The sequence below is a fragment of the Alosa alosa genome, chromosome 15, assembly GCF_017589495.1.
Source record: "Alosa alosa isolate M-15738 ecotype Scorff River chromosome 15, AALO_Geno_1.1, whole genome shotgun sequence".
In the NCBI taxonomy this organism is placed as follows: domain Eukaryota; kingdom Metazoa; phylum Chordata; class Actinopteri; order Clupeiformes; family Clupeidae; genus Alosa; species Alosa alosa.
The window spans coordinates 16,518,045-16,589,542 of NC_063203.1; the positions used below are offsets into that span (position 1 = coordinate 16,518,045).

Sequence of the window (71,498 nt, forward strand, 5' to 3'; positions counted from 1 at the left end):
TATGCCATGAATATTATGATTCATTTGACATGATGTCCTTGATGAACAAAATATAGAAAACGTCAGTCTGGCAAAGACAGGCCAACTGCTGCTAGTACTGAGCTGAGGAGGACCACAGTGTTGACCCACACCACCACACTCCCAGAGCGATACACCTCCCGTCCATTTAAAGGCTGCACTGGTCGGTAAGTGCCAGTCATGTTTTTTCCATCTGCAAAACTTAGCTGGGAAAATGCCGACAGCTAAAACAACAGAAATGAAAAGGGTAAATTAAATTAAAATTAAAAGATCACAGGCCAGAGGACACCACAGCCAGTTGCAAGTCACTGAAGACGTATCACTTCCACTTGCATTGGTTAATATCATAAACTGCAAAATTATTTTTAATTTAATTAAAATGTAATTAATTTAATTTAATTCTAGTGTTTATATGTGCCGTACAGAAGAAGAGAGACAAGAGAGACACCACAGATACACCACAGTATCCTACATTATACCTGTTCTTTACTGAGAGGAATGGCATTTTCAAACACAGTCCAAACCACTGACTCATCACAGTCTGGAGTAGTCAATGAGCCCTGATAACGATAGTACGTAGTCAGGTTTTCCTGAGATGGGATCAGCATGTCCAGAGACAAATCTTTCACTGTGGTGTTATTACCTGGCAGAGGGTAAACAGTTAAACTACAAGTCAATCTGGATGGAATATTAAATATTAAAGATCTTCTGATAACTTTTATTATGTTGTAAATGAGTACAACAAAGTGTCGTTAATTTTGACCGACACCAACGTATTGGTTATCGGTGTGGTGAGCAGTGAAATCACAGGGAATCATAAAGAATAGTATGACATCTTTGAACATCATAGCCTACCTGGCTGTGTGATGTATTTCAGAGCATTTACAATGGATTCATATTTTTTGTTTGAACTTCCTGATTCCTACAGAGAGAAAACTGTCTAAATTAAGTCAGGTTGTAGCTTAAAACATATGTTAGTGGTTTGTAGTTTTACATCTAACCATCATCAATATGTTGTATATGTTTATATGTATATCTTTCATAAGGAATTGAAGTAGTGCTGTTTTCCAGTTCACAGAAGTTAAAGGATAATGCCGGTATTTAGCACTTTGAGTCCCTTTTCTTGTTTATTTTGGATGAACTAGAGTGGTGGACACCGAAATTTTGACGATGGGTCCTGTCTCGACCTCTCTGACTCGTTTTGAATCGCCTTTGACGGGCTGCTGTGGGCATGCACAAACATGTCCTTAAAACAACCCTTAACGTTCATTTTTAAAAATGTGCAACTCACCGAGTGGTTAGTGATGTTCGTTGATGTTCCAAAACAAGTAGTGTAGCGAAATACAGTTTCTGTCGTGTTTTATTTGCCATTTTGTAAAATCCCATTGATTTCTGTTGGAAGACTCATTGCTTGTTTATATCACTGCGCTACCGGAAACGGAAAGGGGGTCTGTTTACGGTTGTAGTCTTTCCCCCGTGAGACCTTCTTTTATTGTCCATGCATTAGACTCAAATACTGAGTGGAAGTTTATACACGGTTGTGAGGTATCTGAAAAAAATAGTTCCACAATAGCAAATAACACGGATTAAAATCATACATTGCACTGATATATTTCTTTTAATAATCAACGAACACCACCACTAACCACTCTGTGAGTTGCACGGTTTTGAAAACGAACGTTAAGGGTTGTTTTAAGGACATGTTTGTGCATGCCCATTGCCAGCCAGTCAAAGGCAATTCTAAACGAGTCAGAAAGTCAAGACAGGACCCATCGTCAAAATTTCGGTGTCCACCACTCTAGTTCATCCAAAACAAACCAGAAAAGGGACTCAAAGTGCTAAATACCGGAAATATCCTTTAATGTTTTTATAGGCCGTTACACTACTCACTTGGTAAAAGAATCCAAGAACAGCAACTCCAGTTTTGTCCTTTAGGGCCTCACTTATTGAATGATATTCTTGTTTTATATGAACAATATGCATCTGTGTAGATATGGCACAGACTTTTACAAGAATTTTTACAACATTCTTTTTCTGAATAAGATCCAAATAGTATTCATAACAGGCTCTTTCTTTATTCTAATTTCTTGCATTACAGGTGAATGAGACCAGTGACCTTTTTAGTGTTTTAACATAATATTACATAAAGCGAGATGTATGTCAGCACGTCAAATATTTTGTACATTATTTTACGAACCTCCATAGGATACTGCTCTCCATCAATGGTGTGTTCAGACCCTGGTCCTCCATGGGCACCCCAGTGAAAATGAAGCTGAAGTGTCTTGTAAGTCGACTCCAAGTTGCCACCATCAATCTTTGCGCTGTCTGGTAGGCTCACCTGGACTATATTCATACAAAATACTTAGGTTCTCATCATAAACAAGCAAATGATGCCTTTTTCTGGTCCATGCTCTATTTAGACTTGCCATAATGGCCATTGTTGATGATGTCACTGTGGAATCCAAACTGGTAGCCAGTGTAATGGAGTGGCTTAAGGCGCTCGTCTGTGCGTGCCTTCTTGGTGACTATGTTGATTGGAGACTGGGCCTGTCCACCACAAGTCATCGCTACTTCTGTCCATTTAGATGGACCTGTACAACAAATGATAGAGCAGGATCTTTTAATATGTTTAGTAGAGAAGCGAGCAGAAAAACACTAATACTAAGACAATGTTGCTTACAAAAGTGTCATAAACAAACAATGGATATTTCCAGTTTACCTTGACATGGCTTGGCACATGTAACCTGAGACTGGTAGCACCATTCTGCGAAAACAGACCTCATTTTTATGGCTCGAGTAAAGAACATGTTTATTACTCTTTATTATTGCCTCTGATGTTTCCTTGTATCCTTGTATCCTGGGTCATCTCAGACTGATCTTACCTCAGATTAGAGCTTTATGGACCCTTTCAAGCAAAGATTCTAGAACAGACCAAGATAGATCAGTTACGTCATAGGCATGAAGTACGCTCTGAGCCTGACAGGGCGCCATTTTGGTAAGCTCAGCACAGCATTTCATATACAGTTCCAATTCTATGAGCCCATCTGAACAGCTGTTTTTAACGTTGCCAGCTGTTTGTTTTTTTTTTTTACTCGGTAATGAACTGCAAGAACTGACAGTGTGAAAGGCCTGATTTATCTTTTTCCAAGTTTACACTGAATAAGGAGAGGTAAATAGGCCTATTTAGACAGAAGTAGCTATTGCACTGGTAAATAGATCACATAAATTCCCATTGAGAGACTGTATAGCCTACTGATAAGCTAGCTAGCAGGCAAACTAACTTAGCTAACGTTATATTATCACCATTGTTCTTTTTTCTACCTGTAGGCTATACGTTAACCCTTTTGTTCACGGCCTGCTTAAGCATAGGCATAGGCTATTATTATCAATCACTAACAAGGTCAAGATTTCACTCAAGCGTCTGATGTAACTTAAATAAATGCAAATAGTTGGCCTAGGCTAAACACAACCGTGCTTGACACTAATTATTATCGTTTCCATGCAGTCAAAAACTCCCAAATTGTCCTGCTTGCCTATGTGAAATGCATAGGCCCTATGACCACAAAAGTTCGTTTTCAAAAATGATTCTCTCATTCCCTCTCCAAAATGTTCCTGTTCTAGGCTGGCCAAGTGCATGAACCCAGCATCGGTGCGCGCGTCACATGAAACACAATTGAGACAATAGATTGACCATATTGTACAACTGCAAAGCCTTATCATAGGCATGTTATATTCATGACATGAAAAGTGGAACTTATAGAACGAAAATGAGAAATTGCGCAGTCGGCTAAACGTTTTAAACTTGCGCAAAACTGATGAACCCAGCATCGGTGCGTCGCATAAATTAAAACACAAATTGAAGCCGCACAGCTTGACCATTGGACAATCCTACCACAAAACCTTTCCATAGGCATGCAACGTTTATGACATAAAAAGTGGAATATGAACGCATTTCATCACACCTGACAAATAAACAGGGCTGTGGCCGCGATTTGACTGATTTATTGAGCTCTCAGCGCAGTGCTGACTTGCGCGTCTTTGATGAGCGTATACGAAGGAAAGCCCTCTAATCGGACGGGCAAGACTGACAAGGAGGCCAGCCCGTGGCTACGCGTAGCCTATGTCAAACAGGTGCTTTCTCTTCGACCTCCACAAATTAAGCTACAGTTAATTCCGTAGTCGTTTGAATAAGTTTGCGATTGACAACGCGACTGACAACGTTGTGATAAATAGGCATTCTAACTTTTGCAAAGTCAACTTGAATGCATCAATTTTGAACAAAGTTGTATAGGCTACAGCGCGCCAGTTGTAGTCTGCATGAAGTTCTTGCACAAGCCACCGTTTTGATTTCCGTAGGGGAGATGCGGGCTGAACCCGCTTGAGGGAGAGAGGTGCAGGGAGAGAATGGGTGCCCTACACTACGCACATCTCTATGAAATAATGTAGCAAAACAATCATGGAAACAATGTCAATAGGCTAGACAGATAGCCTATTGTGAGTAGGCCTAATGCAGGAATGGAGGTTACAGTTATTCAGTAACTATAACGAATTACTGAAATTTAAATTGTAATGTGTTACCTTTAGACTACTTCGTTTCCCAATAAAGTAACGAAATTACAGTAACACGTTACCCCCAACACTGGCCTATTGAACTTTGGTGGATGATGGACAGATGTCAGTGCCCTAGCCTAATTTACCCTCGGAAATAATTCTACATTGTCTTTATACAATATATTTAACTGGTCTAGACATGGTGTGGTCTATTGGGTTTCACCTAATTTCAACATACAGCTTTACAGAATAAATATTGTTAACATGTTAGGATCAGCGCCATAGGATTCCCACGGTAGCCAGCGTCTGTGACGACACCTAAGCTTACCAAAATGGCGCCCATAGAGTCATAGAACGTACTTCAACATATCCAACGTATTCTCCTGCCAGTAATCTATCTTGCTCTGTTCTAGAATCTTTGCTTTCAAGAGAGTTCCATTATCAGCATCATAGTTGGCCCCACAAGACTTCCTTTTTAACATTCCATATGTTATCTTAATGCAGAGGAAGTAGATTGGGGCCCAAATAGAACGTTCAAGCATTGTTTTTGTTTTTATTGTTGAAAGGGTCTATTGCAAACTCACACATTTTTATTACTACAAAGAGATTCCTCTATGAGATGAAAAGCATTCCCCACATTTTGTAATTTTGACGTTATTTCCAGAAGCGTCAATGGTTTGTGAGACGGATTATTATACAAAGGGAGGTCGCTAATGGGGCTGACATGACTTTGGTACTCCAAGTCAATAGTATATCTTTAAGTTTGCAAAATCATAGAAATAATTCTAAACCCATATTACATATACACCTGTTATAATAATAAAATTATAATAATAATACATTTTATTTGTTACATAGCGCCTTTCAAAGCACCAAAGGTCACTTTACATAGTAAACACAGTGAAAACAAAAATAATAATAATCAGCACACACTTAACATTTACACATAAGACAAAAGATGCCGGAGGGAGCGGCATAGTCGCTAGCGTTACCGCGACACCAAGACAAACAAACAAATTTACAAAATAACAAATGACACAAGACAAAACATGCTGGACGGAGCATTGGATCATTGTTTTCTGAAGAATAATCAAGCATAGAAAATGTTTATCATGTCATAAATATATCATATCATTCACACTCCATAAGCAGTTTAATTTTCATTGTTTTTCTGTAATAATTTAAAATGTAAAATAATTTAAAAGAAAATTACCATGTACCTACCAGCGCCTGAAGATGTTTTCAACGTAGAAAATAGAAAAAACATGCCATATAAGATATGCATCCTCATGTTGTCTCGATGTTAATACCTGTTTGATCTCAGAGCCTATTGTGGCAACTATTGTCTGCTTTTGTGCAAAAGAATGTGTATATGTATCACTGGAAGAATTGCCCCTCCCATCACATTTAGTCTGATAAGATTTGTCTGTGTACAAAGGGATGATCACACAGATTGGGATTTCTCCCCAATTCTTATCAATGCTGATAGTCAATAGAAACAGGGCTGGGACAGGAGCTGGGGGCAGGGTTCAAAGTGTATTCATGCAGTACAGGTATATGTCCTATGCGTTTCCATTTATGACTTTGACATGACTAACATATAATGCTGTGGTGTAATTCAATGAGTTAGTTCAGTAGTCTATGAAGCAATGCTGGTGTAATGATTGATCTAATTTGGTTCACTTGTAAGACTGTGGGGTCTGAGTAAAGTGAAAATTTACCTGAAAGCTGAACAATAAAAGCTGGTGTTAGGTGTTTTTTTTCTTTGTTTATTTGTTTTAAATGATGTATCACTGTCATTAGCATAGTCAGAGTGTCAGGGACAGAAGACGACCCAAGAGCGCAAGTTCAAATTCAGAGTCTTTTTATTGAAGGGTTCAGGGGGGAAGAGGAGTGAGAGAAACGTGAGGTCTTGGAGGTTCCGGTTCCAGGGGTGCTAGGAGTGCCAGGGGTGTCAGGGGTTCCAGGGGTTCTCGGGGCTCTGGGGTTTCCAAGTCTCCGGGGGGTTCCAGTCCAAGGTGCTGAGTGTGTGTGTCCCCAGTGATCGAGCCAGCGCCTCGGGCTGAGGGTGGTGACGCGTCGGGGCTCGCTCGTCTGGTGGTCGGAGGCCTGGGGAATCACACACAATAGCAAGGTGAACAGCAGGCAGTAGTACAGACCAGGGCTAGGCACTAAACGTGGTGAGAGACAGAAGGCAGATTCGAAGTTACGGGGGCTGAAGATCGGAGAGTAATCGAGAAAGATCCGAAGGCGGGTCGGGATAACCGGGCAGTAGAACAGGGAGGCAGTCAAGAAAGGATCCAATCACAGGTAGGAGTCAGAGAGTAGACAGGCAGGCAGGTTACTGGTCCAGGTTTGAAGACGATCTGACAGGGCTTGGCTGAAAAACAGGGCTTTATATACTGGGAGAGGTTAGTGGAGAAATGCAGTGCAGCTGGCAGAGTAATTAGAGCAGAGTGGGGCAAGGTGAGGATGGTGAGTGGGAAATGCAGCGCAGCTGGCCAGGTAACAAGAGCAGAGCAGGGCGGAGCCAGGTGGAGCTCGTTAGGCAGAGTAGAGAGAGAGTGAGCAGAGTGGCAGAGAATTGAATCAATTAAGGTTGTTACCAGGGAGAGAGAATGCTCATGACAGGACCCCCCCCCCTAAGGGATGGCCCCAGAAGTCCCAAGAACAACATCATGCCGGGAGGGTGGAGGGGAGCAGGCGGCGGGTCAGAACTCCTCCGAGCGGTCCGAGTGAGCATCCTCATCCTCAGAAGGAGCTGGAGGGTCACGGTCGGGAGACAGGACAGGTACTGAGACAGGATCAGGGTCAGGCACAGGACAGGAAGCCGGGTGGGCAGGACGGCTAGGGACCCCTCTGGGACGGCCCCTACGGATTGCAGGCTGATCAGGATGTAGTCGGTGGAAGTCAGTGATGAGGGTCCGGTCCACTATCCTCCTGGCCGGGATCCAGGTCCTCTCCTCTGGACCATATCCCTCCCAGTCAACGAGGTACGGAACCCGGTGGCGGAACTGGTGAGTGAATTATGGGCATATTCCACCCAGAGCAGGTGTTGAGCCCAGGCCCGGGGATTTTGGGAGGCCACGCACCTCAGTGCCTTCTCCAGCTCCTGGTTCATGCGTTCAGTTTGGCCGTTTGACTGCGGGTGGAATCCAGATGATAGGCTGGCGGTGGCCCCAAGGAGATGACAGAACTCCTTCCAAAAGGTTGCTGAGAATTGCGGCCCCCAGTCTGACACTATATCCTGGGGTAGGCCATGGATACGAAACACATGTTCCAGGACCACCTGGGCGGTCTCCTTAGCAGAGGGTAGTTTAGGAAGAGGCACGAAGTGGGTCATCTTACTAAAGCGGTCAACAGTGGTAAGGATGACTGTCGGTCAGAGGGCGGAAGACCCGTAACAAAGTCCAGTGAAACGTGGGACCAGGGCCGCTTGGGTACGAGTAGGGGTTGCAGCAACCCAGCAGGAGGCTGGTTGGGGGTCTTGTTTCGGTTACAAGTGGGACAAGCTCGGATGAATTCTTGGACATCCCGTCTCATCCGCCGCCACCAGAACCGCTGGCGGACCAGATGAAGGGTGCGAGTGATGCCGGGATGACAGGCCAGACGGGATTCGTGCCCCCACTGGATCACAGGTGACCTGAGATTTGCTGGAACAAACAGACGGTTGGGGGCGCTGGTGCTTGGGTCTGGCTGGTTCCGAAGAGCCTCCATGACCTGCTTCTCGATCTCCCAGGTGAGGGCCGCTACGACAAAGTGGCTGGGAAGAATGGGAGCTGGCATGGCGGTGATCTCGTCCTTCTGAAACATCCGGGAAAGGGCATCAGGTTTGATGTTGCGAGATCCCGGGCGGTAGGAGAGCGTGAAATTGAAGCGGGTAAAGAACAGAGACCACCGCTGTTGACGGGAGTTCAGCCTCCTGGCTGTTTGGATATACTCCAGGTTTTTGTGGTCTGTCCACACTACGAATGGTTCCTTTGACCCCTCTAACCAGTGCCGCCATTCTTCAAGGGCGAGCTTGACGGCCAGCAGCTCGCGGTTCCCAATGTCGTAGTTGCATTCGGCTGGGGTTAGCCGACGGGAGTAGAAGGCACAGGGGTGCATCTTGCCATCCTCGGCTGCTCTCTGAGAAAGCACTGCACCCACTCCCACGTCCGAAGCATCTACCTCCACCACAAACTGCCTTGCTGCATCTGGCATTTGGAGGATGGGAGCGGAAGTGAAACGTGTCTTGAGGCTATTGAAGGCCTTATCAGCAGCTGCTGTCCATAGGTACGGCTGTTTAGTGCTGGTTAGCGCCGTGAGTGGTGCAGCCACTGTGCTATAGTTTCGGATGAACCTCCTATAAAAGTTTGCAAAGCCCAGTAACTGTTGCAACTTTTTCCGAGACTCAGGGACTGGCCAGGACGTGACAGCCGACACCTTCGTGAGATCCATCTGAATGCTGCCCTCGTTGATCACATACCCCAGGAATGAAACGGTCTTGGCATGGAACTCGCACTTCTCTGCCTTCACAAAAAGAGAGTTCTCCAGCAGGCGGCGCAGGACCAACTGGACATGGTGCGTGTGTTCTGACAGAGTCTTTGAGAATATTAAAATATCGTCAAGGTACACAAACGAATGTATTTAGCATGTCCCTGAGGATATCATTCACTAGGGCTTGAATGACTGCTGGGGCATTGGTGAGGCCGGATGGCATGACGAGGTATTCATAGTGGCCGGTTGGTGTGTTGAACGCAGTCTTCCACTCGTCTCCCTCTCACCCGCACCAGATGGTAGGCATTGCGAAGGTCCAGCTTCATGAATACGGTGGCTCCCTGCAGCAGTTCGAAGGCAGACAAAAGTAAGGGCAGTGGGTAGCGATTCTTAACCGTGATGTCGTTCAGACCCCGGTAATCTATGCATGGACGAAGAGAACCGTCCTTCTTACCGACGAAGAAGAATCCCGCTCCTGCGGGGGAAGACGGTCTGATTATCCCGGCGGCAAGAGAGTCATTAATGTAGTCTTCCATGGCCTTTCTTTCCGGGGCTGACAGTGAATACAGACGACCCTTGGGAGGTGCTGTGCCAGGCAGGAGATCAATCGCGCAGTCATAGGGTCTGTGTGGGGGTAGAGATGTCGCCTTGGATTTGTTGAACACCTCTTTCAGGCTGTGGTAACAGGTCGGAACATTGGATAGGTCCTGGGTAGCGCTAGATATTTCCCGGTGAACGGGCAGGGTGGCCCCCCTTAAACAGGTCTGGTGACAACTCCTTCCCCACGCACGGACTGTTCCTGTCTCCCAGTCGATGTGGGGGTTGTGCTGACGGAGCCACGGGTATCCGAGAATGAGTGGTTGGCCAGGTGAGTAGGAGGTGAAACTGGATGGACTCTTGGTGGTTTCCGGACAGCAGAATTGTCACAGGGGCTGAGATGTGAGTGACCGTGCCCAGATGATGTCCATCCAGGGCTCGTGCAGGAATGGGTTGTGCCAGTTGATGGTTCACGTCCAGTTGCCGTGCAAGCTCAGGGTCCATGATGTTTGCTTCGGCTCCAGAATCCACAAGGGCGGCCAACGTATGAGTCGTGTCGGAAAGCTGAAGGCGGAGATGAAGCAGGGGTTTTCGGATGGAGGGAGACTGAAGACTTGTTGAGCTCACCCGGATCTCCCCTACACCTGGTGAGCTGCGGCTTTTGCCGGACAGGTGGCGACCACGGTGATTTTCACCACCACAGTAGAGGCAAAGGTTGGAGGTTAGACGGCGCCGACGCTCCTCGGGAGTCAGAGAGGCACGGCCAATCTCCATGGCCTCAGGCTGATTGAGTTGGCCTTGGGACTTGACAGGCAGGGGCTGGACAGAGGTGGTATCGACCCGAGTGCGGATGGCAGGTTGACAGACGCCCCTTCTCCCTCCTCCGGGTCTGTATACGGCGGTCAATGCGGACGGCAAGGTCAATGGCGGCATCAAGCGTTGAGGGCGGGTCATGAGAATCAAGCTCGTCTTTGATATAGTCCGCCAAGCTGTGGAGGAAGGCTTGCACCAGTGCCTCTGAGTTAAACGAGCTTTGACTGGCCAGGGTACGAAAGTCAATGGAGAAGTCTGCCACTGTCCGATTGCCCTGACGGATGGTGAGCAGAGCTTGTGACGCTTCGGCTGTTGGCGAGCCTAGATCAAAGACCTTTAACATCTCCTCCTCAAAGGCACTGAAGGAGGCACAGGCTGGGGTTTGCCGGTCGAATTCCACCGTTCCCCACAACCGAGCTCGGCCGGTGAGGTGGGTGATGACATACCCCACCTTGGCTCCATCCGTTGAGAAGGTTCTGGGCTGTAGTGCGAACTGGATTCGGCAGCTGCTCAAGAATGGTCTTACTTGCTCTTGGTTTCCATCGAAACGTTCCCAATCTTTGGTTCAGGAGCGTGGGGATCTGGTGGCAGCACTGCCGGTGGTACAGGAACAGAAGAACCAGGGGTGGGTGCAGGTGGAGTAGCCGGGTTTGAGAGTAGTTGCAGGGCTTGGGCTAGCAGTTGGAACTGTTGCTGTTGTAGCTGAAACTGTTGCTGCTGCTGTTGCTGCTGGATCTGTTGCTGCTGGTTGGATTGCTGTTGTTGGTTGCCTAGCTGGAGAAGGGAAGCGATGTCGCCAGCCATCCGATTGAGGTCTCCCTCAGTGCGTTCCAGTCGCTGTAGGGCAGTCACCTCGGGCTCTTCCTCCATAGTGGTCAGGGAGTGCGCTGGGTCCATGATGGTCAGATCGTTCTGTCAGGGACAGAAGACGACCCAAGAGCGCAAGTTCAAATTCAGAGTCTTTTTATTGAAGGGTTCAGGGGGGAAGAGGAGTGAGAGAAACGTGAGGTCTTGGAGGTTCCGGTTCCAGGGGTACTAGGAGTGCCAGGGGTGTCAGGGGTTCCAGGGGTTCTCGGGGCTCTGGGGTTTTCCAAGTCTCCGGGGGGTTCCAGTCCAAGGTGCTGAGTGTGTGTGTCCCCCAGTGATCGAGCGGCGTCTCGGGCTGAGGGTGGTGATGCGTCGGGGCTCGCTCGTCTGGTGGTCGGAGGCCTGGGGAATCACACACAATAGCAAGGTGAACAGCAGGCAGTAGTACAGACCAGGGCTAGGCACTAAACGTGGTGAGAGACAGAAGGCAGATTCGAGTTACCGGGGGGGCTGAAGATCGGAGAGTAATCGAGAAGATCCGGAAGGCGGGTCGGGATAACCGGGGCAGTAGAACAGGGAGGCAGTCAAGAAAGGATCCGAATCACAGGTAGGAGTCAGAGAGTAGACAGGCAGGCAGGCAGGCAGGCAGGCAGGCAGGCAGGCAGGCAGGTTACTGGTCCAGGTTTGAAGACGATCTGACAGGGCTTGGCTGAAAAACAGGGCTTTATATACTGGGAGAGGTTAGTGGAGAAATGCAGTGCAGCTGGCAGAGTAATTAGAGCAGAGTGGGGCAAGGTGAGGATGGTGAGTGGGAAATGCAGCGCAGCTGGCCAGGTAACAAGAGCAGAGCAGGGCGGAGCCAGGTGGAGCTCGTTAGGCAGAGTAGAGAGAGAGTGAGCAGAGTGGCAGAGAATTTAATCAATTAAGGTTGTTACCAGGGAGAGAGAATGCTCATGACACAGAGGTTAAAAATGAATCGATGCATCTATGAAAACGGTTATGCATTTCAATTTGAATGGCTAACATTTTCTTTCTTGGAAAGTCATATCTGTATCGAGCACATCATCCACACAGCTTATAGTAGAGGAAAAATATCTTTCATACTCTGAAGCATAAAAAAACAACCATCACAGGTGAAACCTGAACTAAAACATACCAAGAAACTTTTTTTTATTCCTGTGCCCTATTACCAAGGCTAATATCAGGTCCATATCATGGGACTAACCCAGAGAGCGGAGAGCTTTTCAGATCTCCAGGCTAGAGCCTGCACACAAGCCCACCGCTGAGCAACTCAGCAGGTATGATGACCATCCTCCTCACTAGAGACTGTCTGTGACAGAGCGCAGTGCGTCTGTCACTGGCAAAGGCGGCTTTCCCGCCGCAACGGGAACAATGACTTTACAAACATTTGCACAAAGACGGCGCTATTAAATCATGTTGCAATGTTGATTTGTTTGATAACATGTTGTGAATGGTACAGACCTGAGGCGTGTCAACACGGGGGTTAAGTTAACACTAGAAATTGGTTTTAAGTTAAACATACAGGGAATCAAAGCCGCGATATGCGGTATAGAGGTTGAAGCGTATCTATTTATCAGTAATGTAAGCGTTCTCTAAAAGCGTGCATTATAACATCAATGCTTACTAGCTGGGAGATGGAAGTGCTTTGTCCGAGTGTATGTATGATTGTGTGTATGTACGTGCCTGTTCTCGGTGCTTCAGTTGCTTTCGGGGGTGCAGGGGAGCAAACTGGAGTATTGGGCAAAGGGACACTTTCTTCTGCGCGATCTTTCGCCCAGGCGGGGGCGCTTATTGGCGCAGGTGTGTTTAGAGTGGTAATATTATTTGGTGCTTAGAGAGGTTTATTATGACATTGTATGGAAATATCATGAACGATTGATAGTAATGTGTATTGCCTATGTCATGTGTTAACCAAAGTGTGGTGAATTTGAATTAATTGATTTGTTGCGATGCATGGTTTAGTCCAGTGTTTTAAATGGTGTCTGCATAGCGCAGTCAGGGAAAGGATTCCTCCTCAGGAGTGAGAGGTCCTGCTGAAAGGCCTCTGAGGTAGTCATAGAACCTAGTGGGCATTGTCCCGGTGTTTGTGTTCCTTTTTGTATCAGTGTTTTTGTTTAATGTTTCCTGTTTTGCCTGTTGCCTAAACCTGCTGGTAGCTTAATATTAATACTAATAAAAAATAAAAAAATTAAAAAAAAGGAAATTACATCAACTTGAATTTCATTGCCTGAGTCTCACCATCCGCTTGGACACATTACTACACTGTCATCAACAGATAGCGAACCTATCTCTGGCTTTTACTCTTTCCTCCAGAAAACGCCCCACCAATCAGTATGACTAAGTTCTTTCAAAACGCCATTATTTATTTATAAGTCATAAAAGCCCCCACCCATAGAGAGGGCAAATAAGTACAGTTTCTTCATCTGATCAGATAGAGTGTGACACCTTGTTGCTGTAGTGGAACACGGAGGCACGACGTGGCTGTGGCAGAAGGAAGCATCTGATCTTTGTAGTCTTTACTGGCAGCATGGATCATTGAGCATGACATGAGAATATGGGCGCTCTGCCATACAGAATCACACAGACAGATAGGAGAGCATGTGAGCAATAAACATGAAATCAGATGAGCATGATAGTGAACATAGTGAACACAGCTGGAAGGATCATTGGTGCTTCACTCCCCTCCCTGAAGGACATTTACACCACCCACCTCACCCGCAAGGCGACCAAAATTGTGAGTGATGCAAGTCACCCCGCTCACAATCTGTTTGATCTACTGCCCTCTGGGAAGAGGTACAGAAGCCTGCGCCCCAAGACTACTAGACTCACCAACAGCTTCATACACCAAGCTGTAAGGATGCTGAACTCTCTCCCTCCTCTCCCCCCTCCACCATCAGCTACATAACATCCTGGACATGGGACCCACAATGGCCGCCTGCACTACTCCACTTGCACACTTGAACACTTGCACACTTGCACACTTTACAACTTGGTGTTGTTGTCCTGAAAACACAACACTTCTGCTGCTCTTACATAACTTGCACCACTATGCCACTTTCTTTATTACTTAGGTCAAACAGAACTACCCAAGCCTTTTATTGGCCTGACTTTGCACTAGTATTTTATTGACTGTCTATGCACAATTTCAACCAAATTTTGCTGCTCTTATTTTTTCATTATTATATGTGCCCTCTTATTTACTTATTTACTTACTTTTTTGTTTACTTGAATGTTATGTTTGTCTGTGGACTTAAATTGGTAAAATATGTCTTGTCTTCACCGTGGGATAGTGAGAAACGTAATTTCGATCTCTTTGTATGTCTGGAACATGTGAAGAAATTGACAATAAAGCTGACTTTGACTTTGACTTTGATGATAGACATTTAGCCATTTTGTAGGTCTACCAACACCAGATACCGATAGTCACATAACTGTTATTTATTGTGTGTGTGTGTGTGTTGCCATCTACAAAAGAGTAATGCAAATATATTGGCTCTCTCAATATTCCTTCTTCTGAGTCCATATTGGTCATGATGGTGTGTGGTGGCCCGTCAGAGGTTCTGCACATTATGTAAAAGCCACATGAGGGCAGCGTTGAGTAAAATCAGATGACCAGATGCCATGACAGTCACAGAGCACTATACCAAAACAGGAAAATTTGAACATGATGTGCACTTATGCATATGTATGACTTACAGGAGAATTTCGGCAATTTTTCACATAGATCTCATCCTTCTCAAGGTCGCTGAGTACTGTCGGTGATACACTCTGGGGGCATGTTCATGAGCCCTCATGTGCATACCCCAAGAGGGTAGCTGCCGGCAGCAGCAACTTGAGCTAGGTAGAAACAATTTTTGGGGTGTTTTTTTTTTCTGTACCAACAGTACTCGGCAACCTCGAGAAATAGAGATCTGAAAAATCACCGTAATTATCCTTTAACGTGATAAAATATATACATACTTCCTTTTTACTGTACTTGAAAATTTAGCATTGCGGCTGATATTTTTCATCAATTTAGTTTTCTTCTTTCTTTCTTTCTTTCTTTCTTTCTTTCTTTCTTCTTTTCTCACATCTGTTTCTGACTACAAATCTTTTGGATTTTTAATGCAAATACTATTTATAATATAGAATGATATTATGTATCATTGGTAATAAACACATTTATTCTTTTTATCCTTAATTTCCTCCCCACTAGATTATACTTTGTCCACATCATCTTACTTCTTCGGGAAGTAATTAAATTAACCTTAATTCACATCTTGTTTGTCTAATACCCACTGATTCTGCGTCCACCGCCATATGTTGGGTAAACTATCTATGTCATCCTTAATCTGTTGAGGAGTACGGTCACAAATATGTGATTAGAATGTTTGCGAACCGCATTATGATGCGACAATTACCCTCAGAGACTTTCCCCATAGACTGTGTAAAGAACACTGAAACTATAGATTTTTTGCAGATAATTCTAGAAGGAACCAGGAAAATACTTCACTCCTCAACAGGTTTTAAGCACTTATTTATAGAGCCAATCCCATGCAGACCAGGAATAGCTAGATGATGCAAGTGTAACCCTGGGAGAGTGGACTAGAGGATTGCCCTCAACACCTGATCATGCTGTGCTGTTAGGCTGGGGAAATAGGCAGCATGGTGTCAGGTAAACGTGTTAGTCATCAGGCCATTTTCTTTATCTATGTCTTTCTCTCTCACTCATGCTTTCCCTCTTCCTTTTTCTCTCTCTCTCTCTCTCTCACACACACACACACACACACACATACACACACACATGCATACACACTATCTCTAAGTATGTTACTATTTAGTCTAACAGGAAATTACAAAACTTTATTTTGGTCTTGCAGTAAAAAGTAAATAAATCCAAGAACGATCATCATCATGATCATCATCAGTGAGAAAATGTTTTTTTTTTCTTACAACTCAAGAAGTTCAAGCTTCATTAGGCCCAATGTTCATTTTTAGAAAGTAGCACTTCACTTTTTACTCTCATGCAAACACCCCACCCATCCCCCGCTTCCTCCTGTGTGCTCTTCTCGACTCTGAGGTTTGGGTTGTCTAGACAACGGAGAACATATCGTGCTCCGATCCAGCAAAGACACTCTGCTGTGGCTTCGAAGTCGCACCTTTTTTTTGTGCATCATATTTATGAGTGCAGAACAAAATACCACAAACTGTGCAGATTGAAACCTTCGTTTGTTCTTGTCAGCAAAAATACAGATCAGCCAATAAACAAAATTCTATCATAATTTTCCAGTATGGCCTGATCAACTGAAATAATTGTAGGCCGCTGCAGTGTTTGTTTTTTTCTCAGTGAATGATCTGCATACCTCATTCTCTGATAGCTCCTTATAGTTTATATCTACTGTTTATGTTGATCATTCAAATGATTTTCACAACTTTCACTGGTTTCATGAACAAAACATCTGCCAACACTACTGTATCAGGGCCAAAGGGCAGGTGCTACCAGAATCTTTTGTCTAAATCTTGTTCTGTTGTGTATGCATTGTTTAATGCACACATACACGTATATCTTTGGATAGAACATAATTAATGTAATATTAATGGTGTCATTTTAAGAACCTCTCGGATTCAATTCCTTGTTGGTCAACTGATAAAAGTTTAGCTGATTCCTGGAAGAGCAGTAGTTACATAGCTGGCTATTTCTCAATGGCAGTCTTCCAAATTTAGGCCATCCTTCCTCAAATGCATGCCACCTCACTGACTGCTTCTGGAATGACCATTGTAAACTTCCTGTCAAATTGCAATGGTTAAGAAAAGAAGCAGAAGATACAGAAGTATCTTTTAGTTATGTACTACTGGTACTAGAATAACAGATATATGATGAATGTCCAAACATATAAATTCCATAAGCCTGATTAATACACGGCTCAGTTTAATATATTCAATCTTTGTCACACAACCTGTTGGGAGAAGCCATAAGAACTGTATAACATTTTACCACCCACGTTCTTCACTATTATTATTTCCTGTGACACCAGGCAGATATGTGTGTGCACTGTACCCTGTGAGATCAACGTTTATTCATTATTATGTTCACTTATACTTGTGCTTATATATATATATATAAATTGTTTCATAGAAGTTGGGCATTGGAGCTGTGAACCATATATTTGACAGATCATTTTGTAAAGGTCAAAAACACGCAACTTCTTGGTTTCATGATTTCTAAAACACCTTTTATTGGTTCCTGGTATGCCCTTAAAAGGTTACAGAGGCCTGCTTTTGCAGTTTCTATTCAAATCAAGAACATGCAGGGGCCCAATGGGCGCTGGTTTTACACCTCTGACAGAGAGATCGAGACTGTTGAGCCTCTTCCTGTGGTTTTGCAGCATGTGGTTGAGAGTGTGTTAAAAGCGAGGCAAACCCTCGCTTCAGCCCTCAGTTTCTTCCGGGACCCAGCCGAGCATGATGGTAAGAGCATATATTATATTCTTTTTTTATGTTGTAACACTTTTATGAAGAAATTCAGTGAACATATAAACTGTGCCATTAGACTAATAGGCATTTGTATACATATCAACTATGTGCTAGTATGAATATAACAAAGTATGGGTACCAACCAAGGTATTAAGTCATAATAATAAATGTGTAATTAAACAAATAAAACTGTACCTATGTAATAACAACTCTAATAACAACTCCCTATTAATTGAGTTTACAGTATTGCAGACTTGAATATTTTTTCTTGAAGATGTCTTCCGCATTAATGCTACTGAGATCTAGAAAGGAACTTACAATGACTTTCCATTGACGTTTTGATGCACAGTTTTAGTGTGGTTACTATTCTCTTAAACCATCTTGATCTTGATACAGAATTGCTCCTCCCAGATAGTCATGTTTTCATTGTAATATAAAAGATATCGGCATAGTGAACTAGATTCAATATGATGTCCCAGAGATTACGAAAGGAAACAGGAGGAAGTACTCAGACGCACGCATTGGACTCACAAAAGAAAGATGGACGACTGAAGTACAGTGTAGTCAACCATAAAGTAGAAAGCACTATTAAACTATACTCCACAGTGTAGTGTTTCCTACTTTATGGATGACTGCACTGTTGGCTACAATGACAAGTGATGGATCAACCTATGCCAACACGAGACACTATGATAACCTCTTTACATAAACCATCTTTAACCTCTTCCTCTGTTTGACCCCAATATATATATAGGCACTTGACGCTTTACAATGACAGTTTCCTGTTTAAGTTGTTTATTTGTATTAAAAATGCAATTTCCAGTGCACATATTTAGAACTGTAATATAACAGTGATTCCTGATACAACTACTGTATTTCATTACATTCTTCATTACTGCATTTAATTGTAAAGTGCTGTGGTGCATCGACATGAAATTCAACAATAAAAGGTGCTCTATAAAACTAAGATTGTATCTAATCTCCATTCTTTGGTAAACTGAATTCTTATTTTGCACAAATCTATAAAACCATATTTAAGCCATTTGAATAAATTCACTGATCATGCATAGGAATCAAAATGCATAGCATAAGGCAACTTCAGTCAAGTCATCAAATCTCACTTCAAACTTAGATAGTAGCACTATTTTCCCGCCCATTCTCTGTCTCTCTCTCTGTCTCTCTGTCACTATACCCTTTCTCTCTCTCTCTCTCTCTCTCTCTCTCTCTCTCACTCCATTGTCTAGTATTCACTCATAACATGAAGTGAATTTGAGAGAGATTTGTAAGGCTATGGCTCACTAAAGAAGATATTTAGCAACAAGAGAAAAATAATGGATACATAATATATTGATATGAGAAGGACTTGAAAAAAAAAGAAAATTAAAAGATTCTAACTTTTGTTTATGGAAAACCTCATTAGTGTTATAGAAGTAAACGCAACCATTGCCCTCACAGTAAATTATAAAATAAAACATAGCATCAACAAGCAAACATGAAGTATAGTAGCCTACTTAAAGTGCTTAAAGAACTTGAAATGAACACAGTTTGTGTAGTGGCATCATGTGTTTCTTAATGAAACAAATACTTAATGCGTTTTGATTGAATCCAGCATCATCTGTTAGTTCCAAGGCAGAGGCTCCACATAGTTTGATGGCACAAGACCTCGATACCCATGCAGATCTCCCTAAGTGCAGGAAACCAATATTGACATTGTGCATTTGATGAAAAGATATTTAAGAAGTAATGTATTGAAGTACAAAAATGATGTGAGCAGAAAATGGCCTACTTACCAAATAGAAGCCATCACCGTCCATATCTCCAAAAACATAGATTATGTCTCCTGCACGAAAAGGGAGCTCATCCTACAAAATGAATTTGAATCATCAGTGAGAATAACTACATTTGTATTTGTCAGCACACATTGCAACTGTTCTTATCTGTTATCTAGCTATGTAGTAGTTGTATGTGTGTATATACGTAATGTATGTAATACCTTTAATTGGTTAAGGCGATCTTAGAGGACTTTCATATGGATAGCAGTGTAAAGCAGTATCTGAGTTGAATATGGTAGACCTTTTTTTTAGTTTGAAGTCTAAATTAACATCACCACATCAGGCTTCAGGACATACTGTGATAGTTATATTTGTGTAGCCTATATCTCAGTGAGAAAGTTGCATTTGCCAGTGTGTTTGTGTGTGTGTGAAGCAATCACCTCTATGTCCGTGTTTGGCGAGCTTTCCCATGGGTCATAATCAAAGATGGCCACCATCCTTCGCACCACAACGTCGTCCGGGATACAGAAGGCCTCACTGCGAGCTGAGCATGCACTGGGAGCTGAACACACACGCACGCACACACGCACGTACATACACACACACACACACACACACACACACACATCCGCGCAAGAACAGAAGTTAAGACAACAGGAAGATTTCACCACATATGTGACTGTGTTGCCACCAAGTGGTTCAGTGCTACAACATGAACACAAAAAAATAAGAGGCATACAGAGACATACAGAGAGAGAGAGAGAGAGAGAGAGTTAGAAAGAAGAACAGAAAGAGAAAGAGAGGGCAAAGCAGACAGTTTCTAGTTCCTATTTTGGTTTAGGCTACCTCTAGATTCAGGAGGGCTGGAGGCCTCAGGGAGGAAGCCCTGTTGAAACAGCTCGAGTTTTTGGTCACCATCATACACCGGGATCTCTGACACCATGTTGCTGGGGATGTACCCATAGCGGCCGGCACATTCTCCATGGTAAAAACCATCCGTATCTTTATCACCGTAGACCTAAACCAGACCATTACACACACGTCCAGGTGTCAAGGAGGTGGCAATAGGTGTAAATACTGAAGATGATAAGGATAAGGATAAACAGTGTGTTGTTGACAATGTCATATCAATTTACAAGATGACATGTGCAACAACTGAATCTCTTTAAGAGTTAATGTTTCACAGAATATTCCTATTTCAATGAAAGCCCAATATTTATCAATAATCTCATGACAGCAATTGTTTATCTATAGCTAAATATATAAATATTTCATAAATCAACTCATCTATATGAAGTCAAATCTACTAATGATAGAAAACAGAACAGTAAATCGTAATGAACATGAATGACCCCAAAACTATGAACAAATGACTGTAAAGGTATGCTTAGAAAAGTGCATCAGCACAATCAATTAAAACAAAAGGCGCATTGAGCATAGTGCAGGCCATAGCAGTTGAGTCCATCATCTCCCCACTCACCTTAATGATCTGTCCCCGCTCAAAGGGCAGCTCCTCTGAGGTATCTGGGTTTGGGGACATCAGCGAGGGGTTGTAGGGAAACAGGGCCACAAAGAGGCGCACGTTTGGGTCGTACAAATCCTTCTCCTTCTCCCAGCGCAGAATATCCTCCGGGGTAGCAACCCTGATGCCATCTGGGCTGAGATACACATCCAGACCGATCATGCCCCCCGAGGTTACCAACAGGTACCCTCTTGTGTGTTTGAGCCTTGATAAGTTGTGCTACCTGTGGTGTTCTCCAGCAGACAGGTGGACAGGTGGTATGCAAACAACACTTGGCGGTGTCTTTCTCGCCGCGCCACTCCGCTAAGGTAACCAAGTTAATCCTTACCCGCCCATCGGGTGTGTAATCCTCTTTGGAGAGAACGGATGAGTGTTCCAAGTTTGCCAGCGGGACATGACACAGACAATCTGGGGGGTCTGGCATGGGGTGAGGCCATGTTGAGAAGTGACACTCCACCTGGGCTTGGGTGGAAAGACAAGAAGATAAAATAGGACTAGAAAAAGTGAGAAGGAGACACATAGACAGAAAGAGAGAGGGAGAGAGAGAGTAGAGAAAGAGAGAGGGAGAAAGGTTTGCCACATGGTCTGGTAAACAGGCAGAAGATAGAAAAGTCTAGATAAAAGCACAAAAAGAGATCTATGCATTTGTTTGTCTATCAACTTTTGTCTGGCTAATTAGCTGTTTATCTGTTCACCTGTTCATCTGTCTTATTTAGCTAATTGTACTCATTGAAGCTAAACTGCATATCACCCTCGTATTTTCAACTATAAATTGTAGAATTCACTCTGAGCAGCCCAGAATGTCTCAAAGCAACTTAGCTTCAGTGAATTTGTGAAATTTGTGACAGTGAAACAGTCAGACAGAGAGGGAAGATAGCATGAGAGACAACAAAGAAAGACGTCCTACATTGAAGCTTGGGAAGACAGAAATAATGATATGACGTCCAACTTGTCCTAATCCTGCTTTGAGCTGGGTGGCTAATTAGTTGAGTAGCCTTTTCCAGAACTGTGCCAAGTGGAGCTGGTTGTGAAACTCACTCACCTTAGACTCACCCCTAAATCCACCCCCACCACACCCCCACACACACACACACAGGCCCTGAAGCAGCTCTTACACCTGGCGGACGTGAATGTCATTGCTTCCTCCGAGCTTTGTTCACATCACTGCGGCACAGATGGTGACATTGTCACAGTATATGCATTGATATGTTGTGCTGTGCGTATTTCTGGAAGGCTAATGAAATGCCACCAATTTCCTCGTCGGTATTAACCTGACAGATGTTCCACTGGAGGTTTGGGATTGGAGTGGGAGATGTGTTGTCAGGATGCTGGTAAGTCTGTCTATTTCAGTGATCAAGTACTTCTGATCATATAACATATAATGAAATCACAATTTTGATGCAATTTTTCAGATGATGATTTTTTATGTGTTTGTTAGTTGACTTTGTGGATATGATTTTATGATAGGGTTACCTATATAAATGCGTTTCACGTTAAAGGAAGCAATGAAAGTCATTTGAAACATTATAAATCTCTACCAGGCTCCGAGAAGTGAAATAAAAGCCATCACAAGAGTTCATTTCAATAGCTCATTTAAACAGCCAAGTCAGTAAACTAAAACCTATGAGAGTGAGCTCTACTACTATTATACTCCAAGAGTAAAGATGGCAAGTTTATCTTGGCTTATAAATCTGTTATAAGCCTATACCCAAGTGTATTCTTCTTCTGAACAAAACACAGTAGAAAAACCTAGACTCTTAGAAAGGCCATGCAAAACTTCTTGTAACTATATGTTACTTCTTTGCTGTCCCCTTTTTAAATGACACAGAGTGGGGTCCCGAAACCAGACACCACAAGCCCCCCATGCAAGACCTCTGGGCCCCCATACATGGATTGTTACATCACGAGCCAGGCACCCACCTTTTTAGAGTGATGACGTAGCCTCGTAGAAGCGTGAGGAGGGGGGCTAGGGTGTCCCGTCGGCACGAGCGCAGATAGCAGGCAACAGCTGCAGCGCGATCCTCGTTCAATTTCACCGCGTTGCATAGCCTATAGCATTTTTCACGATTTCATCTCAGAATATAGAAAAGATACACCCTAATAACCGGTCAAAATGGTTGATCGCGAGCAGCTGGTACAAAAAGCCAGGCTTGCAGAACAAGCTGAAAGATACGATGATATGGCAGCTGCCATGAAATCGGTAAGTCCTCTCTTTAAATACTGACATTAGTTTTGATGTTATTCACCGCCATCAGTGCTAGACATTCCAAACAGTCATATAATCATAATATTTTGGGATAATATGATCTTATTCCATTCATTACATTGGTACCAAATTGTTGTCTGCTCAGGGAGGCTCGTTGGCTACTGAATTATACTACTATACATAACGTATCGTCTTGAAATAACTCCAACTCGACATAATGTGTAAATTGTCTAATGTGGAAAGGTAGTGGTATGGTAGTGTGAAAGAAAACCTTATGAGCACAGAGGAACCACGAGTATAGGCTAGACCGTCTGGACCTTGGGCGGTGCCTCCCGTGTCTTAGGCTACATTACAATAAAATGAATGAGACGACGCAAAATGTCAGACAGATAGTAGCTGGACATCGTGTTTTTATATTTTGTCGTAGTTTTCATTTATTTTACGCACCGAATCACGGTCATTTTAAAAGTTGCTTAGTCATTCATTAATGTAACCTAATGTACATTTACAACTGAACGCTGAGAGGCAGGACTAGGGATGTGAAGCCTCAGAATCAAAATCCCACGATATTGTTCATATTGTTCATGTTTAATGGACATTCAATTTTTAGGCCATCCATCACCATAGTGCACAATTACATTATGCAATTCAGTTATAACCCTTGACACTTTATTTTGCATAGTTTTTTTGCAATATGAATAGGCTTTATATTGTTCTTCTTCATTCTCAATTGGAGGGCTATCCCTGTGCTGAAATGGAAGCAATTGGAGGATTTTCTCCAAACAAACGTAGGAGGCAGCAGAATTCCTTCCCGAACGTTCCATCGTTGTCATATTGCAGCAGAGGCTGGTACAGATTCAATATTGGTCTTTTCTATCCTATACGTGGCTTGTTCTTGGATGGATATTTCTGATGGTCGCATTTGGAGGGCAGCAGACATTTTTGTGTCGCATTGTGTGTGTGTGTGTGTGTGTGTGTGTGTGTGTTGGTTGGTGTGCGTGTATGTGTGTGTGTCCATGAGACAACATATGTGGGTTTGCTCATAGGGCTTTGCCATGTGTAGGCTACAACTCGGCAAAAAATATTAGTCTCAAACTGTTTTTGATTGGATCATTAAAAAATGCCATGCCTTCATCAACCAAATCATTGGAAGTGATTAAGAGGCCTTTAAGGCCCCGCTAGGCTGCTTTACCTTCAGGATACTGGCATTGGAAGCAAAAAATACTCCTCTCTGTTTGCTTCTACCTTTCCGCTATTAAAGAAATAGATACTATCTTTAAAATGGCTAAAAAGCTTTAAAATGGTAGAGTCATTTTGCTCTGGCCCACAGACTGTTCCACTGGAGGCTTCTTCACAGGGGGAGTTGCACTCCATCCAGAGAGCTTCAAAGGCGAGAAGGGTGGCACCCTGAAGTGTGTATGTGGGATCCCTTTCCACTGGCCCTTTCTGATTTTTGCTTTGTCAGTGCAGTCACCTCGCCTTCCTGGCAGGGCCGGGAGGTTGAGGCTGGGGGGTGGGGGTGAGGGACGCCACTGGAGAGGGCTCACTGACACACGTTTTTGCAACACCATAAAATATTCAAAAACAAAGTCCCCCAAATGACGTTTCTACTCATGAACTATGCATTTGAACAGCCACACCACCCAGCATTCTTTTTATGGATGTTTTTTTTTTTTTTTTTTTTTTTGTCAGATAGCAATTGTTTGGTTGTTTATTTTATTTGTCAGTAGCACTTTGCTTTACTTTATAGCAATACGGAAATATCCTAGTCCCAATTGGATCATTAGACTGAAGCATACACTTGTTCTTGCTCTTTAAGGGGAATCTCTTGACCCCAAGCTCAGATGTTGAAAACCATTTGCCCTGTGTCATGTCTGTCTAATAACCAATCATGTGTCAGATGGAGGTTCTTAAAACTTCAGTCGGGGTAGAAAAAAAACAGGCAGATCCCTTTTGGCCCAAAGCCTGGCCTTAAGTGCAACACTCTCCGGAGACACTGTGCTCAACGTGTATGTAATGGTAGTCTATGACTGATCGCATAGGTGCAATTCATCAAGGTTAGTAAGACATAGTGGGGCAGATTCATGCTAGGATTGAAAGACCCACTAAATTCAGTAGCTGTCTTGTTAACCCCATGGCTTTTGTACTTTGTAGCTTTGTACAGCTGCTGCCATGGCGACATCTATAGCCTAATGGTTGAGTTTCTCCACTTTAATGATAGCTCTGCCATTCACCAGATGGGCAACAGCGTGACCCGCTGGAATTTGAAAGCCAAGCCGCCGCCATTTACTCATTTTATGCCCCGTCACTTTTGGCAGCCGTGGCTGTGACGTCACTGTCCCAGGCTCTCTTTGATCCGGAAATAGACTTCCACAGTAACCCTCTAGGGACTGCATCTCCATCAAACTACAGAAAAAAGACAAAAACTCCAATGCCACCCACAGTGCTTTGTTATTCGATATGTTGATGGTTGATATTTTAACTGAGCTCTTCTTATTTACTTTGCTATTTCACTTCTATATATCTATATTGCTCTGGCCCTACAGTTCTTTTGTACATGAATGTACAATTGAAGGCAGCAGTTGCCTTGGTTTCAGTCTGAGACCATCATTTTCTAAAGTCAATGCCGAAATCAATTGTAATTTAGAAAATGTGGTTGCAGTCATTACAGCAGGCAAAAAGTGTTTATAAAGGATAATTTCTATGTACATATTCATTCAGTGGAATTTATTTCATGGAACAGTGGGTGGTGGTACGCATGTGAAAATGGCTCCAGTATAAATCAGAAAAGCCAAACTGTGTGAGTCAAACGGCCGATGGCTAGAAAGCATCTAATCGTCATCAGGTGCGTGGATGTGCCAAGTGTGTGACCAGATTCCATCTAGGGCACACTGAACCCAAAGACCTGCAACCTAACCATGTTTCAAGCCGTGTGGAGAGTATGGAATTCCATTCATAGCTCCATCGCATTCTTGTCTTTCTCATTTGAGACCAGACAGTGATGTAAGCCCCCATGTCTTGGCGGAGGGCTGGTTGTGGGAGAGGTCGAGGCATTTTTTGGAGGCCCACCAGTGTGTGTCACCTCTCAACAGACAGGTGAAAAGGTCGGCGTGTGCCCGATAGAAGGTCACCGTGCAACACGTGACCTGCCCTGCCACAACCGCCATCGTCTTGGCTTTCACCACAGCTGCCCCTGGAGTCCTCCTGGGAACATTCTACCTCCTACAGCTCCCAACCCCCCACATAGAGCCTCTCCCTGCTCTCCCCATGGCTGTCCTACCCGCTCGCTCCCCGTGCTGCAGAATCGAGTAGAACTCATTTGTGTCTCGGTGTCTCATCCACTGTAGAACCAGCTGTACTAATGGCAGAGCCACAGTTTGGGACTAGCAGTGTGCTAAGCAATCCCATCACCATGGAAACAGGGAGTTGCCTATCGCCACTGCCGCTTATATTAGCTGTTGCTCTCTGTGGCTCATTCCTACTCCCCTGCTGCAGAGAGATGCAACTGAGCAAAATTTCTGTGTTAAAATGAAGGCGCAAGAAAAGAGGTTGGCCTACTTCCGAGTTGATGGCGGGTAGAGGTTCTCTCCGGTCGCGGCAGAATGAGGTAACACCTTTTGTCTCAGTTCACGCCCCAATGCAGCATTTGTAGCTTCCCAGTTACCCACAGTTACTGATAGATAGATTCCCCAGTTACCCACATTTCCTAACGCTGTTTTCGCCTTTCAACATAATTCTCCCTTCAGTTTTGTGCGCCTGTGACAGTTAATCTATATTGGTACAAAATGTTGAGGTCATGCGTCTCATAAAGCAGTGAGATGAGAGAAGGGAGACATGAAAAGGCCACTGCATATTTTGCAATTGAATCTGTTGGCAGAAATGAACCATGAGGGACAGTACCTTGCAGTGCTGTGTATGACTGTGGAATGAGATCACAGGGAACTGATAGCCGATGTGCTCATGGCTATTCCAGATATCTTATAATAAGCATGTCCCATAGTCCCTCCTGGTTAATTATGATGATGTTATGCTTATGAAATGATGTGTGATGTGTTTTAGATCAAATCTGAGATAGATTTTAGATAAAAATTAAGATGTTGGGTGTATTTTGATTATGGGATGGGATGGGATTCACTAACTTGTGGAGCAGGTGTTCTGAATAGTGACGGCATTGCATATGTCACTTGTGTCTCCCAGGTGACAGAGCTGAACGAGGCCCTGTCGAACGAGGAGAGGAACCTGCTGTCGGTCGCTTATAAGAACGTGGTTGGCGCCCGGCGCTCCTCCTGGCGCGTCATCTCCAGCATCGAGCAGAAAACCTCGGCCGACGGCAACGAGAAGAAGATCGAGATGGTGCGGGCGTACCGCGAGAAGATCGAGAAGGAGCTGGAGGCTGTGTGCCAGGACGTGCTGAACCTGCTGGACAACTTCCTGATCAAGAACTGCAGTGAGACCCAGCACGAGAGCAAAGTGTTCTACCTGAAGATGAAGGGCGACTACTACCGCTACCTGGCCGAGGTGGCCACGGGCGAGAAGCGCGCCACCGTGGTCGAGTCCTCCGAGAAGGCCTACAACGAGGCGCACGAGATCAGCAAGGAGCACATGCAGCCCACCCACCCAATCCGGCTCGGCCTGGCGCTCAACTACTCCGTGTTCTACTACGAGATCCAGAACGCCCCGGAGCAGGCCTGCCACCTGGCCAAGACCGCCTTCGACGACGCCATCGCCGAGCTGGACACCCTCAACGAAGACTCCTACAAAGACTCAACCCTCATCATGCAGCTGCTGCGAGACAACCTCACTCTGTGGACCAGTGATCAACAAGACGATGAGGGAGGGGAGGGCAACAACTAAAAAAAAGAGGGGAAGGCATCACTCTCTTTTCTGGGGAAGAGAAGGAAATTGAAAAAAAAATGTTTTGTTGACATCGACGACATTAAAAAGATAAATAATATGGCTGGTGGAACTCTTGGTGGCAGCAGCTTTTGGCCAATCGTTTCCACGGCGGCAGCAGTTCTTTATTTTTCCACAAGTTAAAAGAAAAAAAAATCGAGGCGAAGGGGGAGGGGGGTGGTGGTCAGTGGGTTGAAGTCTTAGTTTGAATATATATAGAAATATATCTATATGAATATATAGTTGAGTGGGTCTCCCTCTTCTTGATTATCTTTTGACGTTTGCCAAAACCACTGAAAATGACAGTCAGTCAGGGGTGGTGGTTGTTGGATTGGCGTGACAGCCTTAGACTGGCTTATGGGCTGATATAGTTCAAACGGAAGCTGCTTAGTAATCTTTTTGGGGTAGTAGACATGCATTTGAAAGAGGTCTGATGTTTAAAAAAATATCACAAAAAAATAAACACTTGAATGCGACAGTTAAAAAAAAGAGAAAAAGTTGTCAGTGATTTCAGTAAAACATTAAGATATTTACAGAATATATAATATAATGTGATGGATTCAAAATTCCCCATCAGATTGTACATCATTCTCTAAATTTACTTTGGTCAATTGGTACCCATGTAATAATAGTGTTTAAATTCCACTAAAGGGGATGTTGCCACTTCAAATTCAACTCTTTCTAAACAAACGAGTTGATGAACTCGAAAAGAATGACTGTGCCATTTCCAGCCCTTTCAAGAGTTTCCTTGTGGATCTCTTACATAATGTTGTTACTGGACCCACTGATGACTTTTGAGGTCAAGGTACAATTACTGTTGGAGACTTAACTGTTAACAATAGAAAATAGGAAAAAAATATAGCAGCTTCAAGAGTTTGTGGTTTACTTCTGTGTTTAATTTATTTTTGCACTTGCCTACTAAACTGTTTTGTCAGTGTAAGATCATTACAACAATATTATCAATGATTCAATATTGTGCATGCTGGTGATGTATTTATAAAATAGCTTGACTTTATTAACTTATACCTTGGGTGTTATGTATTCATATGGTTAAGAAGTAAATGGGCTTCAATTTGATTATTTATGATTTTTAACTTTCTATTGATTTAATTTTGTTATTAATTTGCTATACCAAAATTGTGATTGTTAAGAATAAATCAAACTGTTATGAGCGTTGCTGTTGTGACATGGAACATGTTTTTTTTTTTTTGTTGATCTAAAATTCTCGGAGGTTTAGGGGAAACAGACAAATGCATCAGTGATTATCTTATATACTGGTGTTTGTCATGGAAAAAAAAAAACAATTATGACGTTGTTTAAACAATCTTTCGTTCTAAGAAAAGTATTTGAGTGCTTTTCCTGTCATGTTATACAATGAAACATGTACGGTTTAAATGATCGTGAAGTGTGTCTGTAAGGGACTAACACCATGGACCATAATTTATTTCCTGGCAGTATACACTTATTTTTCTTTTCTTTGTACTTTTGTTCGTTTGTTTTTTTAACCTTATAGCTGTCTCCTGAGTGACAAATATCTTGAATGTGAGTCATTATGTAGCAGTTGCACACAAGCCTAAGTAATGATAACTATGATAAATAAAAAAGAATTTGACAAGGTTACAAGCGCAACTCCTGGTTCCCACTGGTCATGTCTATTGTTCTGCTGTCATTTTGCAAATGAGCAAAAGAAGAAGAAAAAAAACAAGGATGATAAAATTTCTAAAACAAGACAGACAAGATATCATATATCAAAATGCAGTTTCTTTGTTTGTGTTTTTATGTTTGTTATTGTAAGTTTTATTTTTTTGTAAAACACCTGTGTTTATCATTTGTGTGCCTGACCTTCTATTTGATTTCAGCCTTAAAGAAGTGTATGCACCATGTCACAGAAACATTTTGTGTTTGTTTATTTTCATGTTTGTTTTGGTTTGTTTCATTTGATAAGTTTGACCTCTGTGTCATTGACTCTTATTGATGAGTAATTGACTTTTCATAGAGGATTATGCAAATTCTGACAAGGAGCTACTTTATGTTTAGTTCTGTTATGCTTCTATTTCATTCATTCATTCATGACAACGCAGTTTCTAGCAGTGGGGTCTCGGCCAAAATGTCAGCATAAGCTTGACGAGTTTGTTCTCTGTCAAAAATTTTGTGTTTTCTATGTTTTGAGCACATTAGCAATTCTGAGAACAGTCAGTCATACATACACATACTCAATTTAACTAAATACTGACTCAAACAAGAACACCTCAAGAGCATGGCTGGGCTGGTGGTATAGGCACACAGTTTGTATTGTAGTGTTCCGCACTTATTCAATAAATACCTCAGGTCTTGTCTCTCAAATGTTGTTTATCAGCAGCAGTATTTTATTTGTATTTGCTGCCGATCTTTGCTTTGCACATGAAGTGACCAATTTCTGAGACGGTAATACTGGCTTACCCAGCTCGTAATCAGACCAGCGTTTCCCATACATTGACTTATTTGTGGCGGCCCACCACAATATCAACATTGACCACCACCAGGGTAGGAATTTCACGGCGGCCACGTGTTTGCCTCTTGCGTTGGCCGTGAGGCCCCTTTGAAAATCAGAGGTTTACAGGCCACGGTGGCCTTGGTGCCCCCCCCTTTCAATATTCTGCTTTGCGTCCTACTAATAGCGATTTTTATTTAGCCTGTGGCCTGTCAAAATAATCTTAGCATTCACAGTGCAAATTAATTTAGTCTTTTACGCAGTGGAGAAAGTGACAGTGCAAGAAAGAAAGTGCGTCCAAATTCACCCATTCATCTCCGTTGAACTACTCGCGAAGTAGCCTATTCATCACACAGACATCACAAATATCACATGAAAGAGCTTTTTCTCAGCTTTTAAACGATGTTACCCGATAATTGCTGAGTTGAACGGTTCGCGAGAAAGGTAAATAATATAATTCAATGTAGGCTATTCATACATTCTACTGAAGGTTTTGCATCCCATGATCTCCCAACCCATTCATCTCGGTGGAATACTTCACGAACCCTTCTTTTAACACACGACAAACCATATATCAGAATAAACAGCAGACCTTACCGAACACAAAGGTGTAAAGCAGTCCCCTGTACAGTTAGCCGTTCCAGAGTAATCCAGTTTTGAATTTGCAGTAAATTTCGACATGCATGGATGTCTCCAAATTTGGGCTTTAAGTTTTACAATGTGTTTAAATTGTTGCACATGATTTCATAACGGGCCAAATACAAAACAAATGTTACAAATATCGCCTAGATATTGGTAAATCAGAGGACAGCTGACTGAGTTTGTGAAAGTAGCCTTAGCCTAATGATCACAAAATGCTAAGCATGCATCTAGGCTATTTGAGTTTCTTAAAGCTGAGCTGTGGTTGAATTGTTCAATACATGATTTTATAACAGGCCAAATATAAAATAAATGTTATATATAGCCTAGATATCTGTAAATATTAGATGATCAGATGATTTACAGTTCTATGTAATATGTCATGTTTCATGTTTTTGTAATGTTTCATACAGTGATGCAGGTCTACTGCAGTGAATAGGCTAAATAAAACTTTGATCATTTTTATAGCCTACTACTGTATAGTTAACTTTGGCCTTGGTGCCCTGACATGTGGCCTTTGTGCCCCCCACCAAATATGTCCAACTGAAGGCCAAGTGGCCTTGCCCCCAGAATGGTGAAATTCCAAGACCACCACACAATGATTTTTACAGGTTCTACTAAATTGGGCTTAAATCTTGTTAGCATCATAACCGCGCTGCGCTAATGTGTTAAAAACTGTTGCATTCAAGTTAATTCTGCAAACCTACCACCACAAATATAATTCAATTCTGTGGGAAACACTGCAGACAGTTGCTATGATAAAAATGGGCGCACATGGGAATGACCATAAAGTTACATACAGGATAGACATGTCTTAAAAAAGGAGTCATCACTAAATTAAGTATATGGAAGGCTATAAAAGTGCATTATTTTGTAATAGCAGTTAATACAGGGAAAGATTATTCAGGATCCAGACTTGAGAGGTCTTTAAAGCAATGTTGGACTAGAAAACTACCAGCAATGAGAATAGTAATACATGTTTATGTACCAACAGCAAAACCCACCATTGAATGAATATCAAACCAACGTTAATTGATACTGAACTATGTGTACATGCAGTTCAAGAGACTTTTCTTCTACTGTCCTTAATCACCATTCATGGCCTAGAGGTAGAAGATTTAAAGGCTTCTGAATTTAACCCAGCAAGCTGAAATAGGCCAGACAGACTGCACAAAGGGCATTCTAAAAGGCTCCTCTGAACGCTTCCTTGCAATAACCACTCATACTGGAGTTCCCCTGGCCTAACTGTGGAATAATTTGATTAGTTGGCCAGTCAGCATGTTCAGTTTTTTTTTTTTCACCACATAGAAAACGTCCCACATAATTACAAGAGTTCTGTGAGAACATCCCCTGAGAGGAACTGATTTGCACACTGCACCGTGGAGTGCAAGAGTGACCTGGCTGATGAAGCTGTCAAATGCATAGACTTTCTATCGTGCCAGGCACTTAGTCACTGTTATGTAAAAGTAGAGTGAAATATATGTGTGTATGTATATACACACACATATACATACATACATATGGATCATAGGATCTAAAATCATTATCTCTTGATAAGGGTACAGACTAGAATTGGGGACATACCCTCTGCTGTGGTACTACCATCACCTTTTCAAGTTTGCTGGGGAAAGCTAAGGAACAGGTGTGGAGCTGGTTAGAAATAGAATCCTCTTTCTGGAGCTGTCTGTATCTCTTCTCAATAATTCATTCTGGTTACATCAGACTGAAAAAAAATCAAGAGACTCCATGCATGCAGGCTTTATGAAACACTGCAATCAGTTCAACAAAACAACAACAAAAGATAAGATACCTTTTTCATAAATAGGCTATGTTGCTATCACAATTTTATGTTACTAATGCACAAACAATTGTCTGTAATGGCTGTTGTTTCAAGAATGGAGCTAATCTTAATATAATTTTCACCATAGTGGGATTATAAAAGGAAATATCTTTCAGAAACAACCAGCAGCACTCTTTACTGACTGATTTTGTGCAATTGCACTAATCTTAACGCTGCCTTTAAAAATGGAAGACAATCTCCATTAACATGTAGGCTACACACACACAGTCTCAGTTGAAAGCACTAGTAGTATCCCAACCTAATCCATCACTGGGTTCTCTGCATCTTTATGACTGAGAATGTGGACATAAATAACCCATAATGCCTTGCCAAACATCTCAGTCGAGGATGCTGTGTGCCTCGTCATGGGTTCCCACTGAGTGGCAGTCTAGCTCAGCTCTCCCTGATTGGTTGGTTTCTTAGAGACATGTAAGCTCCATACCCCTGGTGAGTTCTACTGTCCCAGGCCAGAGCAAGACTTTCATCCAATGTGGAAATTATAATACTGGGACATTATAGTGCTAAAATGTCAAATACACAATCTCCATTTTCATTGTGATCAGTAAGGTTTTTTTTTTTTTTGTCTTGAGCCAAATGTCCCCCACTCTCCTTCCAGAGCGGAAGCTGCTCAGTGGTGTCTGAAGCTGGCTGCACCCTCTGGCTACACTCCTTGCTCATCCTCTCTCTGGCAACATATCCTGCTGCATTGCAGAGTATAGTGAGATAGAAAGATAGACAAAGAGAAACAGTGAAACGGAGAGAGAGAGAGAGAGAGAGAGAGAACAGCTTTTGCTATTATTGTTTTTTTCACCTACACCTGCCCATTGGCCTACATTATACTATCAGTCAACGTATGCTCTTAATCTCACAGCATGACCCTAATAATCCATCTGGTCCTGCTAATCTCTCAGTTTACACTCAGGTGTGTATAATCTATTGACGCGGCATGCGTCGACAGGAGAGGCATTTCATTATGTAATACAATTCCCCCGTGCATTTAAGCAGCTAGATTCAACAGCCTGGTTCTGATGTGTGTTACCAGACCAGATTGCGACTCAGTTTTTTTTTAACCGCACGTCTAAGAGAAGGCAAAGTCTGACACAACAGCCATACTCAGAGCGTGAGGCTGGTGAGTGGATGCAACCAGCTGCATGATGCTGTTAGCATCTCTAAATTATCTCTCCCACCTCCTTATATCATCTCTCTCTCACACACTTGCTCACCCTCTCTATCTCTCTTTGCCTCTGTCATTCCCTCTTTTACTCTCTCTCTCTCTCTCTCTCTCCATTTCTTCCATCTCTCTCTTTCTATCTTCACTTTCTCTTTCTCTTTATTCACAGTCCAGTAAGACTCGCAATCAATTATTCATGCACATCTGTTTATTTTATATGAGGGGTGGGAGCTTGCGTTGGCAGGCAGGCTGAGGTGGCCAACTGTTGGACGGCAGGGCTCACGAGCAGTGCTTCCTCCAGCCAGCCGTGTACTACACAGCCCCACTGAGAGGAGCATGCCGGCACTTCCAGTGGCTCTGCCGACCAGCCAATGGCAGCGCAGCTTGGCTGCTCTGACAACCAATTGTGAGCTTGTTGCTAGGGCTGTGAGAGACATCACCACCACCACCACCACCACCTGCCCCCTATCTTACACACACACTTTCACACACACACACACACACACACACACACACACACACACACACACTCCTCAGCTTAGTATAGACACCTACAGAAAACCTGCAAGGAGACAAGGGAAATGTACGCATCTGATTTTCATTAGAATTCAGTAGCCCATCTCTCTCTCCTGCACTCTGGTGCAAGACAGTCCTCTGGGAACCAAGATATCAGCTGGGGTTTTCCCCACTGTATTAGCGCAATTACACTGGGAGTAGCCATCACCTTTAACTAAATTATTATATCCAGGTATATTAATGTATAATGTATATCTGTACTTTTACATTGTTAAGCACCTTGTCCTGGAACAATGCACAAAAGGTGCTTAAAAAAAATGTATTTCATTTTCTATACTTATATATAAACGCACACAAACACACATGCACGCACATACATACATACATACAGTACATGCATATAAACAAAGATTACATGTTCTGTACTGCTCTTCTCCCATGATGTGTGGATTCTCTTAAATGGCTTCCAAAGATTGGATGACATTAACCTTTCATTCTGAGAGTGGACACATCTGTCCTTGTCCCTTCTCAGCCATCCTCTGTCTCCTAATGCATTCTCCTTGTGGTGACTGACACTGAGGCACCTCCTTCCTGTAGTGACCGTCAAAGCATCACCGAGGCTCCAATCACTGAGAGCCGGGGAAGGGCGAACCAACAAAGAGTTAATCTACTGACCTCCAGGTTTCCTAGAGAGCAGGGACCTTGGTGAGATAAGGTTAAATGGAGTAGATGGATAGTCGCATTAGCTGTTGGAAATTAGCCTAAGGAAATGGACCATTTCTATCCTCTCTGTGTTAACTCTTCTTTCTGTCATTCTTATTTATTTATTTATTTATTTATTTATTTATGTATGTGTGTTTGTTTTATCAAGCCATTCAAACATTTTATCCATGACTCTGTTTTGCTGTACACATCCTGCGTCCAGGACATGATGTGGCACCAATCATGGCGTCAAGAATAGCAATGCCACCTATTACCAATGGGGGGCAGAATACACGGTACTTTCTGTGTTGTTGCAAGCAGATCTGCACCATGACACAGGGATTGTTTTATGTCTCATCAATCTAAGCTACACTTGAAAGATGAATGTTTGGATTTGCGTGTGTTTTTTGAAAATTGAATTCTGAATATGCAGGCAGGTGTCTGTGGCAACTAGGGATATCACAATTGTTACATTTTCTTTTTTAAACAGATTTGGAGGAAAGTTTTGAAAGGGCATTTGTATTTAATCAGGTCCCTTACAATGTAAAATTAGTTCCATAAATATTTAGTCTCACCAATTGAACAGCCAAATCCTCCCAGTCTTGTATGAATTATGAACACAGGTTATATAATCCCCTACATAAAAAGCACTTAAAAAGAAACATTCCCGAGGGAACTGTCAAAATTGTTCCTAAAAATACAGCAGACCTTCTATAAATAACCTGTACCTGGCAGACTCACAGTGGCTTCAGGGTAGTCCCTCAGCATCGTTTCGACAAGCAGTCCCAATCTACCATTTACTTGTCCAGAGGATGTGCCTTGCCAAGGAGTGACCCGCCAGCACCCGACCACTGAGCCACTGCAACATTATGGCGTATATCAGCTACAATTAACGCTGGCACTGTATTGATTTTGATAGGCTAATGCCAGTGCCGCAGACTCCAGCAGAATTTAAGTACTTGAAAGGCGAGGCAGAATGAAAGTGGAACATCCTGGTTTTGTTGTGAACTGAGAGTAACTGTGTGATACATTAGAGAGTTCTAAGTCAGAGAGTTCTTGTTTTGTTTCTGCAAATTTATCACAGCCCCGGGCAAACACAGCTTGTCCGATTAGCAACCATAGTCCATTACAATGCCCCAAAGTACAGTTCTTACTGGGAAGTATGACAGCAGCTAAGAGGGGAGGAGAGAGTGCATGTGACGAGGAAAGCAGAATGCTGAGATGCAGGAGGCAAAGGAATTTGAATGATAATGGAGGTTCAGCCCTTCAAGTCTCTCTCTTTTTCTTCTCTTTAGTATTGGGTGTATTTGTATTTATCATACTCTATTTCTCTCTTCATCTTTGACATCAACATTGGTATTTTGCAAAATAAAACTTCACTTTACTCTGAACTTCTAAAACAGATTTTTATTAGTTTCTAGTTTGCTGTTTTGAAGCATTTCAGTACAGACACTGGTTTTGTACAATGTATCACTCATTTCACTCGATTAGATAACAAACTGGTTACGTATATGCTTGATTTACTTCTCACTGATTGCTTTCATAGCCGTTATAAAACAATGGTCTAAAAAAATTTTAAACAGCTAATGATGACAACCTGGACAGGAAAAAAAACAACATTGCATACCAAAATGTAAAAATAAGGAACCAAAAGCTCGGCTAGTGAGCTGGGTAGATGTGTGTCAGCAGCTGGATCATGGGGTCGAACGATGGCTCCTCTCCAATGTGGCCTGGTGATTCCTGTTTATTTCTTCATCTTGGAGACGGGGATGGACACCTCGCCTGCTTGCAGAGCAGGCTTAGGAAGAGGAGCCTCAATGGTCAGCACACCCTCAGGTGAGAGAGAGGAGGTGACCTTCTCAGAGTCAACAGTAGGGGGCAGACTGCATCAACAAGAGAGGGTGTCATTGGCCAGTAGGTAAACACAATTCCCTATTCAAGTGCCTATTCAAATGCTTTATTGAAATTCAATAAACATGTGCTAGGATGTAGTAGATTGTAGACAGTTTTTAAAAGAAATGATCCACTCACGTGTATTTCCTAGTGAAACTCCTGCTGATGAATCCATGGTCATCCCTTCTCTCCTCATGTTGCCCTAAAGAAAGAAAGAAGATAAATGGTCCGGTTCATGCGTGTAATCTGATTCTGAAGTTACATCATAATGGGTTGTAGTAGGAGACAATAGGAAATAAAGTGATTAAACTGTAAAGCATGCATTTAGGTTCTAAATAAAACCTTTACATTACATTTAACTTATATGCCACTTCACTGAATAAACAAAGTAGAATCCAATCCAGAGTCTCAGCAAAGCATTTGAAAAGTTTCGAAGAGTCACTAAAGAACTCTTCCTCTTAGTCATGTAAGTCTGTCATCACTCACCGATGATCTCGACCATCCCATCCTTGGTTCTGACTACCAGCTCCTCGGGAGAGAACTGGTTGGTGTCCAGGCAGACCCTCCAGTGGTCGCGTGTCTGTCTCATCTCGGACATGCCACTGCTCATCTGGCGGGACAGGGAGCGGGCGTAGGGCCCCTGGGAGAAGAAGTTGTTGTTGTACATGGAGCCAGGGGGCCTCAAGTAGCCGGGCCAGTGGGAGTTGGTCCACTGGGGGAAGTCCTCGGGGGAAAAGGGCATGCCGAAGGCCTGGTCGAAGAGGCGGCTGCCCTGCTGCCAGTCGCGGAAGGGGTCCCAGGTGGGCTGCTGCATCATGTTGACCTGAAGGCGCTTCTCAGACATCGAAGTGACGGAGGCGGAGGAGGCGGCTCAAAGATGCTGGAGGTCCTTCTGTCACTCGGGTCAGTGAAAGTGGAAGTGAAGAGGACCTCCTTGGGTGAGGGCTTTATAAACCAGTCCCCCACACACACACACATTCCCCCCAACCCCTTCCCCATCCCCATCCCCAAACACAGACACCCTCCAGTCTCCCCCTATAGAGATTATTTATAGAACAGGTTTTGAGACTAAACTCACCAGTCCATTAGGCAGGAATTTGTACAAAACGTTCACGTAACCCTGACACAGCTGCCTGACAATGGTAATCTTCTCCTCCATATTAACTAGCTTATGGAGGAATGCCCTGCCCCATGAACTCACCGTCATTCCAGCCCGTCTCCAGTTGCTGCAAGCCCCTGCAGGGAGCCCTGCTAAGCGGAATCGGAGGTACGTGGCCACAGCTGTCTGCTGATGCTAGAGGGGTCCTTCATGCCATCAGCTCATTTTCCAAGGGGACCCTGCAGTCTCAGATGCACAGGGTGTCATCAGTCAGATTTGCACCATTTCAAGGGATTTTGATGTTGAAACATGAAGGATGTCTTCACTGCGCTATCCAGTGTCTGAAAAGTGCTTCAGTCTGAAAAGTTTTAAGAGATCTTCTGAGCCATTATTGGCGTGGAAAGATGTACGTCTGTGAGCAGTATGTCAAATGCAGTTATATTAGGCGTAAGGAATTATGCAATTTTATGTATGGACATAACATATGTGCCATTCATAGACAGATTTGTTATATGTGATTAAACTTGTGATTCATGTAAGCATGTGAGTCATGGAAATTTAAAGACTTGACATGACTGAAATGCTATGTGCAAATTATGTCTCATTCCCTGCAACACATTACATTTCAACATCTCAACACCCAGAAAATAAAGGACATGCATGAGTTGTATCTATGTCAGTAGACTTGTACAATAAACATCCTGTACACGAAGAGCATACTTTGTATTTACAGATCTAACTACATAGGAACTAGATGTACCGCAGAGCGGTACAAAATATGACCGCCGCCCAGTCTAGCACATTTTTTCCCACAAAAATAAATCACGCTGAAAGGCCTATATATGATTCTAACTGTCTCACTAAATTGCATTATCCACACTCAATTCTCACTGGTATCTGCTAGACAACAAGTACCAAAACATGATTAGTTCATAGATTTCACATGTAAAATTCATTTTATACAACCCCACCTCCATCTTGCCTGTTCATAATTCTGAGAAATTCTTGAATTGTGTGCATGTGTGCATGTACATGTTTATGTTATGTGTGTGTGTGTGTGTGTGTGTGTGTGTGTGTGTGTGTGTGTGTGTGTGTGTGTGTGTGTGTGTGTGTGTGTGCGTGCTCATGTGTGTGCCTGCGTATGTGCCTGTGCATGCATGCGTACATATGTCTACTGTGTGAGTATGTGTCATACATATGATTACTGTGAATGTATGTGTGTGCGTGTGTATCTGTTTGTGCACATGTGTGCACATGAAATGGGTTAACATGACCCCTGGAGGCAAACATACGGAAAAATGGTCATCCTAGGCCCTACAGTTCTCAAGATATTCACAGAGAACTGTGTCTGCACTACCCTCCTTTCGGGGGGTCCAGTCTAGCGGGCTTCGCTGCGCGGCGGTCATAATAAGACTAAAATGAATAGTAAACCAAAAGGACAGAGATAAACTCCACATATGCTGACTTTGCAGGTGTACTCTCTGTGTGATTAAAAAGGCACCTTGACCATGAGTATTCTTAGCACACATGAGGAGCAGGACACTGAGGACACAGGCACTTCATGCATGTCCCTCCACAACAGATAACATGGAAGCCATGGAAATAATCAAATAAAGGCTTGGGTGACATGTCCAAAGTTAGAGGGCTACTTTAAAATGTAATCAGAGAGATAAACTGTGCCCATGGCATACATGTCAGTAGCACTAAACACTGGACTGGTAATCTCTCTCTCTCTCTCTCTCTCTCTCTCTCTCTCTCTCTCTCTCTCTCTCTCTCTCTCTCTCTCTCATGCGCTATACATGCTGAGTGCCCACATAGCAGTAACTTAAATAACATGCCAGGGGATATGCAGTCCATAGCTATGGCACAGCGTAAACGTTACAGAGGCAACAAGCTTAGGCACGCATGCATGGTCGCTCCCAAAGAGATCAGGGGAAGGTCTCGCACACACAAATATACTGTACCATTCGTTGACATATCAGACAAATGAAGGTATGTCATCTCTTGTGAAATGTAACTGTTTCCACCCATAAGATCGGTGAAGAAGAATGGCAGAAAATTACGTTTTGAAGGAGATCAGCAGGCTGACTTGTGATGTGCTGTGCTTGTGAAAGAATATTCTGGAAATAATTGTTGGCCCTAGAAACGAAATTGTGACATAGCAAAAAATGGTGTCAAGTCCCTGTGTAATAGTGTCTCTGCTGAGTCATAAAAGTCTCCACAACATCCAAAACATTAAATTACATTAAATCCCAAATTAAACATCCATGCCACTGCATCTGTAAAGTGAGATTTCTGCTCACATTGTCATCAAACTGTCAGTGATTGTTATCCCACTCAGTTGGAGTTGGAGACGTTCTCTCTCTTTCTGTCTCTTTCTCTCTCTCACACACACACACACACACACACACACACACACACACACACACACACACACACTCTCTCTCTCTCTCTCTCTCTCTCAAGGAAAAACATGTGAGGTTAACAATTCATGTCTTCCGTCCATCACATGTGGCACTGTCTCAATACTGTCTGCAGCAGATATGCAGTTGCTCAACTGCATGAAATTCTGACCGATTCCGAATTCATGAACAAGCAAAACATGTTTAGCCTATCAAGTCATCGAGCTAAAAGTTACAAACATCCAGAAATGTTGACATGGCTACCAACCACCAATGATAATGTGTAGGGTACATTATGTATCTTTTGTGCAAAAGGAATTGTTTTTGGACAATTAGTTATTTGTTTCATTGGTCTCTTACTGTAATAACTATTAAAGATTTATTTCCAGTGTTTCTACTAAACGCATTTAGAAACATGAAATGAGTACCAGTTTTCTCACAGTAGCTCCAGGACTATAATGAGGTGATGGTAAATTCACCACCACAGACTTGTCAGGCAATGCTGATCAATCAGCAAACACAGAAGTTCACAAGAAGATTCCCCAGTGTCTATGAGAAGACCATCTTAGCTTTAATATCTCAGCTTTCGTACCGGGCAGAATAAGGGATGATGCTAATCGATCTACCCAGTCAAACATACTCTGGACTTGGTCCAGACTCCAGTCTAGGCACTTTAAGGTATCAGAAGTCAATGTCTTAACAAAGAAAGTAAAGGAATAATTACTCCACAACCTTTCAAGCAGACAGTACGATGCTGAACAGACATCAGACACAATGAGGAGTACACATTTCTGCCAGCCATAACATTTTGAGCATGCATGCCTGGAGAGCATGTGAAATGACTGTGTAATATTATGTAAAAACCTTTGACATTACGGTCTGTCAACTTCCATTCATGAGGTAAGTCAATGCAACAAACACTATTATTGTCATTTTCAGACAAAGTCTGTGACAGTGAATGCCTGCAGATTCCCTGGTCCAGTAGCTCCAAAGTACATGCGTAAGCACACAATGACAAACCTTGCACACATTCAACATAACAAAGGTATGGATTGTGAAATTCATAACAAAATATATAAATATGCAGACAGATCAAGACTTGATGCAAAAACAAAACAAAAACGTGATGCAGGGTGCCACTGCTGAGAAACCCAAAGCCAAACAGCTGCTTTAGTGACATAAACTTTAACCAAAGAAGCCAGACCAGCTGGTGGGAGCTCTTTTGCCCGTTCTTTGTCTAGCCTACAAATGATAGATGCTGCACACTGGAACCTTGGTTGGGTTGCAAATAGAAGTGTCCACTATAGGAGCCATACTGGGAGGTGTAGAGAGATGAACTCTGCAGTTAAGCCACTGGCCTCTCAAATGCACAGGGACAGGAGGAGGGAAGGTTGTACTGACTGCTCTGAAAAACTCATCCTATTGATAGTCTTTTTCAATCAACCATAATATGTAATGAACAAAATGAGACATTCTTATAATGTGAAATAACCCAATGAAGGAATGGACTGTTGCCCTGTTGCATGGCAACTGTTGCCAAGGAGCACACTGTCTGCTGAAGTAACATACCATACTCTGGTTTCTAAACAGACACACATGTCTAACTGTATCTGAAGTGTGGTATCAGCAAACACTTACTGGATTGATTAATAATGAATGTAGTGAATAGCCACTATAAAAATGATCTAAACAAAACTTCCTAACACATCTAAAACTTTCCAAGAAATAACACCAAACTAAAAACTCTTATGGTAAAAAAAATACCTCTGAGTTACTGATAACTTCAGCTTTTTAAGTGTATCATATTAAATTGCAAAGACAAACACTTTGTCCACTCCACACAGCACATGATTGCATGTCAAGTGGCATCTCAAGAGAGAGGCCAGCACAACATATTGCATCCCCATCATTTGTCAAGTTTCACTCTGACTGCAGGTGTTGACAAGTCCATGATCTCTTGCCAAAGTCCACAGTCCATCCAGTCCATCTCATACAAAACTATACAACTTCTGTTTTAGCTTTTCATGGGACTGGAATGAATTATTGATCATGTATTGATCAACATTCTTGTTCTATCCCATAGGAATTATGCAATACTGGAAGATATTACAAAATAGACTAGAAATTGTGAGCACTATGTCCAGATATTTAATTATAATGTTGTAATACTTGGTTGAGAAAACATTCAATTTGCTTAATTCTTTATTATATCTAACTTGAGGAAATGAATCATAGAAGAAAATGATGTTGGAGTAATCCCTACATAGATATTCAGATATAGATATTCTCATCCGACACAGAGAATAATTTTTGCAAAACCAAAATAATAACCAATCCAAAAGATAACTACAAAAGAGGAAGAAATAAAAGTAGTGGCATTTGCAACGCAAAGCATTAACATCATCCGGTATAAGGCCAAAAGCAGAAGCTGTATGCAAAGGCCACCCTTACTGTAAATGTATATGAAAAAAGAAAACACACACCGGAATAAACTAGTCTTTGTTTGGTACAAACTGTACAAATGCCGATGTGAGATAAAGAAAACATTTTCCTTCCAAATTAAAGCACTCCCCGAGGCCATGACAGCTCAGATAAATGGCACAACTATACTCAATCTGGATCAACACATCTATTATTATCCAGTGCTCTCTCATGGTGGCATGTATGATGGTGTGGCCAGACACAAGCTTTCAACATATGTACAGTCCACTGGGCAACTGCACATGCTTTCCAACCCAAGCGACTGGACACACTACTCAACAGTCTTACACACTGAAACCAGGCTTTAATTCCAGTCATGTTCCATTTATTTATGGCCCTGTCCTTAAACCCTACAGCACAATCCTGAGAGGAGGATTGTCGGTTGAAAAATCAGGAACATTTTGTACAAATTGTTTTTTTTTTTTTTTGCTTTGTTTTAGTTTGGAATACAGTTGGCTGATTGTGTGACATACGTGGTGGTGCCATCTGTAGCTAAGCAAAGACACAGGAATGTAATGTACAACAGGATGTGATGTGCAGCAACTGAAATGTATATTGTAATCAATATAGCAACTGAAATATATATTGTAATCAATGTTGTAATGGAGAATAGTTTGTTTGTATCAGATAATAAATGTGTCCTGAATGAGCTGAAAACAGAAAATATAGCCGAAGGTGTTCCTCACAAGAAAACAGAAGTATACTATTTTCACAGATCCAGTCCAGTGATAGGGATATGCTTAGGCAACATAAGAACAGGCTTCATAGGTCAAAGAACATAGCGAATTTTGTAAAACATGACAGAGCAATATTCAGAGCATGGACATAACCACAAGGGGGAGCCAAATTGCTTTCTTTTGTTGCTTTTGTGCAAGTGTTATTGGGATCTAAAGTAACAATAAGGGTAACATCTTAGAGCCAGTTCAACATAGTTAATGTGCATTTACCAGATGTTCTGGACACACAGAGGCAAAGGATTACTGTGGCATATGAAGGCAACCAATTATTAAAAACGACATCTTTTCAAATTGAACTTTATTTTTGCATAAGCAGATACCATACGTATCTAATATAATGTCTGCATCTGTGAATGTGTTTCCATAGATCCAGCATCCACCTGTGAGCAGAGCCATCAACATCTCAGGCACCCTCATACCCAATGGGAACTCCTCAACAGCTGGGTCAGTGAGGGAAAAAAGAAAGCGTCAGGACCGATGCCAGGGTTATTTTGATGGCAGTAAGGGAAGTAACTATTGTCTACAGTATAATGATGTCGTTTACTTTGTGGTAGTAAAAGTAAAATGTTCTGAGTTTGCCACACCACAGACAAAACTGTCATTAACCACCCAGACAAATGTGATTGAATAAATACTTTGCAAAGTATGTAATATTATGTTTCATAATCAAAAAATGAATAGCCTATATTCTGCTTTCAAATGCAATGAGCTGGTCTGCTGATTTTGCTGAAGCCACACCGAATCTGGGTGAAGGTGCCCCTCTCTCACTCTATGAATAAAAACAGCCCCACAATAGCACAGCACCTCCACCATAAGCCCCATTAGGCATGGGGTTCTTTTCAGTATAGTCATTCTTCTATGTACGCCAAACACACCTAGTGTTTCTAAGTGTTTCTAGCCATCATTTCATCTGACAATAGACCACACTTCCAGACAAAGTCACTACCATTCAACTCCTGCCATTTACATTGGCAATTAAATGACTGGACTTTTGAAGATTTTTGGGTGGACTAGGTGACCCCAAGATGATAGCTTTTTCTGTAACTCTCCAACAGTGGTTTTTGTGGAATTTTTACCATTACCTTACCATCCTACTGTACGTGGGGGCAAGATAACCATGGGTCTTTGTCCAAGCATGTTTGTCAAATTTCCAGTTGATTAGAACCTTTCAATCATTGTTTTAACTGTAATATAGGCATTTTCAACAAATTATAGTTTTTTATAGATATTCCCTGTCTTACAAATTGCAACATTTAAATTTAGTGTACTCTTTTTTCTTTCCAATGTTGAAAAATGACTAGATGATTTAGTCTCTGTCACTTTATTTTCATACTTTAGTGAAAAAGAAAGTCATGAACTACGTCTGAAAGTTTACAGAAGTTTAACTTAAATAAGTTGAAATTAGATATTTAGGAAAACACTTCTGTTAGTTTTTTTTATTTATTTTTCTAAAGGTGCCAATAATTGTGAGCACCGTGTTTTCGTTAGAAATATTTATTTCTTTAGGAGATTTTCCTTTTTCTCAGAATAAATTTGCTTTCCTTTAAGGGCGGATTTTTCCTCATTTTTTCATTGTGAGAGTACAATGAATCATCAAAAGATTATTTTTTATACCTGTTTTAGTCAACTTTACCAAAGGTGCCAATAATTCTGGAGGGTACTGTATATGCTGTTAATATTATACCATAAAAATTAAGGCAATTAAGGCATTTGTCAAGAAGAAGGATGTTGTGAATGTTCTCTGCAGGATTTGCGGTAGGCCATTTTGTTGCTCTGATTTGTTAGGCCTGTCCAGATAGAGATAGATAGATAGATAGATACTTTATTGATCCCCAGGGGAAATTCAAGGTCTCAGCAGCAGCATACATACAACACAAACACATTCTTTAACAATTGTGTGCAGAGGCATTTTTTCCCCTGTATCGGTTGAAACACGCACCTTTGAAAGTACACCTTCAAAACATTACTCAATAGTGTGCCTTCTGCTGCTACCAACCTTACAGTTTACCTTTACCTCGTCTGGGTTCACCCAGGCTAATATATAACTGAAACAAATGGTTAATGGCATATGGACTTTGGATTTGTCCCCAGAACTTTATATAAAGGTTTTTCATATAAGTGGGTCTAGTCCTAGCGGTCATATTATGTTGTCTTGCAGAGACAAAAATCGATTTGGATCGCTTTGGATTTCCAATGGTTATTTGTTGGATCTGATGACCAAGCAATCTGTTTAAAAGTAGTGGGGTTTAATTCTCAGACATCTCAACCTACAAATAATGTGTATGGCACATTGAAACAGACAAAGTCAAACAAATGAATAAAGTAAATGTGTGCACTTTACTGTCTTTCTGAGATAAACACTGACCAACTTTTTTCATGATTTCTCTTTGTTCTACAGACCTTCATATCAGGTTCATGGTCAATGTGAATGGAATAGGATAAGTTTGTACTTTAGCAGGTTCTAGCCATGCTTACAATGGTAAAAACTATGTAATTTTTCATGTTAAATCCAGGACGTGGGTGGCAGCAGTACCTGAAGCAGTGTTCTATAAAAAAAGAAGAGAGGAAAATGCTGAGGATCCTGTATGACTGATAGACCACTATGAAATCCAGTGCCATGACTGGCTTAAGAGGCTGTTGGGTTTCCGTAAGGAAGAACATGAAGAGAAAGGTAAAGGATTGACAGAAATCAAATAAAACTTCAATTATGACTACTCGCTCATAATTAACATTGCACCAGTAACACTCTGAAAGTTCCAGATGAAGCCCCATGGTCCCAAATCAGGTGTGTCAGGTCGCACACAGGAATGTGACTGGGAACATCACTGTAGTCAACTGCTGGCTGCAGTGGGTTAAGACAATTACAACACAGCTGGTTATACTTTCATGTATAATGTCTTGTGTTTGTGAACTCCTTCACTAAATGTAAGTAATAACAAGTTGTGATGATTATGATGAAGTTATGATGATTGGCTTTATATGAACCTTTTACAAAACATCACACACTTGGAAACTCAATCGTATTACGTCAGACTAGAAGCACTCACAGCGAGTTTCATGTCAAGATTGACAGAGATATAATGCTACTTCCTATTTGGCGGCTTTGCAGCCGATTTCGATTGGCTGTGAATCATGGTCAAACACTGTAGAAAATAAAATGTCAAACTTTTTTGACATTAAAGTTTTTATTAATTTTACAATTTCACATTAACATTAAATCACAGGCATACAACAAAACATCCCATACCTGAGGGAAAGAGACAAAACAAAAACAAACATAGAACAAAAAAAAAAAAAAAAAACTTAAAGGCAGCTCACATTCACCCTCGCAGCACCCCTTTCCTCATTTCCACACACACAATTATACACTTATAACACACATACACTTATTCATTACATTCCCTAATATCTTTTGTACCAATGCTGTAATCAAAATACAGCATGCTTGGCTATTTCTGCTTGGATTATTCTGCACCCTCCCAATCATCAGTTCAAAAGCGGCTGTCTCTGTCATAAGTTTGAGCCATTCTGCAACCTCTGGTCTATGTGGGCTCTTCCACTTATGCAGAATAATTCTAGCTGCTACCATGAAACCTGTCACCATTACACCAGCTTCTGACTTAGCAAGGTAGCATTTGAGATGTATCCCCCAACAAGCATAGTTGTGGGGATTCTGGCAGAAGTTGTCTGAGCCAACTTTCAAACTTTTGGAGCACTACCTTCCAAAAAGGCTTTATTAAGGGATAATCCCACAGAGCATGGAGAAATGTACCCACTTCCCTGTTACCCTTCCAGCATTTATTGTCCTTGGTTAACCCCATTTTAAATAATTTATTAGGAGTAAAATAATATCTATGAACAATTTTATAGTGGATGAGTTTATTCCAAGCATCTCTTGTAGCCCTTCCTACATTTGAAATAACATCTTGCCGTGAGTCCACCAAAATCGTTCTGCCATATAGTTCTTAAGCCTTCACACATCTTGGTCTCAATACTTGACATCTTCAACAATACTTGACAATAGCCTACTAAAGCAGAGTGTAGAATATGTGGAGAATTAAGGAAACCCTGTATCACATTTTCTTTGTCCTCCTTTCTTCTCAATCCAAACACAGACCCCATCTCTTAAATTTTTTGAAGAATGAAAGATCTACTTTTTTTTGTTTTTGTCAAAATCCAATATGGCAGCCGAATCAATTAAGTTGACATCACAAGTTTACATGTGTCTGCCTTGGGATCTCCCACAGTACTATACCAGACATAAGAATTAAGTTTTAGAAGTTAATTAAACAAACACATCAACTGTCATTATGCAAAATGCATTTTTACTAATTGCAACGCACCCTAGAGGTCAAATGACACCAATTTCCCTACATCCTCTCAATGGCATCCCAAGTCTATGTTGGATCTGCATGCAAGCGTTACAGAGATATGAGCTCACATCCTGTTTCAGCCTTGCCTGTGTTGCCACTGGTATTGATTGGCTGTGGCTGTGTGACTATGACAGGCAAAAGCTTTCGGATATGAAAAACTCATCCAATAACTTTTGTAAGGCTTGGTCTGATGATCATGTGCGCCAAATTTAGTCAAGATTGGACAAATGTGTGACTTGTGAAACCCTTGTTTGTAATAAAATACAATATGGTGGAAAATACAATATGGCAAAAAAACGGTCGGGCATACAGGCATAAATGCACATATAACTTTGACCCGTTGGTGGAGCTAGAACTCTCAAGATGCAGATACAAAACTTCATGAAAGTAATCATGGGATTGTCCCAAATCAGTAGCCTATGTCAAATTTCTAAACTTTTTACCAGACTCCCATGGCAGATGAAGGATGCAAAATAATAAGAAAAGCTAGAAACATATTGGATTGTTCGCATCTTCGCTGCTTGGAGAGAACTATGTTAAATGTTTTGCAGAAAGTGTGTTTAAGAATTGTTTTAAAATGAGTAAATCCAATGAGGGTCCACTGTATTTATGCACACCAAGATAATAAGCAGGCCTATATGATTTAGTAGTTTTGATGATTGTGCTACAAGTGCCAAATGTTGGGTCTTGCAGCCGAGCTACATCGGGTGCATAATTGAAGTGTTCCGTTTGCAGAACATACAGTTTTAGAAGATTGGTCTACTTTTTTGAAAGCACAGACTTGTCGGTGTGTACAGCCAGTTCCATGGATACAAGGATACAAGGATACAAGGAAGTTTATTGTCACATGCATATAGTTACTGGAAGTAAGAAATGCAGTGAAATTATGTCTGGTGTCAGCCTATTTGTGCATTAATGGGGGGTAAAAAGTGCAGTAGAAGAGGGGTTTAGTAGATTAAGTGGCAAGGGCTGCATAAAAAGGTGGGGGAGGATTGGGATTGGGTGGGGGCACCAACAAGGAGCACCAAGAGCAACAGGGGCAAGGAAAAACTCCCTTACCAAGGAAGAAACCTTGGGCAGATCCACGGCTCAAGGGGCTAACCCAACTGCCAGGGTCTTGGTGTGTGTGTTGGGGGATGACAGGGGAGATGGGATAGTGTGCTGTGTATGTGGGGAGAGGGCAGTGTGCAATATGTGTGTTGGAGAAGCCTCATGAGACAATGTGCTGTGTATTGAGGGGGGGGCAGTGTGCTGTAAGTATGTTGGGGATGTGTGTTGGAGAAGCTTCCTGATGAAATAATGTGCTGTGTATGTAGGGGGGGCCAGGGACTTACTATTGCAAGCAGAGTACTGTATGTAATGTATGTGAGTGATGACAGTGAAGATGTGTGTGTGGGCGGGAGGGGAGTGGAGCAGTGACTTACTTACAGTGGATTACAGTGGAACTAAAGCATGTAGCTGCAGCAGCATACACTCGGCGGACTCTTGCCTGGTGTAGCCCTGCTGTTACAAATGGCAAAAAACTTTGCTGCAGGATCTAATGATTATGCTACTTCTTTCATATTTAAATGCCACCTTTCACACACAATAATTTTTTTTATAGAATATGAAGACATGAATAAAGTTACAGGTTTATGCAAAAAATACCATAAATAGATATACAGTCACTGACAAAAGTATTGTAACCCCTTTAGAAATGTTGATTTTTAAGCAAAATACTTTTGGACACACACTTACACACACTTTTGGAGTTTTTTTTTTTTTGAGAAAACAAACAAACCAAGACCTTTTCAATAGCTCAACACAACTGAAACAACAATTGGTTTTCCCAAATTCAACACAAAATATCACCGAAATGCTTATATGCTCTATCTACCCCTTATACCAGAGGAGACAAAATTATTTATTATTTTTATTATTATTTATTATTATTATTATTATTATTATTATTATTATTATTATTATTAAATCAGGTTATAGGCTATCATGAGAGCTTACATGGCCATGTGTTAAGTGTATGTATTTTTTTGTGTAGTCATAATAGTCCATTTATGTTTTGACTATTGTTATTTATTGGAGGGGGGAACTCAACTAATGTGTCACTGAAAAATAAGGCCAGGGGACTGTTGCATTCCTTGGCAATCAGTTTTACTAAGATTTCTTTTTCACCTATTTAATAAAAGCATTTTAGAGAAATGGCCATCCACCACAGCAGACCTTGAAAAACACATTTTCAACAATCTTTACAGAGATCAGTTAATAAGAAATCACCAATATCAGTCTAAAATTTGATGTGAAACCAAATGAATTGAAGAAATCCAGTACATGTTCAAGGCAATTGTTTAGTCATAAATCCAATTAAGCCTAATCCTTGACTAAATACTTTTTTCAAGCCAAGCTTAATTCATGTAGGCTACAGGAAATAAGCCCTTTAGTAGAGGTCCTGGTTAAGATTTGTATGCACTTCATTTAGCGGAGAATATCTCAACTGTTATAGACTTATATGACCCCATTGAACAACATGGGATGTGTGCCAAAATCTCTACCTGGGACGGAAGTCCTGAAAATGACCAAAACAGATGACGCTAAGTGAATGGGACTTTTTTTCCCCCTTTATAGATATCCCCATACATTTCTACCAGATTAATCTTCATATTAAGAGAAATACTTTTTGTATTACACTGTGCCTAAAAATATAAAATAAAATATGCAAATGAGGCAATATCTCATTAAATATGCGTACATATATAAACCCTTGAAGCTACAGATTTTCTGAGGTGATCACAATGTTCACAGTGACTTAGAAGAGTGTAAGCATTCTGATTTGATATAAAGAAAATGGCTAAAACAGTCAACCTATTACATACAACTAGTGACAAACATGAATTGCCAGATATTTATTAACCTAAACTTTAAAAGCTTACATTTCCTACACTGTAAACCCGAATAAGTTCCCAGAACTCAAAAAAATTAAGGCAATCGATTGCCTTAATTGTTTTAAGTTGACTAACTTAAAAGTCCACATTTTCCAGAACTTAAAAGGTTGGATGAATTGCCACTTGTAGCTTTTGATAACAGTTAAATTAAAGTGCTCAATTTAGCTCAACTCAAATATTTGCAGTTAATATGACTTGCAATGTTCAGTTTAGGCAACTCAATTATTTGCAGTTAATATGACTTACAAGTTTCCAGTTTTCAAATCAACTGGAATAAGTTCACCGAAGTCAAAAAAATAAGGCAATCGATTGCCTTAATTGTTTTAAGTTGACTTACTTAAAAGTCTACATTTTCCAGAACTTAAAAGGTTGGATGATTTGCCACTTGTACCTTTTGATGAGATTTAAATTAACATGCTCATTTAGCTCAACTCAAATATTTACAGTTAATATAGAACTTAAAGAAAATAAGTTCACAACCACACAATTTTCATGTTGACTAAACACAATGTTTATTAGTTTGTGTTAACTTATATCCTAGTCAAGTCAGTGAACATCTGCTATTGAACAGGATTTTCTTGCCTGCTCCCTTTTCACACTGCAATGTTAAAATTATATAGAAAAATAAATAATAAACATTTATAAATGAAAAATAGAAAACAATATATACTTTTTCAAAATGTGTTCTTCCTCACTTAACAGTATCAAGCATTATATTAAAGCGATGGTTCGGAGTAAAATTAGGTTAATTGCATGATAATACCCCCTAAACCCTACCCCATAATACCCCCAAACCAAATAGTTTTTTCAGCAATGGTCTAACATTAGGTGTTAGGTCTAGTCGCTGATTAGGTTAGTATTGAGTTAGCATGAACGATGTATATCTGGTAAATTACCCCACTATTAATGCCTGGAATGTTACCACACTTCTTCAGTAGTACACCTGGGGTCCGTAAGTCATCATAAACCGAGGCATTGGAAAGTTCGTAAGTATATCAGATTTGATCAAAAATAGCACTTCCCTGATAGTTTCTTCTCTCTGCTACTGCTAGCTACCACTGCGCAGACACCACTTCCTCGTTTCAGAAAAAGTGAGTAAAAGCAGTGCACAACGGTAGCTAGTAGCAGAAGATCAGAAACTAGTAGGTAAGTGCTATTTTTAACAAAATGTGGTGTACTTACAAACTTTCCAATGCCTTGGTTCACAAGTACAGACCCTATGTGTACTACTGAAGAAGTGTGGTAACATTACAGGAATTATTAGTGGTGTAATTAACCAGATATACACGTTACGTTAGTGGCAACGTTTTTGACTGGTTGTCATGGTGCAATTAACCTAGGGTGAATTTTACTCCAAACCATCACTTTAATGAGAACCAATGCATATTGTGTTTTTTGGGCCTATTAGCTTAACACCTGTGCAGTAACTTAGTAGGCATTACAGTATGCAGACAAAAGGAAAACTGAACTAGTCTGGTAACCCTACAGCCTTCTTTCAGTTGAGTTTCTACAACATCAAGTCATTCTTGAGGGTCTGCAACTTGGGTGACAGTTTGCCACCTTCTAGACCAAGTAAAATCTTTTGAATAAATTCAAAAGTGTTGGTCAGTGCTTTGGGATAGCTGAGGTGTAGTGCATAGATCAGTCCAAAGATTACCAGGAAGGCTTCGCCAAGTCTGGGGAGGCTGACCACGCATCACTTTCAATGACAACAGAGACTCTCACAGGTTGGTAGTGAACTGGACTTTGGACTGCGTCCATGGTCACTGATGACAGTAAGGAGGCCCACTGCAATACCATCAAGCTCTGGCTCATCAGACTCGTCCTTAATAAATGAAAGAGAGATACTTATCACACATGGAACAGAACAGATGACATACCATTTATCTTTCTTCAACCAAGTCCTGTTGAAATCAAGTAAGGGAGACCTGGGTCTCATTGTAACAGGTGAAAAACAACAAGATCCATGTTCTGCTGAAACCAAGCTAAATTTTGCAGGAAAATGTTTTACTTTACATCTTATTACTATCGTGACACTTTGAATACAACGCCAATGCAGTTTCTTCATAGTGAGGAGAAAAAACAGGCCATATACTAAAAATATATGGGTGGACTAAACAAAGGTAGGTCCTAAAACATGTTAGTATTTTGATGAACTGTCTACATAATACACAGTAGAATCTAGATTTTTTTTTTTGTGATTAACTTTTTATTAGGTTTTTAGTAAACACAAAGATAAAACAAAAAACAAACAAAGAAAACAGTCATCCTCATAACATGAAGTCAGGGAATAGTGGCCAAAGGGATGGGGGGTCATCCAGTGGGCCAGTAACCAAAGAAAATTGTTCAAGGAGGGGTGCAGATATAACTCAAGAGTCTCTAAGAAGTTCACACACAAAATGTTCCCAAGCATCCACAGTTTCTGGCTTTGCCCGATGGGCTCGAGCTGTGGAGAGTTCCAAGTTAGCCATGTATCTGACATTTATCCTCCAGTTGCTGACTAAATTCAAGTTCTTATCATACCAGTAACTCAAAATTGTTTTTTAGCTGCTGTAAATGCACAAAAAAGGATCCTCCTGTAAATTATTTTAAAATGCAAGACTGTGTCATCATTTAACAAACATAAACATGGATCTGGGTCTATTGTACACAAGAGAATCTTACTCATAACTTTACACACATGAGCCCAGTAGAATCTAGATTGAGAGGGGCACTCATCTAGCAGCTGACAGGTGCTTCACAGTAGGACAGTGCTTGTAGGAAGGAAGAGCTAGAGCACACTACAAGCTTTATCTTTTATTTGGTGCAAACAAATAGGAAATGACTGACGTTAGATATTACTACATCTTCCTCAGAAGATTATGTAGTAACACCGTCACGTCAGTCATTTTCTATTTGCTTGCACAAAAATAAAAGACTAAGCTGCAGTGTTTTCCAGCTCTTTCCTTTCTGCTAACACAGTAGAATCTGTTAGTGACTTAGGAGACTCACTGTGCAGGTTCTGAAAAATCAGAAACGTCCTCGCAGATACACAGGAAGGGCTCAGAGAGCCGTAGTGCGCTTGGTGAAGATGTCATGGATTTCCTGTTCATATAAAAAACAGAGTTGTATATACAAAAGAGGTTACTGAACAAAGCTGTCCAATCAGAACATTATGTCCACCAAAACTCAGAACAGAAGAATTTGTCATTGTCAACATTAGCCATTGTATTTCCTCTTAAACAATCTGCAAACTAGGCTAAATGTCTTAAAAACTGAACTTGTGCTTTAATGAAATGTGTAATTTATTTACCTGTTCATCGTGGATTTTTAAAATTTCAGTGAGAACATCTGCGGTCTTCCCAGTTTTGATGCTTTCTGTCTAAATAAGGTCATCAGTCGAGGAAGATGGCGGTCAAGCTCAGAATAGAATGTGTTGGGCAGGTTCTGATTCAGAATCCGCTGAACTCTGCATACAACTACATTGAAATAACAGTAGGAGAATACAGCAACACAGGAGTTTAATTTCACAAATCTAGCAGACATTTATACAGAAGAAAACTGTGGCAAAATGAGTAAGAATCACAATTTTAAGTGAGAGAGCTGATCCACATTACCTCAGATTCTATTTTGAGAGCAGGCCAGAGGTTCATGAGCTCGCTTCACTGGTGGGCAGGACATCACTATGGTCTGTCGGCGTGGGGAAATGTGGTCTCCATCATCTTTCTAATGAGGGGCAGGTCCTTCTCAGTCTTCTTGACTTCCTCAACAATTGTCTGCCTCAACTCCTCAAGGCTTGAAGGATCCTTTCCCTTGGGCAAAGTTGGGTAGGAAGTTCACTTCTGCTCGCTTGGGTCTTTTTAATGTTGGAATGTGAAGGTTCATTTTCAGGATTACTTCTACTTCTTCTTCCAGCATTAACGGTGACCTCCTGACATCCAGCACGCCTCATCTTGTTCCTGTAATTGCCCATTTTGAACTTGAGGCTGTATTTCCATCCATTCCAGCCACTCTCAGATCCTGCTTCCTTCAGGCAGGGATGTTTGGCTACAAGAGCCTCAGCAGCCATTGCGATGTCTTTATCACTTCATGTAAGCCTTAAAACCATATATAGTAGATGCAAGCTTTTCTAAAATGTCATGCTTTAGGTCTCTTGTCACTTTAAGGGGTGTGTGGTTCTTCTCATATTCCGCATTCCCATCTCTAAGTTTCAGCTTAACATCAAAAAGCAAGGTGGGAACTGGAAAAGGTCCCGTAGGCCACCTGCTGAGACGCTCTGGAGAGGACACATCTGAAAGCAGAATAGTAGATGCAATAGAACTGGAGTCTTGTGAAAGTGAAATGTGCACAACTGCTTTTTGTGGCAATTCCTCAATGTCTTTCAGGGATGTAAGTTTTCCATCGGGTCTGGATCTTCATAAAGTAAATCAAAGTCAAGGTCAATGTCCAGCTGTTCTTTTAGAATATTGATCAGTGCATCAACAGAGGCTGGTCGTGAGTTGAGTTTTAATTTTCTAGCCTGGTCTGGCTCAACAACACGTAGAATCATTGGTTCAGGGGATGCAGCTGCCATTGTGCTACTGAGAAGACAAAATCAGGTTGTTACAGAATACCATATGGACACCTGTTTAAATTACTATAGAGACTTTTAGATTTTTTTTTCTTAGCCAGTTAATACATGGATCCAGGATACTATGCATCCTGATAAAGTCACTTCGGCCTCTAGAATTAAAATAGCTTTACACCATCACATACCCATCACCATACCTAGAGATTGGCATGGTTTTAGTTCAGTTAGCCTATTAGCTGGTTTGATTTGCATTGAGAAACCATAATTGGCAAGCTGAAAAGAACCATGCCAATCTTTAGGTTTGGTGATGGATAGGTGATGGTGTGGGGTTATTTTAATTCCAGAGGCCTAGGTGACTATCAGGATGCATAGTATCCTGGATCCATGTATTAACTGGCTAAGAAAAAAGAAAAATCTAAAAGTCTCTAAGGCAATTTAAACAGGCATCCAAATACTTATGGCCCATGTGTGTTAAGGAAGAACATTTTGTTTATTTACGATACATTATTCTTTCACAACAAAAATTGGTATCGTTAAAGGTTGGATTTTTCCTCATTTCATCAATTAAGGCATTAAGATCAAATCCTTAGATGATTTTTTTTATTACTCTTTTAGTCAACTTTAGCATGTGTCCAAATACTTATGTACCTAACTGTAAATTGCTTAATTTGTGTTACATGCTCCAAATGTAAAGCATTTGAGCTGCATTCTGTGTATGAAAGGTGCTATACAAATAAAGCCAGAGAGTGAATAAAGACACAATAACTGATACATAAAATAACCATTATTACCTTAGTTCTGTCTCACTTGAATGAACCGTTTGAGGGTTAGCAGCAGCGAGCCGCCTATCTTGTATGCTGGAAGAGGGACTGTATCATTCAGACCAGACTGCAGGTGGATCGACAGGCTTGTGTTTGCAGTTGTCACCTCATAGGACCGTAGATGTTCTACATACCAGGAGTCATAATCACAACAGAGAAAAAAGATACATTGTGATTTACAAGGAAGATCTGTTCTATTTTGCAAAATGTTGACAGTCCACCGCTGACTCCTACAGACAGAAACATTCCACAGACATAGTCTGTGCCATCAACAGTCACATTTGATGTCTTGTAGTTGTTTGTTCTCTAATGTGCACTTGAGCAACCTCTGGTAGAGCTGAAACCAGAACAGATTCAATGCTGGAGTTTTTGGCCTGAAAATTATGGTGCAGCAAGATGATATGCCATACGTTTTGCTTTCTGAGATGACTGAACACATCTGCTTGAGAAAAGGTTTGTTGAAATGTGTATAAAGGGCATTTAAATACCACAGGCCCTTGACTCTGCTCTGTGGGACTGATAGGCTGTGTGATATCTTGACAAATGAGTACTCAATGCACTAAGTGTCAGAAATGTACATATGCAATCCTCGTAGAGACATGGAAGAGGGCTGATTGTACAGTAGTGGCTATGCTGCAGCCTGTAGTGTCTAAATAACTCTATTTTGGAAGTGAAAGAAGCTGTGCACAACTTACAGTTCCAGATCATTCTTGGACCAGCAACCTAAAAGGCAAAGAACAAGTTTAGAATTTTAAAATGCTTATACTTACTACATAATATAACCACATATTACCTTACAAAAACTGCTTGCATGTTTGTTTTACACGGACGCAGCACTAGTTAACTCTAGTTCTGTTAACAGCAATCTAGCTAGATGCTCACTGCACCAACTCACTCAGAATTTAAAAACTAACGCCCATAGAAGCTACGAAAAAATGTGAATGTGCAGTGTAGGAACTCAGTTCGAGCATGCTCGTCAATGCTATTTTAATATTGACCTTAGCGTACACTATTGAACGCTTTCTATCGACAAAAAACTATTACATATGAGGTGTCTGACAGCACATTATGAATGTGCGCGGGCTAGATTCATCCGTCGTCAAATTATTTTGAGTCTGGTAGTGCTAGCCCACTCTGGTAGTGCTAGTTGTGCTGCTAGAGTGTGTAATTTGTCGAATTTCCCATGGGTTACAATAAAGTATTTATCTATCTATTTCCATCTAACTTTTAGTGGGCCACATACAGACTCAAGCTAAATGTCAACTGCCAACCACTCCATTAACGTTAGTGCTCATGCTAGCAGCAACCTCTCATCTGTTTGGCAGGAGAGTTGCATCGCCTCGCTAGTGGTCGTATAAGTAACTTTGAGAAGGTCTACGCTCTCTGAGACAAACACGCTAACAATAAAATAAGTAAAAGTAAACTAATAATAACATTCAAAACTTACAGTAAGTGGCAAGTGTAATGATGCAGACTACTCCACTAAGGCGGTGACTTCCTGCTGAGGCTTTCTGTTGGCTTTGTTTGTTTGAAGTTGCTTCCCCCGCTGGGCTCACCAAACGGGCTGAATTCGGGGGCGGGGAATGTCTCTGATTTTAAACGCTACTCTTTTCTGATTTTAAACGCTACTCTTTCCAATTGCGCCCACCAAAACCATGTTACTAGTTTTTTTTAAAGGTTCTTCCTTTAGTGCATGTAAACTTCTAGGTACCCACTGATTAGTTTTTCCACAAAAGTCTAATGCATTTCAGATGAAACTGTTTTAATATGATTGCATTTCTTTGTGATCGATTTTACTTATTTGGCATAAGCACTTCGACATTTTACTGTAGGCTATTTGAGCATGTAGGCTACTATATCTGATATATATGTGCTTTTTTAAAAAAAGTTATGTTTTAAAGTTCTGCTTACTTTTACACATCATACATTTAATCAAAAAGGTTTAGTTGAACTAGGCTACTCACAAAAGTGGAACATGAAATTACTTATTTCTATTAGGCTAAGTTGTAGGCCTACTGAAATTGATTTTTTTAAGTTATACTTATTTTACTCAAAATAGTTCCACTTAATCAAAAATGATCACTTAAAATTACTCAAAAAGGAAGAATATGTAATTGCTTATTCCTCTTAAGTTGTACGTAACTAATGTTTTTAAGTTATACTTACTTTTACTCAAAATAGTTCCATTTAATAAAAAAGTATCAGTTAAAATTACTCAAAGGGGAAGAATATGTAATTACTTATTCCTCTTAAGTTGTACCTAAGTAATGTTTTTAAGTTATACTTACTTTTACTCAAAATAGTTCCATTTAATCAAAAATGATCAGTTAAGTTTACTCAAAAAAGGAAGAATATGTAATTACTTTATTCCTCTGAAGTTGTACTTAAATAGTGTTTTTAAGTTATACTTACTTTAACTCAAGATAGTTCCATTTAATCAAAAATGATCAGTTAAGTTAACTCAAAAAGGAAGAATATGTAATTACTTATTCCTCTTAAGTTGTACTTAAGTAATGTTTTTAAGTTATACTTACATAAAACACAAAACAGTTTAATTTAATCAAAAAATATTAGTTAAAATAACTTAAAATGGAAGAACAAGTTACACCAACTTGACATAATTAAGTTAGTAGAACTTTGTCTAAAACTTTGAGTATGCACTACTTAATATATTTCATTACTTTGGACGTTCGGGTTTACCTGTTCTAAATATTGCTGTCATCACGCCATCACCTACAACTTTTTTTTCTCCAACAAAAGTTTACTTGGCAGCCATAGTGACCTAAGGTCATAGCAGAGCACATGGCTGTAAAGCAAGATGACTTGTGAGATCAAGAAAAGGAAGGAAATCTACTCTTTATTCTTTGTGTTGGCATGTGTCTTCTTACGTGTCATTATAATGAGCTGTAGTTTTGTGTATTTAAATAATTATAATGAATTTGTACCAGAAAAGTTGGTACATACCAATTACTCATATTTGAAACCTTATTTTAAAATTCCAAAAGATCTGGTGAAAGTGAGAGAATAACTTATGGATCAATGACACTGTCGTCAGGTGACCCAGATTTCTGTGTGCCTATTATACCACATAACATCTGTTCTGGATCATCTGCAGGAGTGAAAAGATCAATATTACCACTTCATGATATCTGCATAGCGCTGGGAGACGAGCTCACACAGTGTCTCCCAGCGCTACATGTGCTGACTAGGTGCGATACAACCAGCAAAATATCAACCAAACTTGCAGCTTTGAACACTCTACAAATCAGACAACTCTTTTCTGATTCTCAATGTCAACTGTCCACAGCTAACAGAGTGCAACACAAATGGCAGAAACATTCTTGGTCAAATGTCTCAAACCATCAACGGACATGGAGACATTTGACGACCTGCGCATTACTGCGTTCGATAGTAATGCCCTTAAGATGGACTTTGAGAAGGCCGCTTGCACCTCAACTAATGCAAGAAAACATATACAAAGAGCCTATTCAACAGCAGATTTGGGTCCAAACACCATTTACAGACACCACCTTGATCTTAAATGCAGATGCTTAAGGTTTTGTAAGAAAGGGCAGTTTATTAGTCCCTGAGATTGTAATCTCAAAACCTGAACCTGATCTGGTTTACCAGATCCCTGCTCGTGTGGCAAGTGTGCACACAAGAATGGGTGTCCCTGTCGGGTTGCAAGTACTGCAAATGCAAGGGAGCCTATAGTTGTAAAAATCCTATCACTGAATGAGGTCTCATCATCATCCCCATTCCAGGACTCTGTTTTGAAAGTTTTACCTTGCAACTAAGGGAATAAACCTGGTGTTTTGTATTTTTCACTTTAACGTTCCAATGATAATAGCAAGGTTGGATATAAACGTAGTTTTTGCCCCCAGGCGCGCCTGCAGGTGTACGTCCGTACGCACTGTGCGTACCATCAGGCTACTCAACAAGAGAACATTTCCTTTGTGTGTGTGTTTTGGCCCACCATACCTTTCCAACTATGGACAGTATCCCATTAGCTGCATGCCATCAGGCTACAATTTACAATTTTCTATTGAAGTTAGTGAACACGTTATCAAAATTAACGCGCACACATTTTGTTTGAGCAGGAGAGAGAGAATACGCACGCAGGCACGCAACTAGACTACTTGTTTTCTTTTACTCGGCTATCTATATTTTCAGAACACAATGTTGAGCTAATTCACTAACTCAATACTCATCATGGATATCACAAGTTTAAACAAGAACACCGAAAGAATGGATGCAGAAAAGCTAGGAGTTATTCCAGATGGGCAAGAACAAGGTAAGCAATGGCTGTCAGAACATTAGACTGCATTAGACAGCTGTTCAAAGCCAGACGTCACAGTAAGCTAGAACAAAACTAAAGTTAACTTTAGCCATAGGGCTGTATCAAGTTGTCCAAATGAATAGGTAATTGAAGACGTTGTTGTTGTATTATTGCATGTGAATGTTGCTATGTAAACCGGGAAACGGACAAATATTGTCCACGCGTGAATTTTTTTTGCCGGGGGGGATGGGTGTGCGTACCATAGCATTAATTCCTGCAGGCGCCCCTGCCCCAGGCAACATTGTACCATTGCGGAATGAAAATCAATATTTTACAGATATGAAGTTATAATAATACAAATTATCATAAATCATCAAAATCACTGTTATGTACTAGTTAAAAGCTCCATAAATCTCCCCAAACATTATCTGGTACAGTGTATACACACACAACCACACACACATATCCATAGGTTTGCACACTTACACCCATGCATACTCATGTATGCATACTGATGCACACTCATGCAAGTTACCTGCAACTGATTTTCTAAAAGTTTAATAAGCAATTTGTCTCAAAAGAGAAACACAGGGGGTAGGCCTATAGCAAATAGAGGGATCAGTCAGGCCTCAAACTTCGGGCTACAGGGTAGCAAGTCTGCAGCTTCACCGCAAAATCAAAAAGCCATGGATGTTGGTGTCACGGACTGTTACGGGCTGCTACTTGAATTGACCCAAAAGCAGGACAACACACCAAGAGTAGCTTTACTGATTTTAGTTACAGAGTGCAGCGCAGGAATATTACAACAATGACACAGAAGGAACCTAACGAAACTAGAGGTTTATATACACAGGGATTTAACAAGGCTCAGGTGGACAAACAAGACAGGTGGAAACCATAATTAACAGACTAACGCGGATCAGGTGAGGGGCGGAGACACGGGCACAGGGAACAGAAACACATGGCAAAACAAACAAAGAAACACATGGAACAGGACACAGGAAGTAAACAAGAGATGAAGACATGAAGAAAAACACTAAACGGGGAAAACAAAACACGACAGGACCCTTACAGTTGGTATGATAGTCAGGGCACATACTCAACCATAGTGATGGCATTCTATAAAACTTCATGAAGCACTCATGCACTTCACATATACAGGTGCTTCCCTACTTAAAATATTTGGTATGGCCATATGCAAGTTCATTATGGTTCAATGTTGCCTCAGGACAACATGCAGTTTTTTGTAAACTCTTATGACACCTACATTGATATGTTATGAAAAGTTGTTGATAATACACCGGTAAATGTATACCTGATAGTCACAGTTGAAAAAAAAAAAGGTTCCTAGGGTTAACCTTTGAAATTCCATAGAAAATGCTTGGGGTCATTTTTGACCCCACGTATGGAAAAGTGTGGTACAAAAAATGCAATTACTTAAAAAATATACTCATTAGATACAAATCCAAATGGCCTCATGTCAAAGACAATTTGAGGAATACATGGAAGATTAAACGATAACAATTTAAAATGACCAAGATATTGCAAAAAAACAACCGCTGGGGTCATTTTTGACCCCACTTATGCATCCCTTGTTTGTATACAATTAATTTCCCATTCAATACAGCACAAAACACAATTAAAAATATCAAACCAGAATTCGTACACATACACTACATGGTCATTGTAAACATTATGATCACCTCATAAAATTTGATACCTTGAAGAATTTATATGTACGCATATTTAATGAGATATTGCCATCATTTGCATATTTTTTTAAGGCAAAGTGTAATACAAAAAGTATTTCTCTTAATATGAAGATTAATCTGGTAGAAATGTATTGGGATATCTATAAAGGGGAGTCCCATTCACCTGTAATGTGATAATAGTATCATCTGTTGTGGTCATTTTCAGGACTTTCGTCCCGGGTAGAGATTTTGGCACACAACACACGTTGTTCAATGGCGTCATATTAGTCTATAACAGCTGATATATTCTCCGCTAAATGAAGTGCATACAAATCTTACCCAGGACCTAGACTACTTGGAGTATAGATATCTTTCCCAGTTGGTCCATAAAAGTTATGTGAGACTTTAGCGCCATCTACTGATGAATTTGTATTGTCCATTCACGTCGGGCTGTTAACTTTTACCAATGAAGCTTATGATGAGAGGCTATGTCAACTCTGCAACACGGTTACATTGGTTAGTAGCCTATGAGCCCTGCTGCAGGTGCCATTGGCCTTTAGAAACAACCTCTGTTGGGTCCCAAAGGAAGAGTTGTTTGCCTGATTAGAAAGCATAGCTTGTTGCATTAACCCTTAAAGGAGTACCGTCACACCGGTGTGACGGGAATGTTGGGAAATTAACATTCTAAAGAATATCTGGGTTCATTGAATTTAACATAGAATTTTAGAACCTTCAATTGTTGCGGAACTTAGAATGTTCAAAAACCTACACCTTTAAGGTTTAACTCTCCTAAGGTAAACTAGTGCCCACATGGTTATGACCTGAATATTCTCATTTACAGTTGCCGCAATATGCAAATCTAAGATTTTACTATATCAAAGTCAAAGTAAAAGCCAAGTCTGCTTTATTGTCAATTTCTTCACATGTCAAGACATACAAAGAGATCGAAATTACGTTTCCTACTATCCCACAGTGGAGACAAGACATATTTTACCAATTAGGTCCACAGACAAACATAACGTTCAAGTAAACAATATAAAAAGTAAAAATAAGAAGGCACATACAATGAAGAAAATAAGAGCAGCAAAATTTGAGTTGAAATTGTGCAATTGTGCATACAGTAGACAGTCAATATAATAGTGCAAAAGTCAGGCCAATAAATGGCTGAGGTAGTTCTGTTTGACCTAAGTATGCAAGTGGCATAGGTGCAAGTTATGTAAGAGCAGCAGAAGTGTGTTCGTAAGTGTTTTCAGGACAACAGGACAACAACAACAAGTTGCAAAGTGTGCAAGTGTACAAGTGGAGTAGTGCAAGGCAGCCATTGTGGGTCCAAAGTCCAGGATGTTATGTAGCTGAGGGTGGAGGGGGGAGAGGGGGGAGAGAGTTCAGCATCACTCTGGTATCACTCATCTACTATGCCTATCAGCTCCAGTGAATTGAATTTCTATTTGACACGCGTCTACGTGCTACACACTTACGTCGTGGCGACTAGTTTCCCCCTCTTCCCAAAGTCATATTGCATTTCAAAGTAGCATAACATCTGCTCCACAGTTGCCCTTTGGCTACCATGTCCCCATCTTGTGTGGCACAAAGTGGAAGACCGACACGAACAAAATTATTTGGGAGTGCCAACAGGGGGCGTTAAGAGACTACCAGAGCTCTGGAGACTAGGCTACTAGGCTACATACAAGTAGGACGCCAGAGACGGAGATAAAGAAAGTGGACGGCCGAGGAAAGGGGAACTGAAACTAATGCCAGGCCTCTGACATTTTCCAGTTTCAAATACTGTCGTAGTTTGGTGAAGAGATGGACACGGTCAACTTGACAGCCTCATGGGTGAAGAGTGGGTTCGCCTAGAGCTGCTAAGGAGGTTGATCTAACTGTTAACCGTGTAGGCTACCGTAACTTATTATTAGTTTAGTAGGTAGCCTAATGTTTGTCGCGTAAATTGACGACTGCGACGGTGGTCACAAGGGGGCATTAATCTATCGTTAGGCGTAACATATGCCAACGAGAAGATTGGAGCAAGAAGCAATGATACGGAATTGGACGTTCTTCTCGGTGGTGTCTCTCCAAGGAACACGTGAGCGTTGGTGGTATAGTGGTTAGCATAGCTGCCTTCCAAGCAGTTGACCCGGGTTCGATTCCCGGCCAACGCAACTGTTTTGTGCCATGCCAAGGAGAATAATTAATGAGTATTCATCTGGCTGCTGAGACAGTTGTTAGCCAGATATGGTTGTAACCAGCAATGATTAGGAACGAGTTCAACTCTGGCCCAGGTATGTGGAGGAGTGTAACCCGAATCTGATGTGAAAACGTGCTTTGAAATCAAAACTACAGCCACAGCATGTTATGACAGGCTTGATAGGCTACTACAGTGAATGGTGCATTGTTACATTTAAATACCTGGTCCTGCGTGAATGAATTCTTCAGTAAAACATGCCATTAATTTCTTATTTTAACTTCTCTCAGTAGCCTTGCCTGTGGAGGATTTTTTGTTTTTGTAGGCCTATCAACCTATCTTTCATTGTAGCCCATGTGTCAATATATCGGTCAGTAAAAAGCCTGCATCTGTAGCATAATTAAATACTTTTCATCTTACTATTTTATTAAATTAATTAAATTTTATTTATTTAATTAAAATTTATTAAATTTGATTTCATAATTTGATTTGATTTTTCATTATTTATTGACGCATGAAGGACTAAACTATTTAAGCTATTGAAGCCTATAGGCACATTGAAAAATAGATTCAAGGAAGGGCAGATTGACATGCAAAGGATTCCAGCAGCCTGTGCAAAATAGACCTGTTCTGATCATGGACTGATTATGAGTCACTGGGCGCCAGGGCACAGACATGAAAAGGGCCCCCCTGAAAAAGTTAGTAACTCAACAATGGGGGGTCTGGGGGCATGCCCCCTGTAAGAGAATTTTGAAAAATAACCCCTTAAATGATGACTTCTGGCGAGTTTTGTGGAAAAAAATGAATAGATTGACATAGTGACCTCACACAGAGGCTTGAGCTTCAGGGCCCCCTGAGCCCTTGGGCCCCTGGGACTGGGCCCAGTAGTCCCATTCAGTAATCCATCCCTGGTTCTGATTGGTCTACTAAGAACGATGTGAGACAGACCAGACAGCTACTATCAGATAAGCCGTGTTGCCTTTATTTTTGGCTGTACATGGGCTATGTAGGCTACATATGTAGGGTCTATATGTTTATATCTGCTGCCTTGGTCGATTATTTCAGCAGAGAGATTATCCTAAATACTTTAAATGGAGAGTGGCATGTGTCAAAGTTGGCTACTGTTGTGATAGCCTACCCTTTTTAATAGGTAGGCAAAGATTCACCCATGATTTTTTTAAAACATTTTTTTAATCAAATCAATTTAATCCAAAGGGACATACAGGGAATGCTTATTCGTATTGAGTTGCCCCCTAAACGGACATGAGCAAAAACAATAATCCACTTTCTGGTGTGCACATGAAAGTTTCTAATGCGCACTGATGCCTACACAAAAGTTTCTGGTGAGCATGAGCAACTCCAGCTCTGGAAAAAATTAAGAGACCTGTATAATTTTCTGATGTCATCCTATGTTTGCTGAGTGACATTTGAATCAGTTGACAGTCATTCAAATTTGCAGTGGTCTTTTAATATGACCGTCAACTCATTTGAATATCACTCAGCAACCATAGGATGACATGAGACAAATGTGCAGTGATCTCTTACTTTTTTCCAGAGCTGTATCTGGTGCAAAGCAGAAACTTACAAAAAACTTGTTTGCCCATATCCTCTTAGGGCAGAGGGGTCATCGACTATGTGCAATAAGCAATATCTCTATACATGGATTTCTATGCAACGTCACGAAAACATGCGTGCGCAACCAAGAGGCAGAAAGCACCATAGAACAGCATAGAGCAATGCAAAAGAGCAAAAGAATACAATGAGTTTTTGTGCTGAAAACTGCACCAATTCGAAATCACGATGGTTAGAGAATGTTAAATATGTTCAATATCCCTAATGGAATGCATGTCTTAGCCAAAATGACAAAATAATGATGTTATATTAATAATGCAAATGAACGGCAAACTTTGAAATATAGTCTGAAATGAGATGTTATTAACATTGAGACAACAGGGGTATACAAAAAAATCAGATTGTAGCTTACAGCAGCCGACTATTTAGGTTAAGTTTATAACGTTGTGGACGGCCACCAAGCGTCTTCTGCCCCACGGCTGCGCGCGCATCTAGTTTTGCTGGTAAACGGGAAACCCGTGTATTGATACATGAGTTAAACCTAGTATTATTACAAACCATCCTCAGGAGAGAAGATGCAGAAAAGGAAAAATGCTAGGAAAAGTGGTTTGATGCACGGACAAGTAATACATTATGTTGGTGTACGGACAATTACATTATGTTGGTGTAGCCCAATGACTTTATAAAGGTAGCCATAGTCTGTGCTGGTGAAAAAGAGAGACTGACATGAAATGGTATTTCAAGAAAGAAAGAGCAGTATTACAGCAATACATGATAAATGTTTACTCATAAGTGGGTGCATGCTACAGTAGTATTACCAAAGTCCTTTAAGGCAAGTCCCTCCACTCGGCAGCCATATTGCAAAGCTTTTTGGGCTCTTATCAGGCATCTTCTATTTCGGGTAGAACTGTGCGTGCGCAATGCTTCACGAATCACGACACACCAACCAAACTCCAGCTGCGAGATCACAACACATGATTGGCACGATGTATTCACAACATACCACATGATTGGCACGATGTATTCACACCATACCACATGATTGGCACGATGTATTCACATGTCAACATTTGGCGGCGGAATGGGCGGAATATGTGTAGACGATTGCCATTTTTGCGTTAAGAACTAACCCCATACATTCCTATGGGAGATTCTTTAAGTGCTCTGTCTCCTCGTTAGAAAGTCTCTGGTATCACTCCAAAATAATCACTTGATTTGGAAATGGTATGCGAAATGGTTAAATAACTGATGGAGAAAGAGAGTGCAGAGGTGAGATGGTATAAGTGAAGAAACCTGATTACAGAGAATTACCAGGAAAACACTGATTTGCCTTGCACAATAATCCTCTCTTGTGACAATACTGTATGTGAAACTTATGGAATTGTGTGAAATATCGATTGATAAAAAGCAGATGTATGAATTGGTCATTATTTCTGAGAAATAACACACTGCCTTCTCTCTTCGTTCATCTCCTGTAGCATTTGATCAGTGCTCTTTCAGTTGAACTAAGGTAGTGCTTCACTACTACAAAGTATTGTTAACTATTATGTATTATGTCATGGGGGAGGTCATAGGCCTACATGATCTTATGTGATCATGTATTGTTTACATGGGCAAAATGTTTGAAACAATTGGGCAAAGTGTTAAATTTCATTTAAATTAGTGTTGGTTAAAATAAAAAAAAAAAAAAAAAAAATATTTGACACAGGAACAGATATGGCGAACAGTAGCCTACAAATGGAATGTTCAATAACTATTTTTTTCAGTAACCTTACATTACAATGTCATGAAATATGCCGGTTTATAGGGCACAAAATAACAGTCACATAAGGGTAGGCCTAATGAGAATTGTGGAAGGTAGCAGCCTATGTGAAGTGAACATTTTTACTTTGGAAAAAAAAAAAACTTTTGCTGATATCTTTGGATCAGAGATACCTGTGTATTTCAAATTGTCCATGATCAAAGAGGACACTAATAAACATGTGCATAGCAAAAATCACAACTTGAACTTGCTGTGCACGCAAGATTTTTAAGAATCAACAGTAGGCTACACATGTCTAACCTGACTCTCGCCAGATGAAGATGCTAGGCGGAACGAAATTCATCTGGAGAGAGTCAGGTTAACACATGTCACCCCATCATGAATTTGTAGAATGGCAGGAACTGATTTCACCCACATGCATATTTTGCGAGGGGAATGCTAAACTTATTGCGAGGGAATGCACAACTGTTGCGAGGGAATATGATATAATAGAAAGGGGGCTCTAAAAGTAGCCCACGTATCCGCCTCCAAAATAAAATCCTACCATGGCCCTTCGGAGGCTCCATAATCGCAATCGGCTCGCAGTAGTAAACCTCCCGTACTGTGAGGGCGCTAGTAAAAACTTTAACACTGTAGCCTTCTACAGCCATGTTTTCAAACCAAGGAAGGCGCATTGTCTTACGAACGTACGAACGTGTTCTGCTTATGTGGAGAACCCCCCTGATATGTAGGTCAAGTTTGGATTCTTTGTATTTTGTTTATCAAGTTTAAGCTGCGTTTTCGTCCTTGTGGTTGCTTTAACTTCCTTTTAAACGTTCACTCACCGGAACATAGTATGGCGTCCGTCGGCAACCAAGGACCAGTTGTTGGCGATGTCGAAGAGGATGCTTCTCAACTTATCTTCCCTAAAGGTAAGCCAGTCATTTGATTAATGTTTCCAGCAACGTAAAACATTTATTTGAAACCCATTCTCATATAAATGTTTTTGTGTATTTTCACTAACATACGATTTTGTATTGTGTCAATTTCCCCTTAGAATTTGAGAATGCAGAGACACTTCTAAATTCAGAGGTTCACATGCTGTTGGAACATCGAAAGCAACAGAATGAAAGTGCAGAGGATGAGCAAGAACTTTCTGAAGTATTCATGAAGACCCTTAACTACACCGCACGATTCAGTCGGTATAAAAACAGGGAAACTATAGCTAGTGTCCGAAGGTGAGTAATGGAACTAAAAGTAATGTATGTGTGCATAAAGTTGTAATACATGAACTGCATGTAATCTGAGGACATCATTCAAGTTTCAGAACACTTAGAAATGTCCATCGCACTCCATTATTGAATACAAGCTGACTACTTCACTAAGCCTACACAGTTCTCTTGCATAGCTTGGACTGGGTGACTTGTCATTTAGGAGTGGCTCCAATCAAGCACCATACACAGGGTTGGCCTGACGTTACAAAATAGACTTAAAGCCTCCCTTCTTCAATATCCCTTTATCCTGTACAAATGTCCTACTTCACTACCTCTAAAGCACCCTCATCACATTTCCTCCAATGCACTGTAGCTAAGCAGTCTTATTTGTTCCGCAGCACACAAATGTGATCTGAACACCTTAGATTTGGCTGTCCATAAAACGTTCTCTCAGTTGTTCTCACTGACTGCTCTTGTGCCCATCTTAACAGTTTCTTTTCTGTTGACTTTGTGTGTGTGTGTGGTGTTTCGCGGGTAGGCTACCATTCATTGAATCTGCCACCTGAGGACCTATGAGGATACGATAGATACAATATATTTGTTCTCCTGCTCAGTTTCTTGCTGTATGTGTACAGTAAGTGTGCACTCCTCTTTGCCCTGGTTCAAGCCTGTTCAATCCTCTGTGATTGTTCAAAACAGGAACAGACACGTTTCAGAATGAAGCTTTCATTTGAATGCCATACAGCATTCATTAGACACCATAAAAAACACTGACCTAAAAACCCATTTTTTCCTAGCTTGTTCAGCAGTGCAAATCCGGTAGGCATGAATGATCTGTAAGCCCAGTTGGTTTGAAGGGATGACCCCTATACCATCTCGGCTTATATGCTAGGGATGTGATGCATCTAATAATTGCCTTACCTTTCTTTACTACTTGGGACAATTATATTGTCATGAAATTTTTAGATAAGAACCAATATCTGTCTGTCTGCTCTGAACTGTCTCAGCTCCAACCCTCTCTTCATTAATAACACTGGTGTTAGATTTACATGATCATTTATCTATTATTGTTCCTAAACAATTATAGTAGTCATCCACCATCAATAATTAGTTGGTACTCTTTGCAACCACTTCTTTAAAAAAATCTTTAGGTTTTTGGTGTTCACATGAAAAACAACTGGACTGACACCATCTGACAAAAGGGGTCTACCCAAGCCCAGCGGCTGTCTTACTCCTGAATGAAATCCATGATTGCCACGATGTTAGCCAATTTCATATTAATTTGGTCTGATGTGTCGCTCCTACATCCTACATTTTGTTAGGGTAAATAATACTGGGAAAATCACACTTCCTTGTAGTGCTCCAGGAATAATATACACTTCCCCATTTCCTCACACACTGTATACAGATAGTATGCTGTATGTTAAGTGGTTTCATTTGAGATATGAAGTATGCCATGGGTATTGTAAATTAATCCATGTTTCATTCCTCAGAATGAATACTAAAGCTTATTTATTTGTCATTTTCATACAGCTTGCTTTTGCAAAAAAAGCTGCACAAGTTTGAGCTGGCATGCCTAGCTAATCTGTGTCCAGAGCCTGCTGAGGAGGCAAAAGCCCTTATTCCCAGGTAGGTTGGTAGCTTGTCACAGGAAACAATGTACCAAACAACACGTAGTATCTTGTTTGGGTTTACTCTAAGGTCATATTGTTCTGAATGAGGTCCTCAGTAGGGTTGCAAAATTCCGGGAATTTTCAAAGTTGGAAACTTTCCATGGGAATATATGGGAATTAACAGGAATAAACGGGAATTAATGGGAATAAACTGGGATTTTTTAATATGGCAAGTTAGTCTATAACAGGGAACTTAAATGTAGTGGACAAAACCCCATCTTGCAGTCTAATATTAGTTAAAACAACCTGATTTAATACAATTTCAGTCAAATTTCTACCCTGCACATATGTCAATCACATGCACACAGCAATCGGCATAGGCTGCTAGACATAAAGGAAACGTATGGTGCGTTCATATGCATGGGGAAAAAATGTTCCAACCAATCGGATTTTGTTGTTGAGTGGTGTGGTGTATTTCGGGCAGTTCAGTGTTGCTAGTTTAGCA

General features: G+C 41.1%; 5 protein-coding genes, 1 long non-coding RNA gene and 1 other non-coding gene across 9 annotated transcripts in view; 3 read left to right on the forward strand and 4 right to left on the reverse strand.

Moving 5' to 3' along the window:
* Window positions 1–5,894, reverse strand: part of ca4b (carbonic anhydrase IV b) — a 6,589-nt gene extending 695 nt beyond the window's left edge. The window contains exons 1-8 of the mRNA XM_048263878.1: window positions 5,794–5,894; window positions 2,738–2,782; window positions 2,445–2,609; window positions 2,216–2,361; window positions 1,909–2,001; window positions 874–940; window positions 498–661; window positions 1–242 (exon numbers count right to left, since the gene is read on the reverse strand). The exon at window positions 1–242 is cut by the window's left edge and continues 695 nt beyond it. Coding sequence (XP_048119835.1) covers window positions 63–242; window positions 498–661; window positions 874–940; window positions 1,909–2,001; window positions 2,216–2,361; window positions 2,445–2,609; window positions 2,738–2,782; window positions 5,794–5,860 — 927 coding nt within the window. The 5' untranslated portion in view covers window positions 5,861–5,894 and the 3' untranslated portion in view covers window positions 1–62. The remainder of the gene's footprint in view (window positions 243–497; window positions 662–873; window positions 941–1,908; window positions 2,002–2,215; window positions 2,362–2,444; window positions 2,610–2,737; window positions 2,783–5,793) is intronic.
* A 12,522-nt stretch (window positions 5,895–18,416) lies between these two features.
* On the reverse strand, window positions 18,417–21,246 carry si:ch211-105f12.2 (RIMS-binding protein 2-like). Its single transcript, XM_048265017.1, has 5 exons — window positions 20,932–21,246; window positions 20,298–20,469; window positions 19,892–20,013; window positions 19,470–19,541; window positions 18,417–19,363 (listed from the first exon to the last, which is right to left on the reverse strand). The coding sequence occupies exons 1-5, from the start codon at window positions 21,133–21,135 to the stop codon at window positions 19,298–19,300; spliced, it is 636 nt and encodes a 211-aa protein (XP_048120974.1). The 5' UTR covers window positions 21,136–21,246; the 3' UTR covers window positions 18,417–19,297.
* A 1,677-nt stretch (window positions 21,247–22,923) lies between these two features.
* ywhag2 (3-monooxygenase/tryptophan 5-monooxygenase activation protein, gamma polypeptide 2) lies at window positions 22,924–29,701 on the forward strand. Its single transcript, XM_048264582.1, has 2 exons — window positions 22,924–23,173; window positions 27,377–29,701. Exons 1-2 carry the CDS (start codon window positions 23,087–23,089, stop codon window positions 28,031–28,033), a joined length of 744 nt encoding a protein of 247 aa, XP_048120539.1. The 5' UTR covers window positions 22,924–23,086; the 3' UTR covers window positions 28,034–29,701.
* Window positions 29,702–36,802: 7,101 nt separating this feature from the next.
* LOC125308226 (heat shock protein beta-1-like) lies at window positions 36,803–38,207 on the reverse strand. The gene is made up of 3 exons (XM_048264584.1): window positions 37,790–38,207; window positions 37,442–37,505; window positions 36,803–37,293 (listed from the first exon to the last, which is right to left on the reverse strand). The coding sequence occupies exons 1-3, from the start codon at window positions 38,145–38,147 to the stop codon at window positions 37,155–37,157; spliced, it is 561 nt and encodes a 186-aa protein (XP_048120541.1). The 5' UTR covers window positions 38,148–38,207; the 3' UTR covers window positions 36,803–37,154.
* A 17,514-nt stretch (window positions 38,208–55,721) lies between these two features.
* LOC125308595 lies at window positions 55,722–58,184 on the reverse strand. Of its 2 annotated transcripts, XR_007195919.1 has the most exons (4): window positions 58,149–58,184; window positions 57,397–57,424; window positions 56,672–56,827; window positions 55,722–55,890 (listed from the first exon to the last, which is right to left on the reverse strand). It is a non-coding gene; the product is annotated as an uncharacterized LOC125308595 (long non-coding RNA). The 2 variants fall into 2 exon arrangements; XR_007195918.1 differs by lacking the exon at window positions 58,149–58,184 and having other exon boundaries at window positions 57,397–57,608.
* Window positions 58,185–64,758: 6,574 nt separating this feature from the next.
* On the forward strand, window positions 64,759–64,830 carry trnag-ucc. The gene has a single exon. It is a non-coding gene; the product is annotated as a tRNA-Gly (tRNA).
* Window positions 64,831–68,778: 3,948 nt separating this feature from the next.
* polr2d (RNA polymerase II subunit D) overlaps window positions 68,779–71,498 on the forward strand; it is a 5,911-nt gene continuing 3,191 nt past the window's right edge. Inside the window, exons 1-4 of one of the 2 annotated variants that reach the window (XM_048264642.1) lie at window positions 68,779–68,914; window positions 69,022–69,098; window positions 69,224–69,404; window positions 70,914–71,009. In XM_048264642.1, coding sequence (XP_048120599.1) covers window positions 69,023–69,098; window positions 69,224–69,404; window positions 70,914–71,009 — 353 coding nt within the window. In that variant the 5' untranslated portion in view covers window positions 68,779–68,914; window position 69,022. Of the gene's footprint in view, window positions 69,099–69,223; window positions 69,405–70,913; window positions 71,010–71,498 lie in introns of both variants that reach the window. The other variant, XM_048264643.1, reaches the window with a different exon arrangement.

Coding starts and splice junctions, on each gene's coding strand:
- si:ch211-105f12.2 (XM_048265017.1), bottom strand. CDS start 21,135: ATGATCGGTCTGGATGTGTATCTCAGCCCAGATGGCATCAGGGTTGCT. Junction 20,470..20,931: donor AGCGGGGACAGATCATTAAG/GTGAGTGGGGAG, acceptor GGTCTGGTTTAG/GTCTACGGTGATAAAGATAC. Junction 19,364..19,469: donor ACGGTGATGGCTTCTATTTG/GTAAGTAGGCCA, acceptor TCCTGCACTTAG/GGAGATCTGCATGGGTATCG.
- ywhag2 (XM_048264582.1), top strand. CDS start 23,087: ATGGTTGATCGCGAGCAGCTGGTACAAAAAGCCAGGCTTGCAGAACAA. Junction 23,174..27,376: donor TGGCAGCTGCCATGAAATCG/GTAAGTCCTCTC, acceptor TGTGTCTCCCAG/GTGACAGAGCTGAACGAGGC.
- LOC125308226 (XM_048264584.1), bottom strand. CDS start 38,147: ATGTCTGAGAAGCGCCTTCAGGTCAACATGATGCAGCAGCCCACCTGG. Junction 37,506..37,789: donor TGGGATGGTCGAGATCATCG/GTGAGTGATGAC, acceptor TTCTTTCTTTAG/GGCAACATGAGGAGAGAAGG. Junction 37,294..37,441: donor AGTTTCACTAGGAAATACAC/GTGAGTGGATCA, acceptor TTGTTGATGCAG/TCTGCCCCCTACTGTTGACT.